Raw genomic sequence first — 71,432 nt, 5'->3', positions numbered from 1 at the left:
CACGATTTTTTGTTTCTTCATATATGTTCCTTTTTATTCATTTTAACGAATCGAATCTAAAGATGTTTCTTCAATTCAAATTTTAAAAGTTTATAAAGATGGTTTTTATGAGCTAAAGCTTCCACATTGGCGTTATGATGGTTAAAAGAAATACTCTACCTAGTGTTGCTGACATGAAGATTAATTTAAATTTAAACTTTTTTAAGGCCAATACAGAAACCAATAATTTCTTAATTATTTATATATAAAAAAGGGTAGAAACCAGATGCTTAGGTCTGGAATAAAAACTAGATGCCTTAATTTTAATGTTGAAAATGTCTTTTCTGACAATCCAACCTTACAGATATGATCTCAAGAATATGTTGATGCAGAACTATATCAAGTTGGTCATTTGTTAGACTTTGTGTTTTTATAGTAACAAAAAATAAATAGTTTCCATATAATTAGTATTTTCATAATAAAAAATCATATTTTTCATAAAACAATTTCAATGAAAGCATGTTTTATATAAAATAGTTTTTATCAATATAAAGATGTTCATATTTCATTTAAAATATCTTTTCAGTAAAAAATTAAAATGTCTGGTTTCCAATAGTTTCTCTCTTTATACATATATAACTCTAGCTTTTTAGACATTTTAGTTGGCATATGTAGGAATCATATAAGCTCATATTTTCTTTTATTATGTGCACTATAATTACCTTTTTCCTCGAAAAAGTCCTAAAAAAATCCAACATTTACTATTCTTAACTATGAGTGAACCCTTTTATGTGTTCAAGCACTATGTCCAAAGGGGTTGGTGCAACTGCCCAAAGCTAGTAGACAATTAATTTTTGTTTTGAATGTCCATGACATCAACCCTCTGTAACTGCAAAAAAGGTCCACCGACATGTACGCTGAAACATGACATGAGCAACACTCCAAGACACCGAAAGCAGACCTTATACCCTATGGACTATGGAGATAAGGGAATGGGTGGAGGCTTCACGCTTCTACCAACAGTAGAAAACCTCGCTTACCCAAAAAGTACTCAACTATTTGTTATGGCTTCAGCCGAGTTGCACGCCAAAGTGGGGAGAACATGCCAAAGTGGGGGAGAACGCCTTTCACAACCTCTCGAGTTAAACCATAAAGGCAACATACTCTTGGGGTAGTTCTGGGTTATTCTCATTCATGTAACTCTAGCTTAGTTTAGCAAGAGAAAATGAACTCACCCTCCCTCCCTTCTGGATGAAGGGAAAGTTAACAACCCATCATCGGAAGAAACAAAAACGCACAAGCGCTCCCCATTCCTCCTTCCAACAAACAATCTCTTGATCTTTTGTGCTTTGCTACACTAGATGATGGTGCTTCACATTTTATTCCAATAATTGTGGGCACTAGTCCTACTACAATCTCTTCACACACTTGTTCCTTAATGCACATTGAAGGAAAACCTCTTGCTAACTTTCCATTTTCCCTCAACTTCAGTCAGCAACAATTTTCATGTCTTTTCTCACAAGATTTTGTTTGGATGACACCTCAAAAAGTGTGCATTTATAAAAGTTAGGTATTATGGAAATTGGGTTTCTAACTTTTTTTTTTAACATGGTTTGCACATTTGGTTGATAAGACCTAGATTATGTTTTTTATAGGAAACCCAAGAGCCGGGCCAGTCATTCACGTGTTTTTAAAAACGTCGTTTTGTCAAAGCTGGATTTTTTAGAAACCCTGTTCCAGAATCCAACCATAACACAAACAAACCCTAAACACCTCCAAAACGGCGTTTAAGGGTGTCATCCAAACACACCCTAAAAGTTTACCATGTCAAACAATGTTAGAGGACAACATCATTTTGAGAAGGGAGAATCCACTACATCTCTGTGATTAGTGTTTTACATTGATTTTGATTAAGGGGTTCTTCTCTTTTAATCAGGCATAAATTTGTAAGTTCTCAAAATTTGGGTAGTGAATTGCAAAACGATTCTAATGTTGGCAGCTATTTGTCATTCTTGTTGAACATTCTTTTCTCGGAGAATTGCTTTGATGAGGACAAGACCATGAGGCATTACAAAAAATGTTAAGGCAAAATCCTAACTTATATAGACAAAATATAGACATTTCATAATCTATGGAATTGAGTTTACACAAACAAAAAAAAATGGCCCCTTATATTTATTTATATATTCATGAGGCCTACAATTCATGACAAATGAAATCCCAACCCAAGGTCAGGTTCAGAAACTAAAAACACTGTGTGCACAAACATATAGTAAAATGGAAAGCACGGACCTCCTTTCAGATTTAGACTCGTTTATTGCAGATAATTCCTTCATATTCATCGAGATAGGAGCCATGAGAGAGAGAAAGATAATAACTATGTTAAACATTATAACAGGGAGGGAGAAGAGAAACCTATTAGACATGCCTGTTCGCACATCTAATCCTCTTAGTGGCTGACACCCTTTTTGTTCCACAAAAATTTCTACTCTGTATCACTATCTTACAAATTCAAAAGGACTCACCTGAACACTTCAAAGTTCAAACACCAGAGGACTGTGGTGTTATCATTTTCTTAGGCAGTTAATGTCATTGGTTTTTGCACTATGAATTTTTTCACTTTTTGGATCAAAAAATCTTTAGAATATGCATCCTATTCTAGATCTAAAAAATGTTGCAAACAAGTCTGCTCTAACTATGGTTGCTGTTCTTGGCTAGCTAAAAGCATTGTTTAGATGGACAAAAGAACATATTGAATTAGATAACCGTACAAGAAACTTACACAGTTGAAAGATCAAACTAGAGCAAAGTTTCAGCACCTAACGTCAGAATAATAAATCGAGACAAAGCATAACACAGTGTTTTAGAATTAACAAAGCAAGCAAACCATATTCTTCTGGCAGCAATCAAAGAAGTGCAAACAATTCGCACTTAAAAAATAGTTTTTTGTATTCAATTAGCTAAAATCTATAAGCCATCCTGTAGCTCTGTTACCTAGCGAAACTAGAATATGCCCCTTCTCCAGTACCGTTCAATAGGCGCCAACTCATAGCAAAAGCACCAGGTATTGAATCCACGACCTCTTTCCTAAGGGTCTTTAAAATGAAAAACCATCAAATGAATGCATGGAACAAATTCAGAAAAGCCAGATCACCAAAAACCTTTTATGGGTAAAATTAGGGAAAGAGAAAGAGAAAGGATAACGAAAAAATGTAGCCTAATCCAGTAAGACATGAAAAGGATCTTCGGCACTTCTGGACATTACACCTCCAGAAACCCCATGAGAGAACGACAAGCATCCTCAGAACGAGCAAGGAAGAAGAACGGAGAGGACGTACCCAGTCTTTGATTCAAAGGAATCTACATGCTTGCCGGCATCAAGGGTAAATGAATAAACAACACACAGGCTTGTGAAAAGCACGACAACAATCGACTCCGAGCAAAAAACAAGAGGAAGAGAAAAGAAAGGTAGGAACCGACCTTCCGACGCATTTGCGAAGGAGCTGCTGCGTCTTCTCGCACTTGCGCACGAAATTCCCCGGCTCGACCTCCTCCGTCCAGCAGTGGTTTTTGACCACCCTCCTCATGGAACACCGATCGCCGGATCCACCCACCTCCGCCACATCCCCTCCTTCACCAATCCCTCTAAATCCCTCATCCCCCGTTCTCCTCCGCCACCGTTTCTCCTCATCCATCCTCTCCCTCTCTCTCCCTCTCTCTCTACGGGGAAGACGCAGGCGACAACGAGGATCGAGACGCTTCCAGTCGCAGAACGCAAATAAATACAGGGCTTTCCGGAGCAGTCCCGGTGGTTAAGACGATTCGCTCCGCTATTGAGTCGCGTCTGATTATCGACTCGTATCGTGTCTTCTTGCCGACAAGCTTTCCGCTCCCAGGGTTCGGTCTGGGTTCCGCAAGGTTTAAAAAATAACAAATAAATAAAAAGAGTCAATCCCGGTGGGCTCAGACCATCTGGTTAGGTGGGTGTGGGCGCGTGGTCTAGTTAGGATCGTGGCGTGTCCCACTTACAACGTCGACTCGAATCGGACCTATCAGCATCCTGAGCCGTTATAGAAACAGCCACAGGCCCACGGGCCGGCGCTCGTAACTTGGGGCCGAAGAAACTCTCTTAGTGTAATAAATTTTTCCGTCTCCAGAAGAAACCGGAAACGCAGCACGATTTTTTGCTTCTTTATATACTTTCCTTTATATTCATTGCAACAGATCGAATCTAAAGATGTTTCTTCAACTCAAATTTTAATAGTTTATATAAGATGGTTTTTAAATTTAAACTAGATGTTATGAGCAAAAGCTCCCATATTGGCGTTACGAATGTTAAAAGAAAAACTTTACCTAGTGTTGCTGACATGAAGATTAATTTAAATTTAAACTTTTTTAAGGCCAATGCAGCAACCAATCATTTCTTAATTATATATAAATTGGTAGAAACCAAATGCTTAGGTCATGAATAAAAACTAGATGCCCTAGTTTTGATGTTTAAAATGTCTTTTTTTGCAATCCAACCTTACTTATATGATTTTAAAAATATGTTGATGCATGATAAAAAAATCCAATTTTTTCATAAAACAACTTATGTTTTATACCAAAATTATTTTTATAGATATATAAAGATGTTTATATTTCATTTAAAATATCTTTTAGTAAAAAATTAAAGTGTTATATATATATATATATATATATATATATATATATATATATATATATATATATATATATATATATATATATATATATAATAGTTGGTCAATTGGCTCACATATTTTTTTTCATTGTTTTCTTATCAAACTTCTTTTCGTGAAACAATTGGATGACTATTGAGAGTTACCATTCAAACTCTCTCTCTCTCTCTCTCTCTCTCTCTCTCTATATATATATATATATATATATATATATGTGTGTGTGTGTGTGTGTAATGTATATTTTCATCATCTAATGTCACTTTTTATTTTTTTTCATGTTAGCTAAACTTACCAAATATATATATATATATATATATATATATATATCAAAAGAAACAAATTTTAATAATACTCATTTTCTTAGCTTTTGTAGCTTCTCTTATTTTAGCAGATAGATAGGCTAGTCGCTCTTTATATAGGCATACCTAGGAATATTGTATGTTTCTATTTTTTTGTATTATGTGCACTATTATTGCCTTTTTACTTGAAAATGTATTTAAAAAAATCCAACATTTACTATTCCCAAGTATGAGTAGACCTTTTCAATTTTGTGCTCAAATACTTAATTGAGGGATATCCGAGGGGGTTGGTGCAATCAGTCCAGGTGAAAGCTATAGACAGTTTGTTTTTGTTTGAAATCTTCGTGGCATCAACCCTTTGTGCTGCAAAAAGTGGCCACCAACATGTAAGTTGAAACATGACAGAGGCACCAAAAGCAGACCTTGTACCTTATAAAGATAAAAAAAATGAGTGGAAGCTTCAGACTTCTGTCGAAAACCCCACTTACCCAAAAAGTACTCAATTGAGAGGAGTCATTTTGCTGTGGCTTCAGCCCAGTCACATGCCAAAGTGGGGAGAACTCTTTCACAACCTCTCGAGTTAAACCACAAAGGCGACATACTCTTGTGGTAGTTCTAGGTCGTTCTCATTCATGAACTCTAGCTTAGTTTAACAAGAGCAAATGAACTCACCATCCTCAATGAGCAAAAAGTTAACAACCCATCATCCAAAAAAAAAAAAAGCACAAACAGTCTTTATTCCTCCTTCCAACAAACAAATTGCCCCATTAGTTTACTTAGACTCTCTCTCTCTCTCTCTCTCTCTCTCTCTCTCTCTCTCTCTCTCTCTATATATATATATATATATATATATATATATATATATATATATATATATATATATATATATATATAAATATATATATATATATATATATATATCTTCCTTTTTGACCCAATGTTCATTCTCTTGATCTTTTGTGTTTTGCTACACTAGATAATGGTGTTTCACATTTTATTCCAGTAATGACCCAATTCATGTGCTTTTAAAAACGTAGTTTTGTCAAAGCTGGATTTTTTAGAAACCCTGTTCCAACCATAACCCAAACAAACCCTAAACACCTCCAAAACGGCGTTTAAGGGTGTCATCCAAACACACCCTAAAATTTTACCAAGCAAGAATGTCAAAGAATGTTAGAGGACAACATTCTGAAAAGGGAGAATCCACTACATCCCTGTGATTAGTGTTTTACATTGATTTTGTTTAAGGTGTTCTTCTCTTTTAGTCTGGCATAAATTTGTAAATTCTTAAAATTTGGGTAGTGATTTGCAAAACCATTCTAATGTTGGCAGCTACTTGTGATTCTTGTTAAGCATTTTTTTTTTCTTGGAGAATTGCTTTGATGAGGACAAGACCATGAGACAACCAGAAATGTTGAGGCAAAATCCTAACTTAAGTTTCATTTTCGGATGAATGGGAGGGAACCCCACTACCTAAGTAAAAGGCCAAAGTCAGTCATCCTTTCCCCTGCATCTAGATTCTAGAGCTACATTAAGAGCTGGGGTGAACTTATGGTTATTCCTTTCAACTTGATAGTAGCGTCTACTACTGTTTGCAATTCAAGTGAGTAGTACATATGCGAATCGAACTGATGACCGGACTTTCACTAGCATGCCAACCCAACCACCTATGCTACGCCAGAGGACTTAAGTTTCATTTTGCGTCAATTTGTACTTTGAATTTTTTGTGGTGCCGTTCTTACGAGGCATGTTGATATGTGATTATCTATGGTACCTATTAGGAGAATACCTCTAAGTAGCTTCTCTTGATTATGAGAAGTATTATTATAACGAGATTGTAGAATCTAATTGGTAAATAAATTATGGTAATAGGAATTCAATACATAAGCAGTTGATCTTTTATTTTTTTGTTAATGAGTTACAAGTGACTCATGGAAGGCTTAACCACATGCTTAGCATTAAAAAGAACAATTAATATCCACAATTGCTGAACTGCATGTTTGGAAAGAAGAGTTTAGAAAGAGGGTGCTTGGTGACAGGAACACTGTGCTCTTTAGACATTCTTAAAATACTAAGTGCCAACAAATGCAGTGTTACTGTTACCAAATGCCTTCCAAAGGTCCATGTAGCATGGTTGGCTGACTCGTCGAGTTGGCTCAGTAATCGCCCAAGTCAACTCGGATCGTTAGAAAACCTGGCCATGAGTCAAGGTTGTCTCGACCCATCCTAACTTGGCCTAACTCAGCCTTGACTAGTCCTTACTCGCCCAATTCAGGTTATTTTAAAACTCGACCGAGTCGACAAGTCAACTTGTTGACTCGATGACCTGGTCATTAGCTAATTTGAGTCCGAGTCATGGGTTTACCAACTATGACATGTATAGACATATAGACATGAGTCCACTTAACTCTTGTCGTATAGTATGGTAGATCAATTATCAATACAATAGTTTTACGTGCCAACTAAGTCCGTTGCGTCTAACATAATCACATGCACAGTCATTACCTATTCAACAATATATTTTTCACTATTTAACAAAGCTGCTCTACATGTGATCTATTTTGAATCAACCAATCCTACCAATTAGACCATTAATATTGTTTAACTTTTTTTTTTCACACTTTTCTTCCTTTTCACTTTTGACCTAGGTTTTTTTTTTTAATCTTATTTTTATTTCATGTGTTCGATTCATTTCTCAAATTGATTGATATCCTTGCAGCTGGTGGGAGCCGAGTTGTCAGGTTGATTTTCGTAAGCGCTATAGCTTTAAACTATAAATGGTAACTGTGTGATACTCTAGTTGATATTTATACTACAGGTCCACGTAGGTTCCGAAGTTGCATTTTTCCCTGGGAGAGGAGCTGAAGGGAGAAGATTTCGGCCCTTCTTTGAGCGGCTTCTACTCATCCCAGTAGCAGCTAGTGACCAACTACTTCCCCGGCCATGGATTCTAGCAATTAATCTTTTTTTTTTTTGTATATGCTCTAATAAAAGAGTTCCCTTTCCAATAGAGACAAACTTAATACAGCAAGATACACTTCATCATATTGGGTAAAATTGCATGTTTAGATATATCCAATAATATATGATAATGTTCTTCAACTGCTCCAAAATACTTAACATAAACTCATGCATATTAAAAAATTAAGCATTATTATGTACTTTTTAAAGGAAAATGGTCATTTTGATTAATTTAATGGTTCACTTGACAAAAATAAGCTCATGAATCCTTGTAATTAGTTAACCGTGAAGCATAGGAATGCTTTTAACAACATTAAAAAGTCAGTAGTTTTATCATCAAAACTTGTATAACTCTCACATATACGAAGTCACTTAAAATTTTGGAACAGATTGGTTTACATATTTATGATTACTGTTGAACAAGATACGATTAATAAAAAAGTATAGACAAAATGATCACATCTTAGTATGATACACAAGTCATCACCATCTATTAGCTAAAGATTAATGACACCAATATCGCATCCAAACACTGTATATTATCGTTTTACGAAACGAAGTTCAGCAATTTTCTCTAAGATTCCGCACAAGGCATTCTTTTTTTCATATGAAAGATTTTATCAAGAGCTAAACTTTTCTTGTGTTACAAAATTTCGCATAGTTACGTTGCACTCTTTCCCCTTGGCTTTCTTTTATCTTTCTTGAGTTTTTTACTTAAATTTTTCATTCAAATCTCAATTAAGCAAAATTTCAATACAAACTAAGTTTCATGAAGACAAAATATGCTTGTAAATATCTAATGGTAGCATAAAATATCTTCCTCGATGCACAAGCGCCCTAGTTTCTCACGTATTAATGAATTGAATCAATGGAAAACCGGGGGCGGACAATTGCCCACACCCACAAAAAGTGTTTATTTTTATATTAAAACTTCATGGTAGTGCTTATTTTTATATTAAAACTTGATGGTAGTGTTTATTTTTATATTAAAACTTCATGATAGTTTTTCTTCTTTAAAATTTTAAAATTATGTAACTAGATGCCCTTAGCCAAAATTTTCATACTTCACCTATAAAATTTGATTTGATGGCCAATTAAAAGTGCACGTATCCCATGCCTATTCCAATTGTTTTTTTAATACTGATTTTTTTATGCTAAATTAATTTGCATGTATTTTTTAATTGGTTTTTAATATTTTTTAAAGGTTCGGTTGGCCTATTCCCAGCCCATTGAATTCAGAAACCGATCTTAACAAGCACTGCTCGTGGTCAAGAACTTCAGATAAACTGTTCACGAGTTTTTTCATGAAAACCCAAAACTTATTAACGAATTCCCTTAACGGACTCGGATGTCGAAGGTCATGTCGTAATAAATGTCCGCCTACCAAACAAGCCTCTAAAGCCGTAGGAATCAGAAGATCAGGTGCATCGATTCGAAGTTCATCTTATCCTCTATCATACTGTACACAATTTTTTAAAATGAAAATTCAATTAGGATGTCATACCTGTTTTAATAATTTAATAAAACCCAATTGCACCAAATTGAAATATGCTATTGGAGAATATTTAAATAAAGGTATTCAAATAATTGCTTTCTATGGAATTCACAATATTGCCCAAAAGTGGAATGCTACTATAATTTAAGCACAGTGTGGTAGCTGAAGCCTTTCAATGTGATGCAACCCTTGATTAGAAATTCATATTATTATTATAAACTATAGAAGCCTTCTAGGCTTATCTTCTTCTAGGGTTAGGACCCATCTTCCAAATCAAACGCAAAAATGAAGTTTGTTTTTGGCAGGTTGTAGAAGGATGTTGGTTGGACGCATAGAACAAGATGCTGGTCGAATCATTCCGGGGAATGTGAACGTTCCATGGACTAAAATGATGCAAACATCAAACAAACACATTTTATGGGTCTTGTGGGGATGCTATAGAATGAGCGGTCCACATCATTGTAGATGCATCTTTTTGGGGCAGTGGAGGAGCTACATGTGCTTTGGTATAAAAAATTACCAACGCCAGTCCCACAAAATACATTTATTTTTATATTGCTGTCTTCAAATAATTGATTATTTATCTATATGTTAGTGTTCCTCGAAACGTAGAAGTTTTAGATTAGTACTCCTCCAGCCAAAATTTCTGGTTCTACGACTGTCTTGGGGACGTGTTTGTTCGCGAGATGGAGCAGAATGGTCCTGTTAATCTGGTTTGATGCTCAAATTTTCGTCTATGAACCCATCTTAAGAACATTAATAAGAACATTAATGCCGTCAGAAGTTCCTATAATCAAGGGTAGAGACGGGGTGGGGCGCATGGGCCCTAACTCCACCTTTTTTTTTTAAGCCTATGTCAAAATTTAAAAACTTTAATTTGTCCCCCCTCATGAAAAAGTTTTGGCTCTGCCCTTGCCCATGATTTCATGGTGCAAGCACTAATGTTTCTTATTAAATGTATCTTGCTTTCTTGTGAGCAGGACAAAATATTTATGTCACCATATACCATTTTTTTTTAACTTTTGAAGTACCGCACTACTTGAATGATTTAAATGTGTAAATTGAGATTATCAGAATGATATGTTATTTTTGTAGTATGGGCTTTAAAACCTACCTGATTTTGAGAATATATATATATATATATATATATATATATATATATATATATATATATATGTGTGTGTGTGTGTGTGTGTGTATGTATGATAAACTACATTTTCAAAACCTTGACATTCAATTTTGAGGAATCATGGGCTTGTCATGTGCACATCATATCAGCAATTATATAGTTGTGTTTGCCGAAATGCATTATGTATGTTTATGCTACATATAATTATATTACACTTCAATCGTATTACTTTAATAGGCTTGCGGTAGTAATTCTCACAGAAACCCAGTCATCACACTACATGAGGAACCATATTGAAGAAGCTCAATAAGCAAAGTGACAGAGTTGAGATTTCATCTAGAGTCATCAGAAATGCGTACTTTTTACACATTTCTATATCTAAATATATCATCTTAATTTTGTTTCGAAAAAAGAAAAAAAAAAGTCTTGCTAAGAAAACCTTGGAACGAAGATACACAAGTTTAATTTGGGTGAGTAGAAGCCACCCAAACCCTCTTCCCTTCCCTTTGTACTTGCAGTCTATGGCTGCTTTAGGACTTAGGTGGATCTATGGTACAACCATCAACTAAAGTGTTAGACTGTCACTGTCTGCAGTCCACATGAATAACACTCATAGAAATCAAACTAACAATGGGGCTCTCACCAGCCCAACCAATTTTGCTATGCCTGTCGAGGAAAGAAACACAAGATCAATTGATTTAGTTCATAAAAGCAGCAGAAATTATTTGATTATTATAATAATGTAAGTTGGAAAGATCTAACCAAATGTCTGGTTGCGTGATGCATATAGAATTCAAGGTCTAGTATCAATTTGGTACAAGAATTTTCTTCAATTTGGTTGTACCACATCTAATTCCTACCTCATTTTTTATGTGTTCTACTTGTCCCCTAATCGAACTATCTGCATCTCCACGAGTGTCTATCTTGTGCCGCATTGGTGGAACAGCAGATTCGAGTTCCAGTCCAGTTTGGAGCTATGTGTGGGCTGGTGTAAGCAGTGCCCATAAAAAGTTAATGCAAATTGAAACCAAACTGAGGTTCAGGTACATATGGTGCCCACACCAGACTCTATCGGGTCAATGTCCGAAGTACTCTCAGTTAAAAAATCCTTACTCCACCACTATTCTGGTCTCATGAATATAGCATTGAGGCCATTTGGCAACAATAACATATTGTTACCATCTTATGAATCTACCCTTGAAATTGGTGTCGATTCATAAAACATTGTAACAAGTGTTTTACGAATCTGTCTTAAAAAATGAGGCAAATTCATGAGACAATAACAATATGTTACAGTTGCCAAACAGCCCCATTGTGTTCCTCTCATCAAACAGCTTGCAATTAGATCATTCGATCACCTCCAACCCTTAGCGAAATGAGACCCTACGAACCATAGATGGCTTTTTTAGATTTCAAATTTGCAATGTTTCATTATCTTGGCGAAATTTATAAGTTACCAACACCAAACAAGTAGTTAAGCTTGTCGAACCTTATCGATTAAAGTTTACGACAACCAGTAAAATATGAACTTCACCTGACATGAAAACTCAAAGCCTCAACCATTTACCAATGAAGAAGAAATAAGCACAAGGTGAGGACTGAGGCAGTTGTCTTTCTCAAATAAACCAGAAGAATCCAAAGTTGGTTGTCACCTCTTTCCTTCGTACATGCCATGTGAACATCTTGTGGAGGAAAAGGAAGAAAACAAAGAAAGAAGGATAGCTTGAAAGTGAAGAAAAACAAGGGCATGGTGTCTAATGGCAATCCACATGAATGATGCATAGAAATGTAAAAGTAAAATCCAAGAGAGTGAGAACACAACTAGTTCAAAGTTTGGGGGCGAAGATACAACAAACTAGGGATGTCAGTGGGTCTGATTCAAATCGAGTGCACCTTTTACTATATCGAATTTATTGGATGTTCACATATTTAGATTCAAATACGGATGAAGAAAGGTATTCGTCGTATTCAAATCTGATTTTAAATTTATAATCCAAACCCCACTTTTATTTCCACATCCTAATCTGAATCCGACTTTTACATACACAACTTAATACATACGAACAACATCATGATATGTTAAGAACGGTCGTCGAAAGTGTATGAACATTGGATATAGGATATTTATTCGAGACTGAATCTGAATCCAAAATTGACCATTTATTTATTCAAAACTGAATCCAACTAGACTTCATTTATTAAATCCAAACCCAATCCACTTTCCTAATTGGGTTTTTGATTTTTCTTCATATCCAACTTTTTTGAAGCATTTTAGTCAGATATCTAGATATCTGGTCCCAATCTGACTTGACATTCCTAGCCCAAACTAGGTCATAGTGCATCATTGGGTCCCCTTCCATCCATTGATCCTCGCCGATCAACCTTTAAACATGATCAGTAGGTGTACCCTTAGTTGGTCAGGCTCTAAATGTTAACTCAATTGTCAAAACAATAGAACACTAGGAATAAAGCAAGATATATGTGCCCTAAAAAGTGCTGATTGGTGGAACTCTTGTGAAAATATTTAATGAATCTATCTTAATTTTTGAGACAGATACATGAAACACTAATAAAGTGTTGCTCTTGCCAAACGACGCCTTATTAAAAAGTAACTCTATAGCTTTTAAAGGCAAAGTGCCGCTAAGGTTGTTGCTTGCGAAAGTTCCTTAAATTCAAAGAGTTATTGTGTTACAAGTTTCATGTTGTGAAGAGGCAATTGTAGATATATATGGCAGGTTAAACCAGTATGGCTAGATCTGTCCCTTCCTGAGAGTGGTTTTTTTATTCTATGGGAAAAGGCGCAACCCCTGAATGCTATATTTTTTTTTTCTGGGCGAGCGGGGTTTCCCACCGCCCAGAAGAAGGCTGAAGCCTCCACCCAACCCTTGAATACTATTATCGCTCCATTGTAGAAGAAGATCTAACTTTCCAGTGCAGGCCAGACTTGTCAGTCTCAAAAAACTTATGCTTTAATCAATGAACTATAGACCCCACCTTCATTATATATGCAAATAGCCATGGGGCTCCACTTGCTCTCATCAGAAGCTTCTTCATCAGTTGAGATATTCTAGTGGCAATTATTTATGTGTATGCGTTATATATATATATATATATATATATATATATATATATATATATATATATATATATATATATATATATATATATATATATATATATATATATAGAGAGAGAGAGAGAGAGAGAGAGAGATGCAAAACCTCAGTACAGTAATAAAAGAGGGAAAAAACAGCCCAAATGACAGCAAAAGATTAATGAGAACATCTCACAAGCATGTGAAGACCCAGAGGAGCACAAAGAACATAACCAAATTACTTCGAATGAGGGAACAACCCTGTCCACTTAAACTGCTGAATAATGCTATTAGGAGAGTAGCTCCAATGAAAATCAAATAAGAGACTCGACTTTTAGTGACCTCCGGAGCCTAAGGAGCTACGGAACATGCCTTTTGCCAGAGAGAGAAAGAGAGAGAGTACTTGGGCTTCATGAGAAAATTTACACAATGCATCATATTCCATTGCTCAGTTAGGAAATATTGCATTAGCTATGCCATTACTCTAGCTTGGTACAGCCAACTTGTCCTAATGCATCAAAAAGAAAAAGGGTCTTAGAATAAGTAAACTTTAAAACAGTTTGCTGTCATTAGACAGGAAAAAAGAGCACCACTTTACACATTCTATTGGCATTTCACTCAAAGAATTTTCCTTTGTTTTTTGATGCAAGAAAAGAGAGACATTCGCCGGACTTCAAGTGATTCGATCACAAATGATTATTTCCATTAATACAGAAGCTTTTTTCTAAGCTAACCATTGCCTTAAGTTAGAAGCAAAGACACATCAGATCAACGGGAGCGGAACGAACCGGATGTTGAATTATAGACAAAAATGACAAAACCCTCATACCAAACCCGGCCTACTCGCGATCCCACTTTTATTAGAATTCAGCTTAACATAATCCATATCATGGATGATAAGCCTCCTCCAAACCCCACTTATGTTGAAAAGAGAGCTATGAAAGTATACTTGTCTTTAGCAAAGATTCCTATAATAGACAGCTGAATTGTAGACTTAATGCGCCTTAATAGTTTCTTCTTCTTTATTTGGTTGTTGGAAAATATAGAAAGCTCCTAATCACCAACCATATGCTTGGGTCCCCAGCTTACCTGTTAGAGAGTATTGTTCAATATGTATCTCAAAAACATGACATTCTATCAACTTGGTGTTATTCACAAGTCACAACTAAATGAGAATGTGGATAGGAGTGAGGCCCAAGTTTAATTCTTGACTAAGGTTTTTCCTTTTTTGGGCATTTTTTCCTTCAAAAGTTAATTTTTTTGTTATTCACAGCTAATCAGCTGAAATTGAATCGATAAGTTTGTTAAACTCGGAGGTTTAATCTGTTAAACGATTTTTTTAACTGCTTCTAAGTTTCTGCTCGGATGTTTCAGTCTAGAGTTGCATTAAAACCTAAGTGAACTTACAGTTATTTCCTTCAACTGCACCGTATGTCACTTTTTACCGTCCAAAGAAGTATTACTCATGAGAATCTAACTGACGATTGAGATCTCGCTGACCAGCTACGCTACTACCCTTGAAGCCTTTAATCAATAGGTTTCACAGGTCGTGAGGGCATTTTTGTCAATAACGTGAGGTGGCTATTAGGAGAGATGGGTTTGAGTTGGACATTAGTGCACTTGTGGGATCCATGTGTGCTTCCTTGTGGGACCCTATTTGTCTCTTAATCATTAGTTTTAATGGAGTTCACCAAAGCCTTCTGGTATATACAATTACCATAATAACCTCTTCAACGGAACGACCTAGCCAACACAGTGCCCGGCCCTCGCTCCAAGCCAACAAGTCAAGTCGAGTCAAGGGCCTGTTTTCTCGCAACCTATCTGTGAATTAACCAAGACAAGCCATTGATGCGGTCAAGGGGGTTCAAAGGGGGCCCCATCGTGCACGCATTATAGGAACATGTTTCGCACCTGGCCAAACCGCGAATGGACCCGGACCCACCTGGCCAGTGGGTTCAGACGCCCTCCTCAACAGGTGCGAACAGTAGCATGCTATATTGTCGGTCCGTTGACCAGGCCTAGCTAGGTCCACTTTGTCCATAGTGGAGTCAAAAAATAAATGGCGCATGGGCAGAGGTGGGTTCGGTGCAACTTGGTCGGGTAGGTCCAGGAAAAGATCCCCACCGCTTCTAACGGCGAGGCTAACGCCGTCGGATAGCTGGGGCCCGCTGGGCAGCGCCAACCGTAAGGTTGAAGACGAGGCGTCCAAATGATTGGCGGAAGATGGACGGCTCTCGTGGCAGCGGTAAAACGACGAGAGCCGTCCGATTCCAGAGGGCGGGCCCCCACCGGCACGTTATGCCAGTTCACTGCGTTAGCTGGACTCGTCATATGCGTCTGTCTCCTCGCCATTTCGGTGGTGATCCCACGCCACGTCAGTACTGCTCGTCCATTTACAGAAACGTCCTTACTCTTTTCTGGAAAGCCCTTCGTGTCCCCCACGGGTATGGACCAACCACCGACCCAGACCCGCTCTTGTTTTGCCTGGAATGTGCCGACGCCTTATTTTGTGTTTTTTGCCGCCATGAGAAACGGACCAGAGAACTTATGATCCAAATCCGAATTGGGCTTCAAAGCGATGCAGGAATAGGGGAAGGAAGGTCAATAGAGAAGTTTCGATGGGCTTTTTAGTCATATACGGGCCAAACCAAAAACACTAAATAGTACGTACAATTTTCTCTTTCTAGACCCGAACGGGGGGCCGTTTTTGCGACTGAGAACTGCACCACTTTAGACGTGATATTACGAAATAGCCACCCATGCATGGCAGGAATAAATGGGACACGATCAACGGTTCGGAGCGCTCGGCGGGAGCCCGACAGCGAATCAGAAGCTTCGATTCCGGCAGAAGGAATCGGGGGAAGAGCGCGCGTGGGACGAGAGGGGCAGTTACGTTATTTCGATGGAATACAGGAGCTTTTTCGCGGTCGTGTTTTTAACTTGTACTTTCTTCCTGTGCTCATAACCGGGAGGGGACCGTCGTTCTGGGGGGAGCGTGGATCGAAGCTAGAGTGACGAAGACATCGTCCTTTTTTTCTCTCATCGAGGCTTTCTCCGATCGGGAGTTTCTCGTGTTGGGGGTCGGCGGGATAACTACGCCTTGTGGCTGGCTCCCTGTTTCCTTTGATGGCGGTCGCCTGCGGTTTCGCCTCTCCCTTGCTTAGCTCCGGCGCTCAGCCCTCATCCGCTTAGTAGTCTGCTCTTTGGAATTTCCCGTTTCGCGATCGCCCTGCCGTCGGTCGGTTTCCGATTACTCTTCTCGTTACGCATTCCTTTCATTTGCTTTCTTTTACTCCTTTTTCTCGATCTAATTCTTGTTCTTGTTCAGAGATTTGTCGGCAATTTGTCCCTGTAGTATGAAAATTGAGCTCGTTTTAACTCCTAGACGTTGAATCACGGGCTCAGGTGAAGCAAAATCATCCGCCCGTCATCTGTTATCGGCCTTCTTCTCTTTCTCACTTCGATTCGTTGCGGAAATTCGAAAAGCGGGAAGTTACCGGGGGTTTAACTGTAAGATTTTTGCTTCTTGCTTTTTTCTCTTTGGAGTTAAGAGTAGTATGCGGGAAATGCGAGTGGTTTTGCCGATTCTTCACCGCGATGGGCATGATTTAATAAGATCTAGGCGAAGTTGCATTCGGATTCTAGTGCTTCTAGTTTTTGTTTTGTCTTGAACCCTGAGAAGATGAAAAAGGAAAGCTTTATCTGAGTCTGAGCTCATTGACGTTGATTACAAAGTCTTGCTTGTGATCTCAAAGGTTTTAAAGAGTTCCCTCTCATTCCCTGACCTCTGACATGCGATCTGTCACGTTAAGTACAGAGATCTAGGTGAATTCCAGCTCAATAATGGTTGTTTCACTTCAATTTCTTATATACGAACGGCATTCTCGTAATCTCTGTTTTCGCTCTGAGGATCTATTGAAAGTCTGTGGCGTTTATGCTTACTAGCTGCGCATCTCAAGTCCTTGTGTTTTCCGCTCCTCCTACCAGATATGCTCAATTGCTTTTTTCTCCTCTGTCGTGCCAGGAGGATCTAGCAAAACTTTCATTTTGAAATGGACACCGAGACTGAAGTGACTGCGGAGAATGGATGTAGTGTGATTGAAACAATTGAAACAAAACCAGAGAGCGAGGCACCGAATCAGGTGGTTCCTTGTGAAAGTCAAGATTCAAATCTTGCGGAGGTGCGGATCGTTCATTCGTACTCTACTGACATAATTCATGGAGTAAATTTAAAATGTCGATTATGAATAATGCGAAGGAATTGATGCAGAAAAATGCAGTCAGTGCTAATGCGAAGACTGCAAACTCATCTTCTCGACAGAAGAAGGCTGGTTTCTCAAAGAGTTCTTCTTTTCCTCCCAAAGGTATTACAAAAAGAAAGACTGGTGAAGCGAAAACCGCCGCAGAAGTTGGGAAGAATTCAGGTGCAAACGGTCCTACATCGTCTGCTTCCAGTGGATCTGTCATTTCTACCTCGCGATCGAAGTACCGAGCGTCTCAGCCTTCTGCCCTTGTGAACCACCGAAGAAGTTTGAGTGGTGGGCAGCCATCAGATAAAAGATCGGGTGGTCACTCCGCTTCAGTGGATACAAAAACGAGTTTGAGTTCCGCATTATCCGCTGGGCGCTCTCAGGTACAACAATACTTCTAAATTCTACTCTGTTCTTCTCAATGTTTTCATCAATTGATTTTCTTTGGTCTTGCTACTGAAGTCCTTTGCTCATTGCGTTACACTTTATAATGTGTGAATCCTGGTATTTATCAAGTGTGCTCGTTTAAAGGGATTTAGATTTCGTTAAGTTGGTGAACATCTTTTTTCTGATGTGGATTGTTTGACAAATTTCAGTCTGGGAAGCCTGCTTCTACTACCACGGTTGCTTCATCCTCTAAAGTTCTCAAGTAAGCTTTTTCATGTAAACCAGTTAATTGTTGGTTTCGACGAGTTTTCTTTTTTGCAAGAGGATCATTGCTAATTCTATACTTTATTATAGAGCACAAGATCAAAACCAAAAGGAGCCGAAGGAAACTTTGCTCTTGAAAGAGGAAGATGCCCACTCCACTACATCGTACTCCTTTTCCTTTTTTGCCTCTTAAAGTTCAAGTTGTTTATATATCATATACTTGGACCAATAATCTTAGTGCAACGGCTTATGGAATTGTGCTTTCCTCTTCTCTGCTTCGTCCCAGAGGTTCAAATTCCAGGAGAAATAGTGGAACTGGTTTTGCTTCCAGATGCAACGAGCGCGCAGAGAAGCGGAAAGAGGTAGTACGCAAGAAAAAGGATATTTATTAATCATGTCTTTTGATTGAAGGTTTTCATCAGATTTTGGAATTTTTTGACAATTCTTTGGTTGCCAGTTCTTTTCCAAACTGGAGGAAAAAATCCACGCAAAGGAGATGGAGAAGACCAACCTGCAAGCTAAATCAAAGGTGTGCCAGAACTGTGTATCATGAACCAGAGAGAAGCCTTCCAAGTTTTCTCCTTTTTATCCACTTCAGTCTGTGCATAACTTAGGAACTCAGCTTTTTTGTTGAATCAATCGGCTCTTTGACTGATGCAGGAAAGCCAGGAGGCGGAGATAAAGCAGCTCCGGAAAAGCTTGATGTTTAAAGCCACACCAATGCCTAGCTTCTATCAGGAACCCGGGCCTCCAAAAGTTGACCTCAAGAAGGTTCTTAATACTATTTTTATTTGATATCAATCTGCGGATTGTGCTTTTAATATAAAATTATGCTTATGTGGATTCTTTACGTTAGGCCCATAAAGCGTGAGTTCGAATGCCTTCAGTATAATATGCCCGTCTAGCTTGATTCGGTTCTTGAAACTTTGAATTGTGTTGACAATACCCTAGCATTTGAGCATTGAACGTGAAACTCTAGTTCATCTTGAACCTTCTCCATGCTTAGGTCATAACAAAATAAAAAAGGTCATTCTGTCTTTTTATAGGACATCATTTGAATGTTTTGTTCAATAGAGCTTTATTGGTAGGGGGATGGCGAGCGACCCAGCATGGCGCCCCCCTGTTTCCAGCCCTCAATAACTCTTTCAGTGGCAACAGTCCTGCTACTTGCTCCACCTTTGCCAACAATACAGATGAAATTTTGCATTTCTGCGGCATATATGCAATAAAAGATGTACATGAACATGGGTACTGTGCCCATATTAAACAAGCAGTTGCATGTACGTGCAGATACCAACAACTCGGCCTATATCTCCCAAATTAGGACGCCATAAATCTCCTGCAGCTGCTGATCCTGCAGCAGGAAACGGTCATCCTGCCAAAAGCACCGACTCTAACCCCGAAGAGAGCAAGGTCTCGGGCAACAAATCAAGCAGTACCAAGGATTCTTTAGCTTCAAAAAGGACAATTCGACGTTCGTCCACGAAGTTGCCGTCCAAAAAGCAAGACAATTCAGACCAGAAGCCGACCAACACATCCTCTGCCGCTTCAGAGCCAGAGTTGCATAGACAGGTACAAGAAGATAATGAACCTAAGATTGTGCTGAACGCAGACGCCATGAAACTTGACCAGCTTGGGTTGGAACCCATGAACAATTCTGAATATTCTCTGATCCAGAAAATGGCTGATTCAGAAATCCATGCCATTGAAGCGTCCGCGTAGAGGGCCAAAATTTCAATTTTTTCCCCCACTCTGGGGTGGAACGGGTGATGTGAATATAGTCTGTGGTTTGCTGTGTACGTGTTGCGCTGCCTGTTGTGTTGATATTCAGTTCAGCCTGTTTGACGACAGTAAGTTTTATGCCTTTCTTATGTCTTTAATGGTGGGAAAGCGGGGTAGGGCTTGCTTGCAAATATGGAAGAGATCTATGATCAGTTGAGGCGTCCTTTTTACATGTAAATTTTCTTTCTTCGCCACATTTGTCCTGCTGGATTGCTTGGTAAGTTTGTGGTGTTGAAAATGTTATATATTATTTTTCTCTTGCTTGGTTAGTGTATCCTCCGTTTCCTGCTGCTGCTTCTGCTTTTCGCTGCAAGTCTGTGGTACAAACCATAGATGAGATGATGATGGACGAGTATATACCGCCAGAAGGAGGAGCAAAGAATGAAAGGTAGTAATTGAACTTTTTGAAATGTTCTAAATCTTCTGATAGTCATCTAGTGTCCTTTCCTGCCCGTCGGGCAGGTTGGTCTCTGGATCTGAGGCATTCGAGCTTGGTTGGTTCGTATGAATGGCAGCAAGATGGTACCGTGATGTGGTTATCTTCAAGCTTATCTAAGAGTCTGGCCTTGGAAAGTCTTGTCGAGCGTGGTTTCTGGTCTCAGTGAACCATGTCGGTAGGATGAATTCCACATAGCGCGGTTAGGGACAACTGAAGTGGATTTTACCCTTGTAGATTAAAAATAAATTGGTTCAGAAAATCAATTTGGATATGAAATTTGATTTCACTTGGAGTCGATGTCGAATTTGGGGCGAAGAAAATTTTAGTTGGTGTAACAAATTGGTTATCGGATTTAGAGCTGAATTTAACTTTAGCAAATGTTTATTAACATTCAAAAACAATAAATGCATCGTGCGAACATTAAACTAGAAATTTGACACAGGTTATGGATTTGAAAGCTAACTGTTCCTCTCTTCTTGGTGCTGATGTAGCGTCGGATGTCATATGATTCATATGATATCTTCATATTTATAATGCAAAATTTCGCGTAGGCTTCACCAAGATGATCTTTTATTAATAAATTTTAAAATAATCTGGATAAAGCAAATCAGCACGGTCAACTTGTACGTTGGTTATGGATTTTTGGAATTATCTTTATGTGTACTACAATAACAAACTTGTAAATAGTTTTGAGAGAAATTCAGGAGACAACCTATTGTTTATGCTATTCACAATGAACTGCCCAATTTCTGGGAAACTGCAGAAAATCGGCTAAATTTATGAAGCAATTCTCAAACAAGGGAGCATTCTCCTCATAAGCTAAAAAGACCATTTTGACCCAAACGAAAAATATAACTCTCTCTCTCTCTCTCTCTCTCTCTAAAGGGCAGATGCTCCTCCCTAATATCCATAAAAACCGACCCCAAGCACCGTGGCTACTAAATCGCTTTGAGGAATGACAGCTTCTTTTCACTTTGCAGAGAAGCTTGTTGTGAGATTTCCGTGATCCGGCCCTCAAACTGGTTCGATCCAAGGTAAGTATTCAGAAGATTTTCCAAGTTCCCATCCAAGGATGTTAGCCAATTGAAAAGCCTTCCTAGAGCTAACACCAAAAGGAACTAGTACGAATTTAGATTTATTAACTTGCAAACCAGCTTTAGACTCCATTTCCATGAGATACAAAATGATGTGTTTGCCTTGGTAAGGACACCATTAGACTTGGGCGTGACTGGGCCACCGGTGGGTACCCGGTATCCGGCTTGGGGACTCGGCCCCGATCTGGCCCAATAACTTTTAAATAATGATTTTTATTATTAATATAATATTTTTATTATTTAAATATATATTCTATATTAAAAATATTTTATATTTTAAAAATATTTTTTATTGTAACTGTGTCAGGCCCAGGCCCGAGCATCGAGCCAGGACTTGAGTTTCGAACATCAGGCCGGGCCGAGACCGCCTGATGCCCATACACCATTTGCAAAAGTAAGAGAACTTACTCTGTGGAGAGAAAGAGCCGGTGGCAACACTGTCTTTGTAGCTTGTTGAAGAAGGCTGTAATGCAAAAGCACAAGAACTTGAATCCAAAAATCTAAAATCATTACCCTAAAACAATTTCATAACCTAAAACCATTCACAAATATAAAGAACTTACATTAAGTTTGAGCAACTGACATTTTTATCATTTAGATGTCAAAAATTGTTACAGAACACCTGCCATCACCCAAAAACTTTGGTAAACGCTGGTTGAAAGAAGAGGAATGAGAAAGGAAAAGAGGTAACAAGAAAAAAAGAGAAAAAAAGGCTCAGACCGAGTTATAGTTGGGGAATTTTTTACTGACGCGTGGGATGTGTGGGTAAAAGTTTACTTGAAAATATCGTAAAATTTTAGTGTCAACCTTTAACAACGTTTTACATATGTCATTGAAAGAAACTTTTAGTGACGCGAGCAAGACCACATTTCGGTAAAACTCACTTCTTTTTATCTATGTTTGTGAAGTAGTTTGACCAATGTTCTGTTGTGAATGTCGGTAAAAGTGAAATGTTTAGCGATGTTTTTGAGCTGGGCGTCAATAAAAGTTCAACTTCAAAATGACATCTTAGTGGCACGTGTTGAGAAAGGTTGTTTTCCACTGTTTTGCTAGATGTCGGTAAAAGTGACATGTTTATCAACGTTTTCAAATTGGACGTCAGAAGCAATGACATCTTATTGGTGAAGACTACTTTCACTGACATCTTATTTTTTGACATCGGTAAAAATTAATCTTCACTGACATTTAAAGTCAGATGTTGGTAAAAGTAGTATTTCACCTAACGTCTAACGTTTAGTTTTCTAGACGTTGGTCTTTCTTTTTTTTCTTGTAGATGCTACTTTTTTGGACCGCAAACAGTGACATGCACGTCATTTGAGTTAAAGGATGTACCAAAAGACCACCAAGATCTCGAAGCAACCCTTAACCCTAAGGACAAGGGGAAGTAGAGTGGCTTTGCCTCTCGATAGCTATTATAAGGCGACTATTAGTAGCATCTAACTCTTTTTTATTAGTCTAATATATTATGTGCTCACTTCCGTGCTCGTCATTATGTTATTGTTTGATCTTCCACAAGTTATTTCTTGAAAGAAATTGAGTTTTTGATCTCTTTCCTATGATAATTTGACTTTAGCTTTCACCTTCTATAATACTTCTTCCACTGTTAATGCCTTAACTCTTCCATCATAAGGTTCCAACTTCATCCACTCTACTTTGGACATCATCAAATTTGACATGGTCAGATAAAAACAAAAAACAATTGGACATATCCAAACAATGAGCAAATGCTTAGTTGTTGTTGTTTGACTCTTGCCATCAAGCATCTAAAAAGTCTTTGTGTTCCACTCGGTTCTAATAAAATCTTTTTGTTTTAGAATCAAAATCTAGGGTTTGAATAGCAGGGGGTGATCAGGAAGAGAATTTGATCTTATCGCCCAACAACACAACCGATGAATCAGATTGTATGTCAATGCTTTACTTGTGCATCACACGAAATTGATGCTCTAAGAATTTGAAACAGAGACTGACCGCCTACCAGCTTCCACCTCATCCGTTATGCCAAAGCACCAATCTGGTTTGCACATTATCCTCTCCCATTCCATGGCTTGTGCTGATCAGCACTTCTAAAACCATTACTTCTCTAAGTGAGCTTACCCAATCAAGTGACAAAAGCTTCTATAAGATTAGATGAGAAAGCCTCTACAAGTCTTATCAATGCAATATTTCATATGATTCTTAATCCCCTATGATAACCACCCTAAAATCTCCCATCTAATTCCACCAAGGTGGAACCTCTCATCATCAAATTGCTAGGAATGCATTAAATCCTTCTCCTTTTTTAGAAAATGCATTATTTTTTTGTGACATAATGATCAAGTAGTTGGTTTTAATCATTTTTTTTGCTATTACCCTTTACTTTCAAAATTTTTTCTAAAATAGGCTTAAAATTTTGACAATATTGAAAAAAACAAGCTCCAATTTTTCCTAATGCTAAAAAGGCATTTAAACTTTAGAGGGCAAGTGCATGCCTATGGTTTTTTTTTACGGTAAGGACACTCACTGAGTGTCCAATGAATCTACCATAAACATTGAGACAGGTTCATAAAATAATAATTTTAGTATTTTATGTACCTGCCTTAGTATTTGGGGCAAATTCATTGTTCACTTCCTAAGTGTTCTTCCTACTAAACTAACGGGCTTTGTCTTCTCCATAACTTATAAACTTCTCTAATTTATTTTTCAATGCTAGGCAATAATCGCCATTACTATGAACTTAAACTTGAGTTAATATGACAAAATCAATTTGCCTTTAATAGAGGAACATTTTAATTTCGTTAGTTTGTATTTAACAATATCTAGTAATACGAAGACAAGATTAATTACATCCAACTAAGTTAGCTTTTTATCAATATTTAAAATAATTAAGTGGTATTTTTTTTATTAACGTTAGTAATTTTTTTAATAAACACTTAATTGTATTAACAGAGTCGGGCATATTTTTAATAAAACCGCTATTTTTTTATTAATTTAACAATTAAAACTTAAAAAATAATCTTATAAATATTTTTCATTAACCATAAACAAACTATCTTGTTTTTTGGCAGTAAGAAAAGAGTCTAAGTGTGTTCTCTACCAATTTTTTTTGTGTGCTTTTGAAAAGTCATTTTTTTAAAATAATTGGGAATTTTGGATGAACTATGGATACACTTGGGATCAAATTCGAGATTGGAAGATTTAGATTGAAGTCGGATCATCGTTTAAGATCCAGTTTGGCCCTTGCTATGAGGTCCCATAATTTTGGGACTTCGTGTCAGATTTGGTAACACAATGCAATTTTTCAGATTCGAACTTGGATCCAATTAATTAGATTTTTAGGTTGGATTCAACAGAAATAATGTTGGATCTAGGTTCAGATACGATAGAATCCAACTCCAATCTGTGCCGTTCGCAGCAGTGGGCCATCCCAGAACAAGTCTTGAGTACAAATCTGGAGCGAGGCAAATTCGGGTCTATATGGGTCCAATCAATTGATAGGGAAAGCACCGTCCATCCGTCTTGATGGACGGTCCGGACAGTATCAAAGAGTTTTTTTTTTTTTTGATTTTATAAAATTTGTTGTTTTCTTGACACGAACTCGAGGCTTCCCGTCCGGAAGCGGAAAAGAGGTGTCGATCGTTTCAGAGGAGGAGCCACTGGAATGATGAAGAAGCAAAGCTCCTCTCTCTGTAACATTCTTTGGCTCAGATGGTTTCTTTGTTTTTCATTTAAATTGTAGTTGTTTCTGTGTTTTTAATTTTTCTCAGTTAAGGGAAAAGGAAAAAAAATGAAAAAGAATAGAAAAAGTTTTGCCGCCATTATTCCCTCTCTTCTTGTCGATTTCTCTGCTAGACTTCTCCACGAAAGTTTTCTCTTTTCTTGCATCGTTCATTCGTTTTCTCTCATTCTTCTTCCTCTCAGGACCATCGATGAGCAGACTTGGAAGATTCGAGATTCCGATTTGGGAAGAGTTCGAGGTTTCTTCGGGAAGGTTATAGGGCAATCTTTTAGTGTAACCGGTTTCATCCGTGAAGGGAAAGAGAAACCACTAAAGGCGATCGACTTTCGATATTTTTTTGCGTCATGGTGAGATTAGGGATTCGATACTTTTTTTGCCATCTTTATGACAGAAACCTGGATTTTGCCTCTTTGTGGGCTTTGCAGAGCTTGGTCACTGTTTTTCATTTTTTTGCTATTTTTTATCCTGCATTGCAGTCGGATATCCGGAAATGGTTCATGAAACAGCACGACAAGGGAAATGGAGCCCTCCCCAAGTCAGAGAAACCTGCCAAGGACGTGCAATCTCCAAAACCAGTAAGTCTACCATGTATTGTTTTGATAGTTCTGTTTCTTTTTGCATTTCATGATTGTATCGGGTCAAGAATCATGAGTGGTTGATGCATTCTTTGCTTCTTTGCAAGGATCAGATTCCAGTGGACGAACCAAGCTCGGGTAGAAGGAAAACTAGCAAATACTTTGCGTCTGCTGCCGGGCTAGGAGCAGGGGAGAAGCAGAAACCGGAAGAAGATATTAAACCTGAGAAGAACTCTGCAAAAAGAAAGGCACAGAAGAGCACTGAAGTTGAGGAAGAGGCTGAAGATACCAGAACACCTGTGGGAAAGAAGATACATAAAGGTCGTGACGACGATGATGAGGACTTTGTAGTGCCGAGTGCTAAGAAGAAAGTGGTCGAAGTCACACCTAAGAAGGACGCTAAGAGGTTGAAGAGCGGTTCAGGCAAAGCGGTCGTATCGAAGTCAGTGGACAGTGATGAAGAAGAAGATGAAAAGACTCCATCTGCAGCACCCATTAAACCTGCTGGAAGGGGTGGTGGTGGTGGTAGAGGAGCCGGGGGCTCTGCAGCCGGTCGTGGTAGAGGAAGAGGAGGTGGCAGAGGAGGGTTTATGTTTGGAGAGAGAAAAGATCCTCCACATAAAGGGGAGAAGGTGAACATTTTGACTAGCACATGATATTGGTGGTCTCTGTTGTTTAACGGCTTTCCGTTTCCTTAATGTGAGTGTGCCCTTTGTCTTTTGCAGGAAGTGCCAGATGGTGCTCCTAATTGTTTAGCGGGCCTAACGTTTGTGATCAGTGGAACACTTGACAGGTATATCTACTATATGTTCGAAGTTTTTGGGGAATTCTGGAGTTCACAATCTTGAATTGGTCCGCTTGTTACAGCTTGGAGAGGGAGGAAGCTGAAGATTTGATCAAGCGTCATGGTGGTCGTGTTACTGGTTCAGTCAGCAAAAAGACGGTCTCTTCTCTTAGAAGCTTCTCTTGTTGTATTTGCTTATCCTTTCCTAGTTCCTTGTGGATTCTGGTTTGGAAGTCTTAACTTGTTTATGCTCATTCTTGGATGATGCGACTGTTTGCAGTCTTATCTTTTAGCTGATGAGGATATTGGAGGCGTAAAATCTTCTAAAGCGAAAGAACTTGGGTTGTTATTCTTTATCAGTTTGTCCCATCTTTAAACACAAGCACATGCACACACATATCTTTTCCCCATTTTTTTTAATTATGTGATTCTATGTGATGCTTGCGTAGATGTTGTTAAGCATAATTAACATATTATTTCTTGTTTCAGTGTAAATTTTTTATCAGAAGATGGGCTGTTTGATATGATCCGCAAGTCTAAGCCCCCAAAAGCTTCTCCTGATGGAAATTCAAAAAGGAAGGCAACTGATAGTTCCCAGGCGAAGCCAAGCAGTGTTAGTTCTCCTGTAAAAGTTGAACAAAAGGGTATGCACATAACATTTTGAGATTTTAGCTTGATTTCATAAACATTCCTTACAGACATTGTTTCATGCTTTAAATGGAAATTTTGAGGTATCAAGCAGCTCATCCATAAGAAGGTTCAGCTGTCAAATTTAACTCATCTTTTAACATGTACAAGCATCTAATTTTTGCATGAGGATCCTTGCCCTTGGTGGTCAGTTTATTCATGCCTTGCCTTTAAAGGATACGAATGTTTCAATTACACAACTCGGCAGACCAGAAGCTTGACCTATGGCTTTCTAGTACTCTGTTTGTCAAGTATCGCTAGTAAGAGGAAAGATGTTGAAAATGGTGTGTTACTCTTTGTTATTCATATTATTCACAAAAAAGATCGTCTGAAAGAGGTCTTGCTTTTGGCCCTTTGGGTGTTCACTTATGGGCTTGTCTTTTCATTTTGGTTATCGCTTTACAATTTGTTTGTGAATGGAAAATTTTTATTTTGTCTTGAACTTATATTACACTCTTCTGGCCCATTTGGTTCCTCATGTGTATGAATATTGTGAATCCACTATGAACTTTTTGGTATTCTTGTGCTTCCAGTTCTAGCAGTCTTCTCTTTAACATAATGCATCTTGGAATTTTGGAATTTGCTTTCTAAACCATAAAAGCTCTTCTTTTTGTGAGCAACTAAGACCAATACTATGTCACATAGGTGCGGGGTGCTGGTGTCAGTGCGGATGTGGGGATGCCAGTGCAGCACGTTTCATAAAATTTGGGGGTGTGTGTGTCATGTGTGGCTCTATATGTATATTAGTTTTATATGTTTATATTTTTCTTATGAAAATAATTCTTTTTCAAAGGTCATTTTGCTTGGTGAGTGCATTTTAAATTGAGTGTGGGTGCTGTGTGCATTTTAAATTGAGTGTGGGTGCTGTGTGCATTTTAAGGGCACATGGAAATAGAATGTAATTTATTTTTAAAATTTATAGTTGCATAAAATAAAGTCTTTTTTTTTAAGAATATAGACAGTCTGGTTGTCCTTTAAAAAGGATCACTGACTGCTGGTCCTTTTGTTGTCCTTCTATTTAGAGAGAGGGGCAGAGAGAGAGAGAGAGAGAGAGAAGGGAAAAATAGGAGGGAAACAAAAAAAGGGTGAGAAAAAAAGGAAAAAGGGAGAAAAAAAAAGAGAAAGCAGGTGCAACTCAAGTGCATAGTGTAGCCACACCTGTGTGTCCTGCCTCGGATTGACTTAGGTGCTGGGTGCATTTTAAAGCACCCATATGATTAGGTCAATAGTACTTGTGAGGGAAGCTGTTGCAGGATCACTCCGACCATCGTAATAGAGTGGGGAGGGGGTCAGACTTCATGTGTGGATGTCAGATCCGTGAGGGCAACTGTGGTGGGACCGTCCGGCCATTGTAATAAAGGCCCGTCCGAATGAGAGAGAGAGAGAGAGCCCTTAGTAGCCACGATGGAGGGTTCGAGAGAAAGACAAAATCCTCAGGCATGGTGGCCAAAGGGAGAGGAAAAACCATCAGCCACCATGGCTAAGGGTTTGAAAAAAAGGCAAAACCCTCAGCTATGGTGGCTGAGGGTTTGGGAGAGAGAGAGAGAGAGAGAGAGAGAGAGAGAGAGAGAGAAACTAACAAAACCCTTGGCTGCGGCAGCCATGGATTTGGGAAAGACAAAACCCTTAGCCATGAGTCCGGGGGTTAGAGAGAGGGGGACCAGCAAGCATGCCTTAGAGCTGCCCTTGGATCTGAGATCCTTAGATTGAAATCTGATTCAAGGGCGTCTGGATGTAGCCTAGGCTAAAAGTCACGTATAAAAGGAAATTATTAATGATTTATAAATGACAAACCAATAAATTCCAAACTCAGTTTTATAACTGTCAAATAAGTATTGGAACAATATTGGCAGTGTCCTGGAACAACTGACACAATTTTATGTACACATTTTAAAACTATTTTCATTAGATATTATATCCTCAAGTCCTTTGGGCTCAACTTCTTTGTAAATAGGTCTCTCTTTTAGTGCAACTTCTTATTACTTATGTCTATTAGCAATCTCTTGATATTGCCTGTTCAGTTACCAAGTCTAACATTTAACTTTGGATGTCTGTTAAACTTCTGCACGTTATTATTCTATGAAATGTTTATTAATGAAGTATACAAGAGTTAATTTGGACAGAGAACCTATGTTGCTTTTCTATATTGTATTTGACATATTTTCAAATAAAGTTGCATCTTAGATTAACTCTGAAACAAAGAAAGAAAAATAATTGTGTTTCAAATCAACTACTCATGGTGTAGTTGATTTTTATTTTTTACATAATGACCGATTTAAATGTGTATTAAGATTCCTTCAGATTTGAAGGTATATCTGACTCCAAAACTCATATCAATTGTCAAATGGTCACTCCAATTGGATCTTTTTACTGCGAATCTGACATCTGAATCTAGATGAATCAAAATATGTTAACCAATATGCAAATCAATTTTATGACTGGATTTATTTTGTAATCCATTTCTGCCTTCAAACTCAGTTGGTCGGATTGCATATCCAGTAAAACTCACTCTTTTGCAGCCTATGTAGTAGTGGGGACTGTCTTTTCACTTATCTTTTGTATCTTCATTTTTTTCAAAGGATAATGTCTGCATTTTGTTGTCCCCTGATGGTAAGTTTCTATAGTTTATGATCCTGTTATGTTTGTTCAATGTATTTTGTTTCTTGCTCTTCTACTGAAGGTGAGAATGGTATATTTTTTGCTTGATGTTTTTTGTGCTTGTATTTTACTTAAAAGTTTGCGTCTTTCAGTTATCTGTTTTCTTGATTGCTGTTCTTCTCCCACAGGAATGCCATCCCCAGGAAAAAGGCTTGAAAAGGTTACTGAAAAGTCAAGTTCCTCTCCTGGTAAAGGAAAGCTTCAGACTTTAGTGAAACATGCATTGCCGTGGACAGAAAAGTATCGGCCTAAAGTTCCGAATGATATCATTGGCAATCAGTCAATTGTATGGAATTTGCTTGTCCTATCTGGTCTTGTCATTTGGCTCATTGCAATCTAATAGTTCTTATTTTCACCTTTTTGTTCGAGTTTTTCCTTTTTATTCCTGGTCATAATACTCAAAGCCTCTCTTCATTGTTACTTTTTAGATCAAACAATTGCATGATTGGTTGTTGCACTGGGATGAGCAACATCTACATTCTGGCCATAAGAGCAAGGGGAAAAAGCAGAATGACGGTGCATCTAAGAAGGCTGTGTTGCTGAGTGGGTCACCTGGTATTGGGAAGAGTACTACTGCAAAGCTGGTTAGCCAGATGCTTGGATTTGAGGCTGTTGAGGTAACCCTTTTTTTATTGATCGTTTTTCCTGTCCTTAACTTGGTTCTCAGTTTGATGTTATTCTCTAGGTGAATGCTAGCGATAGCCGTGGAAAGGCTGACAGTAAAATTACTAAAGGCATTGGTGGAAGCACATCAAATTCAGTAAAAGAACTTGTCAATAATGCTTCCCTTTCTGTTAATGTTGGCAGGTTTGGTTTTTTAAAGTCAGGATTTCTGTTTCAAAGATCTGCTTTTCCCTATTTTTGGCGTTTGATTGTTTCTTCTACTTACAGGACAAAGAAAACTAAGTCTGTTCTGATAATGGATGAGGTGGATGGAATGTCTGCTGGAGATAGAGGTGGTGTTGCTGATCTCATTGCTAGTATAAAGATTGCAAAGATTCCAATTATTTGTATTTGTAATGACCGCTATAGCCAAAAACTGAAAAGCCTCATCAATTACTGTCTGCCTCTTAACTTTCGAAAGCCTACAAAGCAGCAGGTGTGCTCTTACGTTCGCATCACTGTAGAAACTCTTTGCTTCTGTTTCTTTCTAGTCTTTCATTGGAAACATATCTTTGGCAGAACTGCGTCCTTTATTGCTACTTATTGCCGGCCTCCTCCATTGAGTGCATATTCCAGAAAATGCTTGACCTTGCTGGAATTAAATGTTTTTAGATGCCTACCTAGTACCTTCCTGGCATGCGGGTACGGGTACATGCAGAGCAATTTCAGAAATTGTGGGTACATGAGTATGGCAGGATATAAATATAAATATAAATATAAATATAAATATACATGCAGAGCAATTTCAGAAAATGTGGGTGCATGGGTATGGCAGGATATATACATATGATGGCCAACAACATGCAAAAACAGAATAAAAACCAAGTTAGAAACAAGCTAAATCAAGTAAAACTAAGGAATTTGTATCAGTTTTGATCCAAAAAATACCCAGGCATGTCCAAGTATCTGTTTTGCTGTGTTGGTATGGCGAGATGGGTACAGGGACCTTATTGAAGTATACAAAACTACAAATTTCTCAGATATAAGAGTTGACATCAGGTCTGCCAAAACTTAAGTCACATGGAGGTCCACAGACCCGTGTTGCTGTGCCGTACCCCAAGTGGGTACTTGACAACACTTGGGTACTTTCTAGATGAAATCGATCCAAAAGTGCTTAATTTTTTCTTACTCGGTTTTTATTCTGTTTTTATAGTTATTGTTTATTAACATGTAACATTTTTATTTAAAATCACTTGTTTATTTAATCTTGATTTCATTTTGATTTTTTTTGGTATTATTTTGCACATATACTTATGTATATCCTGCTGTACCCCCATACCCACATTTCTAAAGTTGTTGTGTCCGTACCCATACTTGAACCACACTCATAGCTGTGTGACTTAGGCCAAAACCCTACCTGATCATTGAGAACTTGTTTCTTAGGGAATTGGTTTTGAAGTGTACAACTTGTGTTTTGTTTGCGTTTCCTGACATGGTAAACTAATTTTAATTATATGTAAAGAAATTTGAGCATAGCATTATAGAGTTTTTAATACTTATAGTTAGCAAGTTGATAATGAGGTGGTTATGTACTATTTTTACTGTATAGAGTTACAAATTCTAAATTGCATGTAAAGTTGTAAACAAATTATTTATGGCAAATTTTGAAAACCAAACAAATTGGTAATAGCTTACAGGTCTTATATGTTTACTTCACAAATGCATTCACTGTTCTCACATGCCTTACATTATAAACGAGCCTAGTGCCCAGGCTTGCATGTATCTCTAGGCTTGGCTGATTGACTAGTCTAGTTATTCATAGGTGACTGGACATTTTAAAATGCCAAATCTATCACCTATGGTGCCTAGCTCAGTCACATGGGTACTTCATTAAGGTCCACGTACCCATATCGCATACATGTACTCATATCCAAAGTGGGTACTTGGACACACCTGAGTACTTTTTACATCAAAAATAATTCAAAATACTTAATTTTGTTTGATTTAATTTTTTTCCAACTCAGTTTTCATTTTATTTTTAGAGTTGTTGTTCATTAGCATGTAATGTTTTTATTTATATTACTTGTTTTCTCTAAATGTTGCTTTTATTTTGACTTTTTGTGTTATTTTGCATGTCTACATATATATATATATATATCTTGCCATACCCCCATTCCATATTTTCTAAAGTTGCCATGTCCATACCCATATCTCCATACCGTACCCGAACTGTACCCATGTCCATGTGACTTAGGTACCTAGTTTATGTAACATCGATGTGGCACTTTGGGTGCCAGTGTTCATTTGGTGTGGCACCCACCCAAACAAACAGAAGAAGAAAAAGAAGAAAGAGGAGGCAAAGAAAAGAGGAGGGAGGAGGAAGAAAGAAGAAGAAGAAACATATGTGCGCTGTTCATCTATACGTGGTTGCTAAAATGATTAGGGTTGTATAATTTCTTTTTTCTGTTTTAAGCCTTTTTTCATTGCTGATGCAGTGATTAGAATTTCTCCCTCTAATCCATGTGGAGGAATGCAGCAAAAGTAGATCCAATGAAGAATGAACACAATGAACGGAAAGAACGAACAAAGAAAGCAAAGGAAAACTGAAATCAGGGCTAAATTTTTTTATTAATCTCAATCAATGAATATTAAAAGAAGTGAATGTGACCCTTAAATAGGTTCTCTAAAATAAATGAGCAATTCAATCGATTAATGGATCTGGGTCCAACGAAATAACCAAATAGAATAAAATAAATAAAGGACTAATGGATCCCAATAGGAGTTGAATCCAACTATCCTCTGTCAATTAGTATCTCCAAAAAGAGACCCATTACTTTCTAATTTACCATCTTGCTTTAAAACTTTCTTTTTTTACAGTAAGAATCTTATTATAAAAGTGCCTTATGACTTTTCTATACACACACACACACACATATGGCCGCATTTGCACTCAAGTTCTTCTTAAAAGTGTCGCCCTATACCTGTACCCCCACCATATGGTATAGTGCATATGCCACATGGGTTTTCCTAAACGGCTACTGCACTCGTGTCGTACCCATGTCAATGCTGATGCTGGTGCTGGTGCTTCTATGACACAAAATGTAAAGTGTGGTTAGCTAAATAGGGCCCAAACTGACCATTTTAAATGCTCAAACTAGCTCTGATGCAAAAAGTTTATTTGTAAATATCATTGTCATATAAAACACGTTTTATTTGAACAAACACAAAAAAATGTTAAAAATAAGTCAGCTGAAAAAAAACGAAAAAAAGTGCTTTTCTGAAAAAATGCCAAAATGAAAAAAATGGGAATTTTTTTTTTGTATTTTTCATATTTTTTAATTTACCATATTTTTATTTTCAAAATTTTCACATTTTATTTTAGTTTTTAACTTTTTTAAAACTTGCTGAGATTTTCTGAGATTTCAACTTTGCCATATTCTACCCAAGAAAAACCTCATTGTTTTATACCCAAAACGAAATTTGTGATAATGGTAACTATAAAGAAATAAGGCTACTATTCAGTTAAATAGCTATATAACAAATGATATATTTAGATATACACACAAACACTGTGTGTGTGTGTGTATATATATATATATATATATATATATATATATATATATATATATATATATATATATATATATATATATATATTCCATCCTCGCTGCACTCACACTTGGATTTTTTGAAAATCTGCGTCCGCACCCGCACTGCACCCTACACCCATGTGACATATAGTGCCTAGGCTTGCAAGGCATTTGAGCCCAGAATTTTTCTTCAACAACTTTTCTTTTCTTCATCCTTTTCTTTTTCCTTTGTATACTCTTTCAGAATTTTTTTTTCTCTTCTTCCTCTGTTTTGATGTGGGTTTTCTTTCCTCATTTTTTTGGATCCATGTGATAGGGCGGTACGTGTGTATGTGGTTGTGTGTATCCTGAAGAAAGATTCACTCACTTTGTGAATATGTTGAAGATTTTGTTTTCCTTTTTTCAGTAGATAGATAATTTGAAATTTTAGAGTGGGTTTTTAGGTAGGAGAAGTTAACTTAAGAGATTACCAGTTGACCTTTAGCACATTGCTGGTATTGTCTTTTTGGTTCCCTTGCTTGTTCATGCCTTTGAATTGTTTGATTTCTAACATATATTCAAACCGCAGATGGCAAAGAGGCTGTCACAAGTTGCTGCTGCAGAAGGGCTACAAGTTGACCAGGTTTTAGTTTCTGCTTTCTAGCTTTTCTTTTTGATGCTTATGGCTCTTAGAGTCAGAGCCCATGATTGGTGAAATAAAATGGGATGGCTGGATGTCTAGGTTGCAATTCTATAACTGAATAGTCTCAGGTTTAAATTCCATGTCTTGGGGCCTAGCTCCATTAGATAAATATCCTTGAAGTAGCTGAGATGATTTGCCCATGGTGGATTTTCTTTTGCAGCTTCATGTAAGTTGATGGAAAGAGAGTGAACTTTTCTTTGATGTGTTGGTCCATGCCTTTATTTAACTATACCCATTATTCAGAACTCAAATACATTGTTTTCTTCCAATTTGTATATGTTAAGTGCATCATGCCTTTTGGGCTGAAACCAAATTGATGTTCCTAACCAGCTGGACTGATATGAGCCATTCATGTTTGTGTAGATCGCTTTAGAAGAGCTTGGTGAAAGAGTTAATGGGGATATGCGAATGGCATTAAACCAATTGCAGTATATGAGTCTTTCTTTGTCAGTTATCGGTTATGGTGATGTGAGAGAACGACTTCGTACTAGTGCAAAAGATGAAGATATTTCGCCCTTCACAGCTGTGGACAAGTACTGCACATTTTCCTCTTCTATGGTTAAAGTCTCATTGCTAAAGATATCTGTTCACCATTATTGAAACAACACAATTCTTTTGAGTACCTCTTTTTCCCTTCTTGGGTGGTTGTTATTTGTTAATTCCTCGTCTTTTGTATCAGGATTTCTTCTTTGTACTTAGTAAAGAGTAGAGCAATGATAGGCTGTCACATTCAGGCTTCCAGTTCCTTTTTCCTTTTTGGATAATATACTAAGTCAGTTTTTTTTATTTTTCCCATCCAGCTTTGTATTGATCGTTGTCTTTTTCTGTGCATGACGTGGTTCATTTCCTTAATTAGTTTAAGTTACCTGGGTCCTTGAATCAAAAGGATTAAGTCCTCTTGTCAAGGAAAGCTTTTTGATTGGTCCTTATTGTTTGTGGTTTTATATCGATTCAATGAATTCTGTGTTCACCCTTTCTTGTGTTACATTCTGTTTTAAGTTTTTTCTTGTGAGCTGCATGCACACAGGACACCTTGTCTGGTGCTTGCTCACATAGTATTTTTGAGGTGGCAGCTGTAATCAATGTTATAAAAGGCGTAGCGTATTGCGTATCGGTCGGGCCGACCTATACGCCGTATTGTAACGTATCGTAAACGTAGCGTAACATATCGTAAAATTAATTTTTTAATTTTAAAAAATATTTAAAAATCAGAAAAAATAGACAAAAATCCTTAAAAATCTGAAAAAAATGAACAAAAAATCAGAAATCAAGAAAAATAAAAAATGTATTCAAATATAAAAAAGATCATCATACATAAGGAACATTCATGTGTATACTATCAACCAATGTTGTAAAAAGTGTATCGTAAGCCGTATCGGTCTGACTTTAAGATACGCTGTATCATAAAATATCGTAACGTATCGTAACCGTATCGTTTTTTTTAATAAATCAGAAAAAATAGGAAAAAAATTCAAAAACTTCATAAAAAATCAGTAAAAAAACAAGAATAATATGTTCTTTACAAAAAACACATAGATTTATAAGTCATAATGTCCATAAGTCTATGAGATACCACATCAAAAAACAAGTTTTAGATGTTATGTATTACATCACAAGATGATAATGAAATTGTGAAAATGTTCAATGTCAATACATATAAAATGAAAGCACTCACGACTCTCATTCATAACTTCTCATCCTCATCTCCATCTTCTTCTTCATTTTCATCTTCACAATTTTAAAAAACCTCTTTCCTCCCAACGAGAATCAGCCACCCAAGCACAAATCCATGGTTTAATCGATGATTTTATTTTGAAAATCGATGATTTAACGATAGAAATCGATAATTTCCCTCCACGGCAGCACAATCTCTAGTTTAAAAATGAAGAAGGGCCAGGTTTTTAAAAAAAAACTCGAAAAGGGGGGTTCCAGCACCCATTTTTTGAAATCAACCCATATCGTACGATACGGGGCGTGTATCGTATCGTATTTTGTAAAAGATACATATCGTATCGTACGTATCAGCCCCGTATCGTACGTATCAGCCCCGTATCGTACGTATCAGCCCCGTATCGTACGTATCGTACAACACTGCTATCAACAACACATTCAAAAATAAGAAATCAAATATTCAAATTAACACAATAAGGCATAAGCATCCACAATTTTAAACTTGAAAATTTTATAAAATTTTAGGACTTAGAGTCTTAAGACTTGGAGTTTTAGGACTTAGATTACATCACAATTTTATAAGTTCAAACGTACAGTCATAATCTTTCATGATTCAACGATGATATCTCCCAAATTGATGAATCCTCGGTTAATTTTTATGAAAATAGGCAAAATCTCTCCCTCCTATGTCTATTGGAGTCTTTAAATACAAGAAGAGAGGGAGGGAGAAGTGTTTAAACTTTTAAAAAATAAGGAATTTTATGTTTTTTCCCGTATCGTACGATACGGGGTGTATCGCCCGTATCGTACGATACGGTGCCCGTATCGTACGATACGGTGCCCGTATCGCACGATACATGCGATACGCACGCTTATCGCAAATTTATGGCGTACCGTATCGTTCATCTTGATACAGACGATACGTATCGTACGACACGGATAACATTGGCTGTAATAAAAAAGGAAAATGATCTAATGGTCCATCCAATTGAAACTGAAAAGGGGAAAAGGAAAAGAAGTTACCACTACTGATAGTCAGAAGTCCATTGTCTGGGTCATCCAAATGTCCTTACGTTATGTCTTGTGTGACTCATGTCCACTCCGATAGTAAACCTCTTGTCTGATCACTAATCATAGGTCATGTCATAAGATGCTTATAAAACAAAATTAAAGGAATGTAAAATATAAAGGGAAAGAAGAAATATCTTGAAATGTGAAAGAACATATACTTAATTTCCTTAGCCTGTTTTCATGCAACTGTATTCTCATTTCTATATGGGTTACACAATTGAATATGGAATGGGAGAAACAGGGAATATGCTAAATTACTTTTGTATGAGAAGGGAGAAGACCCTATGTTTAAGCATGACAAATGTATAGTGGAAATGGGTGAGTAAAATGGCTAATGGATCCATTACAACGGTTTAACATTGAAAGCTTTTTTAATTTTCTTCTTTGACATTGCCTCTCAATCACTTGTCTGAACTGAATGGTGGTAAATCACTATAGTGTTTCCATCAAGTTTTGTCTTGGATCATCAAAATTTTGGGTTGGTGATACTTATAGTGGGACGTTCAACCATTCAGCTAGGATGTTTGGAACTTCAGAGGCCATTTCTCAAGCTAACGGCCAGAAGTCATCCAAACCTCTGAGCTTTTGTTCTGCTTCTGTTGAGTATATCAACGAGGAATTTTTCTATATCTATCAGATGTGAACAGTCGCTGGAGATACAGGCTTCCACCAATTAATAAGATTATTATACATTGGAGAAATTCTATTTGACTTCAAAGCAAATTTGGCAGCCATGAATTTTTACTGTCAGTCCTTTAAGGTAATGGGAGATAACTACCATTTGCTAACCTACTCTTCAGTTTTTGCTTGGCAAATGGTAAATTTCAACTGAAGGTGGAAAGAAAGCCTTTTAAGCAGGGTCTAGAAGTCATACTGATATGGTTTTAACTTTCCAGGTCATCTCTTGCCTATTTGCTAAATGTTTAGTTCAGTTGTTGGCAAGTTCGATCATCTTTCACTTGTCTTTCTGATGCAAGTATTTTGTTTCCTTTCCGTAGCATGTATATTACTTCTAGATTGTTGATTATAGCACCAGATGCAATCTAGGCCTAAAATGTTGCGACTCCTGTAAATAAATAATTTTGAGAGGAGTAAAATTTATTATGCCGTTGCTGTATAATCGTTTTAAGTCATCTTGTAGTTTTTGGATGATGAACCTCTTGGTGTGAAGTCTAAGAATTTTTAACCTGTGTTTACTTTTGTTTATACTGACTAATTTGCTCAAAAGGCAAGCCATATTTTCTTGTGTTCTTGCCATGGAAGTGTTCTGCTCAAGGTTCTCACCTGAATAGCTTTTATTCAGGCTCTTCGGGTATGGTGGTGGAAAGTTGCGGATGGATGAGAGAATCGATCTAAGCATGAGTGACCCTGATCTTGTCCCTCTTCTTATTCAGGTAGACAGTTTATTTGAGTTCATTTCATGTTTTTCTTGGCTGGGTTTAGGTGCAAGACATTATCGTCCAAGCATCATCACTGTTGTCGCCATTCATGCAACTTGATGACCTGATCTGGGCAGTTTCCAAGTAATTGGTTTTCTGCAAGCAGCCTTATTTTTTCTTATTCATTGCCCTAATTAGTGGTTTTTTCTTATCTTTATGATTGAATTTATGGGGTTTATCATATTTTGTTTTTTAAAGGTATGGGAGGTCTTCAAGTTTCTATAAACTATTAGGTTTTAAGTTTCGATAAGCTAATATGTGTGAAGATTTTTTTAAGACGTTATATCTTTGGAATTTCCGTTTTCCTCTAGTTGTTTTTATTCAGTTATTGTAAATGAAGGTAACTTCTCATTCCTAGTATATAAGAAGTATGTAACTGGGATCAACAGGTATTCGTGTTTGGTATCTGGCCCATCCAGGCCTTCTATGCAACTTCTGATGGTCATGTTTCATTTTTTCTTCTCTTATTATTAGTGAGACTTTCAAATTCATAATGTTGTGTGATTGTATGCTCCTCTTATTCAAATCTTTCTCTTATGCAAGGAAAATTACATCAATTATCGTCCTAGTTTGGGAAGCAAAGATGACAGTGGTGTTCAACGCATGAAATTAATTGCTCGTGCTGCTGAATCCATTGGAGATGGGGACATAATCAATGTGCAAATCCGTAGATATCGTCAATGGCAACTATCACAATCTGGTTCTCTTGCATCTTGTATTATTCCGTAGGTTTCCTGAGTTCAATGCTTTCAAATTTCTTTATGTCTGGCCTCTTTCTGCCTGATGATATTGATTGGCTTGCTTGTTCTGCTAGTGCTGCATTGTTGCATGGCCAGAGGGAGATCCTTGAGCAGGTAAATTACAGTGCACCCTCATCTATGAAACAAATATCTTATGTCTATACTTCAAAAGTTCTTTCTAGTAACATCTACATTATCCATAAAGCCTTTTTGTGTTTCTGGTTAATCTTGCCTTTCAGGGAGAGCGAAATTTTAATAGGTTTGGTGGATGGCTGGGGAAAAACTCAACCATGGGAAAGAATCTGAGGCTATTGGATGATGTTCATATTCATTTTATGGCTTCTCGTGCTTCTGATGCAGACAGGTAACGTCTTGAATATATATACCTCCAGTTGAATAGGTTGCTAAGTTTTAATGTAAACCATATGAAACCATTCTCTGCATACATTGTTACCATTCATACAAAGCGATACTAATAAAGCCATCTTGAACTGGTAAAACAACTGCACTCTTGCAATGATGTCTGCACATATATAGTTGTGCCTTTGGAGGGAAGGGGTTGGGTCAGAAGTGGCTATTGGAGAGGGTTGCCTAATGCATATGATCTACAAGATACAATTTTGTCAGTGTCTGTGAGCTTCCTGCACTACATTGAAACGTAATTATTTCCCAATCACCACCTTCTTTCTCCTTGTGGTACACTATTTTTTATCGTTTCAATTTTCTGTGCTTTAGTGCACATACATTTTTCATAAATTTTCTCTAGACGTTAAGATTATAAGCCAAGCTGTAGCCTAGTAACCATGTGTCTGAGTCAATATGGTGATAGTGTGTATCTTGTCAGTATCTATGCCTGGTGATCTGTATTGGAATTTTGAATGCATGAATTAATCCAATCATTCCTTTTATTTCCAATAGGTTGAGCTTATTGGGCTGATTTTCTTTCTTTGTTCTTTATGTTTTTTCACTGACCTGGGCCTACTGTCATGTTGCGACATTGGTTTAACAACTTTGTACGTTTTCTTTCAAGACTATTTTCGTATTCTAAACCTTTTGTTGTACTGCATAGGGGTACAATGCGCCTTGATTACTTCCCACTTCTCTTGAAGCGAATGACTGATCCTCTTCGCACGATGCCTAAGGTTTGGAACGTCAAAGCTCATATTGAGAGTGCATTCCGTTTCTGTGGCTTGGAAAAATGTTCTAAAAGCTATTGTCTCAATTTGTACATACAGGATGCTGCAGTTCAAGAGGTTGTGGAGTTCATGGATGCATACTCAATGAGTCAGGAGGATTTTGACACAATTGTTGAATTATCCAAGTTCCAGGTTCTGTTCTTTTATGTATCAAATTCTGAGGTTCACATATGTGCCTGGAAACTTGTTGAACTATCTGAAATTCTTTTGATCTAGATGAACCTACATATTTTTATTTTTTACTTTTCTGCAATTACAAGCTATATTGTCAAAATGTTTGCCTGGACACACACGCGCACACACACACACATGTGCAGTTAAATGTACAGCTTGTAATTCTCAACGTTTTCTTTGATAAATCTACATTCTAACCACATAAGTGGACCCAGAATTTCCAAAAAAGTAGGATGGAAAATATAATCATTTTCAATATGTAATTGGATTTATAAGTGGAAAGACCTAAAGCATTATTTATTTTTAAGTGGAAAGAGCTAAAAGCCTTTACAAATTCTGTTCTGCAGACTGAAAATCATTATTTATTGTTCCCTATATATGTATATATAGAGAGAGAGAGATCTTTAATAATTAATACACATCATTGACACAGATGGGCTTGAGAATAAAAGCACATAAAATTCTGGTGCTGAACAGCAAAATCTCTCTCTCTCTCTCTAAAAGATGTCACTTTAGAGTGTAGACATTGGTGTATATGTTGTTAATGATCCAGCTATTCATTTGGTGAAGTAGTTTTCTGATTATGTTAAAGTTTTTTGAATCTGTAGTGTAGGTGGGCAGTGCAAAGTTGTTCTTAAATGTAAATTGTCACTTAACTTTATGTAATTTTGTGTATTTCACCAAAATCCTCTCTACTTGAAATGGTTGGTTTTCATGATTCACTATTTTTCCATTTCTTCGATTTCACTGACTGTTGATTAATTTATAGGGACATCCTAATCCGCTGGATGGGATACAACCAGCTGTAAAGTCTGCACTTACAAAGGCATACAAGCAAGGAAGCAGTTCTCGCATTGTTCGTGTAGCAGATCTAATCACCCTTCCAGGGCAGAAAAAGGCTCCAAAGAAAAGGATTGCAGCAATATTAGAGCCTGTGGAAGATGGTGTCGTAGAAGAGAAAGGTGATGCTTTGGTGGAAGATGATGAAGAAGAATCACCAGACACAGAAGACCCTGGTACGTAACCTTTCCTTAGCTTACATTCTGTGTCATCTTCAATCTTCCCATATTTTTTGGAAAAGCCCAGGAGGGTTGGTTCAGTGGGTTGGGCTCAGTTTCAGGAAAATCAGTTAGTGGTTAAGTCCCAAGGGACCACCCTCTGCCCAAGCCTAAGCAGGCATAGGCCTTGGGAGTGCGGGTATCAGCCACGAGATTTTATACCAGGAGTGCGACCAAATATCATGTTTCAGATGTGGTTACTCTTTAGCTTGCGTTAGAAATGGAAAAAAGCTCTTGCCTGAAAATGCCTGCACTGCACGTGAAGCATATGCATGATGATTGGGACAATATATTTGAAAAGGCTGCAAGCTTTGTTGCTTATGATGGTTTGTTTGCATGTTTTCCTCTCTTGTTAGAATCTGGTGCCAAGGAAGATGGACCTGTGGAACTCTCTCTTCAGAATGACAAATCAAAAGGTGACTCCTTTACATCTGTTGTTTGGCCTCACGTAGTTTCCAAATATTGATACTGTGCTCTTTATATATTTTTTCTTTTCCATAATTACAGGAATACAAGTGCAGCTGGATTTGAAAAATGGAGCAACCACGAGTTCGGAAGCAGCAGCCTCAAAAGGTTCTGCCCAGAAGAAGACTGCTCGAGGCTCAGGGGGTGCCAAGAGGAAGAGATGAATATGGAGAACTCTGTTTAAAATGGTTGTCAAATGGGAGGTTTCCCAATTTTGTTTGTTTTCTTTGAAGTTTCTTTTTCTGTTCTTTCTTTTGTTTTTGGAGCCATTTATTAAAATGGTCTTTCACTCAGTTGTTGGTTATTTGTTGCCTTTTCTTCTTTACAGTTTTCTCTAGTGTACATTATGTTCATATCAATTAGAACATGTTCTTTAGGTTTTCTTCCGATTGTATATTTTCATGCGTTGCTTCTTGAATTTTGTCTCCTTGAATTCTGTATCATCGCTATGTCCCATCCAACATCTTCCATTGCCATGTTTCCTAGTAGTAGGTTGTAATACTTGTTTCGCCACGAGTTCAAGTGCGATCATACTGCACCCCGGTACTCCATTAAACCGCTTTTGCTTTTTTATTATTGTTAGCTCAAGGTTCTGGATGCTAAATATGGTTTGACGTTTATTGTGGCGAACTCCCCTATTTAATGTTCACTTGAGTAAAGCTCGACTTGAACTTGCTCGTCAAAATTTGATGTGGCTCGACTATATAGTGAATGTTCAGTTATAATGAGAAAATGGTTAAACAAGTAGCAACTAGACGAGTTAAAAGAAATATGACATGCTTAACATAAATGAGTTAAATAAGTCGAGTTTGAGCTTCACTTTGGGTCTAGCTTGACTTTGTTCTATCAAGCTGGAGTTGGGCCAGCTCGGCTTGTCTCAGCTCTCATGCAGCCCTACATTTGATAGATTTGTTGTTCTGGTGCGACAATGTGAATCACTGATCTGTAGATTTTCTTTTTCGTGACCAAAGCACTTTTCTCTCTGTTGGCTTCAGGGACTTTGAATGATGGTTAAGCTTCAACTGCTTCCTGTTGTTGGTACTCAAGATATCCCTGTAACCCATCACTTTGATAATTTCTCCCATCTGACTTTCCGATTAGGGCGGAATGGAGTGTGGGCCCTTTCCATACCTTATTTCTGGACTTTTGAGGGTGAGCGAGAGGTTCATCCTACCACTCGAAGCAAGGCTCAAAGGCCTCTTCATTCTCTCTAGTGCAGCTTTCAACTTGGATGTCGCATCTTACCATCTTAAGACACAGAAACATGAGCATACGATAATCAAATTAGACACCTACCTTTATACAGGCCTCTAGCTCGACCAGCTACGCTATGCTCCTGAAGGTTTGTACTTGCTTTTCCTTACCTCAATAACTTTTATACATTTGGTTTTGAGTCTGAAAATATGGAGCTTTTGTAACTAATTCACCATTTACAGATATTCTTTTAGGTGTATACACCATATTCAGTTCTGGCTTCATTGCTATTATGTACATTGTCCAAGGAAGTAATGCATCAGTCTCCTAGGGCAAAAACCGGACACTTGCATTGATTAGGGAAAGTTTGTGATTTGGGTGAGAACCAGAGGGGACCTCAGATCATTGTGAGTCATTCTATGTTTGGATGGTATGCATATAATCTTAAGGCCCGATTGAATATATAGAACTAAATGTTTAGTGTCTTTTTTTGTTTGAATTTTTGCCTCACCTTTCATTTACCCCATCTGTTTGATTTCATGGAACCATTCTTTCGGGCATTGAGATGTTAACATATAAAAAAATTTCTCACAACATTAAAGCTCTACCCATTTAAGTGGAATTTAATGCCAGCACTAAAGATTCATAATAGCTCCAAAACTCCAGGTCTAAAGTTTAGTATTTGTCTTCAGCTGGAACTTTCCGTTGAATTTGAACTAAAGTTTAAGCTCTACAGTAAAATTCCATATATTCAAACAGGCCATTATAGTAACTAAAGACAGAATCTAACAAACCCAAAAGGAAAGGGAAGGGCGGTGTGGGTTCAAGGCTTGTTTCGGGACTTTGGTGGTTGTAATGCCACTCTTTGCAGTCTAGATGAGTAGTATTCACGAGAATAGAACCGATGACACACTGTTTACATGTCAGTTTGCTCGACCAGCTATGTTAATTCAAGGAGTGGGCACAAAGATAGGGTCTTCTCCAGTAGGCTGCTGGTCATGGCTTTAAATCTTATTGGTGCTTAATTTGGTGTACACATTTTTGGGTTCAAGGAGCTTTCTTTCTTGAAGAATGATTAAAACTTGGTGCAAAGAGCATCTTCTCGATTATCAAAGAAAAGGACAAGCTAATCTTTCACCTTCAACATGTGAACCCGTTCAATTATTCGACTTCAATAATTCTTTTCTTTTTTTAAGCCATCGACCTTGGTAGCTTGGACCAACTTATACGGATTCCTTAGTTAGGTTGCAGCGGGTCGTATTTCATACTTTATTCATATTCATTCATGTTTAAAACCGTACTGCACTGGAATTTCATTCTAGCAACGGTGGCTAAATTTTTTACCAATAAGAGTACAACCTTGCTGACTTCTCTCTCTTTTTGTGTGTGTGTGTGTGTGTTTGTGTGTTACAGAGGCTTGAAGCTGAAGTTTCTTATTTTCCAACATGCAAAGTTTGAGACATCGAGTTAAAAACAAGCATCTAAGTCAGACATCGCAGGATATGTTTTTTGTTGAAATTTGCAGTTTGGGACACTCCAACCAAATTTGTGTAGATGAATTAGACAATGAAACCAGTAAAACACCCAATTATTAAAAAGTTTATTTCCCACATTGAAAGTTCATAGATATAAAGGGGTTAGATAAAGAATTTGATTCATTGCCTTTTTGAGACAGAAACCTAACTTGCTGAAGGGACTAGGAGATGCGAAACTAGGAGATCGAGCTTAGTGTGGGAGTAGGTTGAGTTGTTACAAAAGATCTCTCATATATAAGCAGATGCATACTGTGCAAAAATATAGTGATAAAAATATCATGAAAATTCACTCAAATAGGTTGAATTTGATGAGATGAAAATGCTCGAACAGTGAGACCTGAAACCTCCAAAACGTGTTCTGATATCGCTTTCCCTTTTGATGATTCGAAGCGTACACTCGCTTGCAGGATGAAGTTAACGCAGAGAGTGACAGAGAAAGATGGACGAACGACAGTGAGATCCTTCCACTCTTCTTCCCTTGGGAAGGAAGAGGAGTGGTGATGAAGGGATGACGGAGGAAGGTTGTTTGGTGGGTGAGAGAGATCGGATGCCATGGCTGCACATAACTCTTGTTGATCAAGTTTCAGTAGGTCAGGAATCGACAGCTCCTCTAGTTCCAATGACTTACATCATACGTTGACAAATTGAGCGCCTTCCATCTCTTTTTTCTTTCAATTAGTTGGTGATGATAATAGAAAATTAAGAAGCATGTGTTTATAGGATTTATGGATTTTCCATTTGGATTTGGACAGAGAAATCTTCCGGTCACTGCCCATTGCATCGACCCGTATGTTTAATCATATTTGTCGGCCATGATTGGATGGAGGTCAATGGCTATATATATATATAGTCAGAATTGTCTGTGTGATGAACTGTTCTAATAGGCTTAGCAAGGTGAACTTGGTAGATGCCTTTGATTTTTAATTGTGCTCATCAAGTCACGAGTTCAATATGTTGTCTGAGAAAATAAAATTTATTATACTTGTGTAATTGATAGTACGCTAAGAACCTGTTTGAGAGGCGATTTAGTTAAACCGCACTATTGGAATATCTACTCTTTACCATCTCCCAAAATTTATTTTTTTTTGAAACTTTTTTATTTTAATTTTTCTCCTTTTTATTTTAAGTAACAAATGCTTGGTGCCGTTTCCGAATTTCTCAAAAATATAAGTACGCATTTGAAAGATCTGCAAATGCAAGTCCGAATGGAAAAGCTTTACCAATATAATAATAAGAACAATAATATCACTGAAAGGGAAAGGAAAGGCAACGCGTGACGTGACTAAAGCCTCGAGGGGGAAAAGATTCCCACGTTTCTCCTTAGAGATGGTGGAATGAAGGCTAAATTCCAAACAGGGGGTCATTTGTAGGCCCTATTTCGCCTGAAATATCCATGCGTATCGGTGCCCACGACCTCATGCCCGAAACGAATCGGAATGACAAGAGAGTCACAATGGCCCATATAAGGCTTAGACATGCCAAATTGCAATATGTCGGCCGATATATGCAGATTTTTTTTTAAAAATTTAATAAAATGAATACTCCAAAGATTGCTGTGAGAACCCATAAAAAATACAAGCTCGATGACGCCATTTTCCTTTATAAAAAAAGGTAATTGTGATATTATTTGGCGAAAAATATTAGGGAGCCAGAATTGAGCAGACTCTTCCACAGATGCGCATAATAGAATAAAACTGGCAATGATGTGAACGTGTTTGGAGGCCCTGTGTTATAATAGGCTAGCTCACCTCCCACTTTAAACAGTGAAAGAGACAAAAGGGGAAGGCAAGCGGGCAGAGAGCTGGCACCATCGCCATCAGGCAGAGGAAGAGCAAAGATACCACATGACCAACTCTTCCATGTCAACCACATCGACGGCTCGCAACTTGTAGGCAAAAAATTTCGATGGGTCATAAGAAACAGAAGGGAAAAAGCCACCTTTTGTGTGTTTGTTGGAGAACGTCCTCTGAATGAGGATTACCCTTCTGTGCTAACAAGCAAAAGAGCTCTGAAAATTTCAGTCGGTGGTCAATTAAAGTAAAGGAGAAGGGAGAAGTTTTCCACCTGTACAGAAGAAAAGCATAAAAGAGAGGACAAGGAAAAGGGAAAGGAGCAGATGTTTGAACATTCTGAGAAATGCATTTACCACAGTTGCTATAAACACAAAAGAATTTATTATTCACTCTTCCCTTTTATTGTGGCAGCGAAGACCACGTGAAGGCACTCTGGTCATCACTGTACAAATCTCCCCATTGCCGGGAGGATCACGGGGGGTGGGGGAAAAGGCGGGGGTAGAACTTCGTTCAAAATAAACAACTGAAAGCACAAAAGAGAAAAGGAAAAACAAAAATTTATATTTATACATTCTAGCTCTTTCCTTTTTTTTCATCTTTTTCTGGTGACAGACTGGGGGAATGACTTTAAAATATACCATCTGGCTAACATCTTTCCCTCCATCCCCAAAAAAATATCTTCACAGATCAACTTCTTCACCTTCAATCACACTTCACCTCCTGTTCTCCAGGAAATCTACACATACTTTGGAGACATATATATATGTATCAGGCTGCAAGAAGAAAACAAACAAAATTTCAGAACCCACCCGCTAAAGAACCTCTCTCTCTCTCTCTTGCTATAGAAGGCCCCAAGTCTCCAAAAAATGACATAAGTCGAAAGCTGAAACGAAGAAGTTTTAGTTGACGTACCTCTCATGTCCGCTGGCATGTGGGGAGACGTGAATCCTGTCCAAACATAGCTAGCATATTGCATGTTACCTCAAGCAATTTCCCTGCAGAAACAGGACAGAGAAGAATATTTTTTTAATACCACATGGGTACAAATTTTAAGTCATCCCTGTAAGAAGGCCCGCAAAATTCTACTCAGCTTCATACCAACTTCCATGCTTTAAAAATTAGCTCAAATACTAGCACCTTAGGCCTACGATCACGCTAAATGAATTCTGAAAGCAACAGCTCCCAGGAATAGGACAACGATTTTCAGAGATTTCATTTTCTTTCTTTCTGGTGGAAAAGGTTCAAATAATGAATCTCTCGCGGTATGTAATTTTTTCAACCTACTGCGCATTTTGCTTTCATCATGAGGAGTTTGATTCAATTTCCTGTCATTTGTATATGATTCATCAAGCAGTGTTTGACAAAGAAAATAAAAAAGAAACAGTAAATGGGTTTTAACTACTAAGTAGTACCACGAATACGAAATCGATAAAGCCAACGACCCAGAAACATGACAGGAACAGTAAATCCCCGATCATAAGGCAGGCAGGCATCCAACAACCCTGCTTTTAATTTCCCCAACTGAAGCAAAGATGTTAGGGGAATGAAGGGACTTGCCACCATATCATGGCGACCATCTTTAAAGAGCAACCACCGACAATCTCAAGCGGGCGGCATCAGAGAAGCCATCTTAATATCCAACGGCTCGTATTAAAGGGCCAAAGCTCTGCCTTTTACTAAATAATTGGGACCCAGAAGAAGCAAAGTCCAGAAAATGCCAGTAGAAGGTAAAAGAGGAAAAAGAATAATAAGAACCATCTTGATTCTCTTTTTCCTTTTTCCTTCTAAAGAACGCGTAAAGGTTGGTTGTTGGTTCCTAGTGGACACTAATAAAATTTTTGAGCAAAAGGACATTAACAACCTTGAGTTTTTTGTCAAACGACTGCCTAACCACCACATGAGGAAGGAGGGAACCGCTTAATTATTGGAGAAAAGAATCAAGAAAGGAACAAGGGGTAGAAGTAATGTCCAAGCGCTGATGGGTCATACTGTCGGCAGAAATCAGGAGTAGAAGAGGGCGGGTTCTGTCATTTCCTTAAAAGATCAATTCCCATTCTAAAACTCTTGGAAGAAGACCTTCTGGCAATCGCCTGTGATCCATCACTAGGATCACAGACCCTGTGAGCTGTCATCCGCCACCGACTATTAATTCATGTAATATAATGAAAATAACAATGATTATTTATTTAGTTGACAATATCACAATAACAGTGATTGGTGTAATGGAGAAATTTATTATCAGACTGACTAGTAAAGATTAGCAGTAATCGAGTTGATGGCTGATGAGCAGGCATTGAATGTCGAACAGAGATGAATGCAGGAAACTATGGTGATTTTTACCGCAAAACGGGGAAGCGGTAACGCCATTTTGCAGGAGTTCTGCTCTTTATGGCCCCCCCTTTCTCTTTTACCGTAAATGAACTAAAAAGTAACTAAAAACAGCGTTGGTAAATTGTGCCCAGAGCCTCAGAGGTACTATCTCCAAAGGTGAGCAAGGACGACCGCTGATAACGCCAATTCTCTCGGGATGCGCAACCAAGTCGAAATTGGCGCTGTGGTAAAAGCAGAGATCGCCGGTTTCCGGCCATTGCCCGGACAGTACACCATGGGGGAAGAATAGTGTTCAAAGAATGCCAACCGAGATGGGGACTTTTCTCGATTGAATATACTGAACACTCAGAATGTGATAACCGTCCTAGCAAGCCAAAGACGTCGGTTTCCGGCTATGCCCGGGGAATTGGGTACCCAAAATAGAATGCCCATCATGATTAATCGGCTCCCCTAAAATCCACCGGCGGGTTCATCGGAAGGAACCCTCTAATTGACAAATTGTCAAATGTCAAACATTGATATACTCAATTGGAGACGAAGATCACCGACAACAGTAGAAAATGCGGAGACACAAGTCGAGAGAAAAAAAAACAGAGCAATGCAGAAGGGGATTGAAGCAACGACCAATCAAAACTTCCAAGAAATGATAATGGTGATAATGGAGACCTAAAATTGTGTGTATGGAGAGAGAAAGAGAGAGAGAGGACCTCTTCGGGTAGTCGGTGCGGTGGGCTTGTGCGTGACGGCCTTGGTGGTGGGGGGAGAGGGAGCGGTGGGCTTAGGCTCGGAGGGGAAGAGCACCTTGTCGATCCCCTGAACGGCGATCCTCCCGTCGACGTAGATGTCGGGGTCGACCAGGTAAGCGGCGTCGGTGCCGTGGCCGAACTTGACGGAACCGTCGGCCTCCTGGGCGGTGATCTTGTGGGGCAGCCTGAGCGTGTCGTACTGGACCTTCGCGAACCGCCGGACGGCGTTATACATGCTCTCCTCCGTCTGGTACTCCGGGATGAGGTGATAGTAGACGATGTGCTCGGGCGCTCGGGGCTCGCTCAGCTGGTCCGTCGTCAGCTTCCCCATAGCCTCGTCGTTGGGAGCAAGCACCGTCAGCACGTACCCCTCCGACACCAGCCGCCCCATCTCCGTCGCCAGAGAAGTCAGGTTCACCAGAATGTCGGCAAGCTCATTGTAACCCCCATAATGCAGCAGCGTATGAATGAAGTCCTTCACCTGCGCCTCGCCGTCGAACCACCGGTGCCCCGACGACGGCCCCGGAGCCGGAGCCGGCGCCATCGACGGTGCCGACGCCATCGCATCGTAGATCGGCATCGACGGCGTGTAGGGAGGAGCAGAATACCCGTAGGCGTCCGGCCTCGCCTTCTTCACCTTCAGCTTCATGGTGGTCGTGTCCACCTCCGGCGCGCCCTCGGGCAGCACCGCCGAGATGGCGGCGAGGCTTCGGCGTCCATTGAAGGCGTCCTGAACGGAGCGGGGCACGAGGAGGCGCTCGATCCCGTGGATCACACCGTCGGGCCTGACGACGGCGTCGGGCTGGACGACCGCCGCAACGTCCACCATCCTCACTCCGTCCCTACTGGACAGTCGAAGAACGTCTCCCTTGGAGAGCGTCCGGCGAGGGGAGAGGTCATTGCGCGGCCAGTCGCCCGACAGAATCCGGGAGGGAATGACATGGGACAAGAGGAGCGCCTGAAGCGAAGGCAGGTTGCCGGGTTCGAGCAGGAAGCGCCTGAACTCGGGGTCGAGGTCGCGCTCGAGGGCCTCATTCCGGGGGGCGAAGATGGTCAGGTTGCCCCTGCCGACGGCCTCCTCGAGGGTCTGCAGGAGCAGCGCCTTCTCCACCAGCTCCGCCAGCTCGGTGTAGTGGGAGTCGAGCAGCGCCACCAGCACGGAGTTGGAGTTGATGCTCGACGCGTCCGGCGCGCCGGCGACGGCATTGCCGAGGAGAAGGACAATGAGGACAGACAACAACAAGGCCTTGCAGCCGCAGATCTTGAGATCCATGGCCGGGGGATTCGCAGGCCACGACAGAGGCTGCTCTCTCCTCCTCTCCTTTATGCTCTCTCTTTTTTCTCTCTCTTACTTAATTCTCTGAACTGCTCGTCTGTTCGGCTTCGGTCCGATCACTCTCTCTCTCTCTCTGTGGAGGGAAAGGAGAGGGCGGGGGTTGACGATAAAAATAAGTTTAGATCCGGCCCTTTTCTTTCTTCCCTTTATGCTATGGGGAAGGTGGCCACGTGGCAGATCCAGAAAGCGCGGATCCAGGCTAGTTGAACGCGGGCCCTACATCTCCTCTCCGGCGGGCTTCTTCGCTTCTACTTCACCGTCTCCGAAAACGACGAGCGAAAAGACGTAAATGCCCTCAGTTAGCCGTAGTTGGCGATGGGAGATATTTTTTCAAGACAAATCGTACTAAAAATGAGCTTTGCTGATTTGTTGAAGCGAATGAAAAGAATACCAACTTTATAATCTTTACAGTTTAGTTTAGACGACACTTTATAATTAGGAAATTTCGGATGAAACTCATAGAGATGTGATCCTTATAGGAAATCATCGGGGCTTTGTAAAATCTAAATTGTGTGTGGAAGAAAATTCACTTAAGATCAGTTGTCTGCAGTTTTGGACGACGGGATTGGGAGGAGGGCGTTCTTGACATTTCGCACGACGTCTTTGGTGGGCAGGGCTTTTTTTAGCCGCCACTTTACCATTTTCCTGAAGGCAATGTGGTAAATGAACAGATAGAAGGAACGCTTCCATCCACATTTTTCTCGGGTTCGGGCGGGAGGTGGCTGTCATTCTGGAAGCGAAGGCAACGAACAGACGGCCGGCCGATCAATCGAAAGCCCCTCCCCATCTTCCCCTTTCCTTTTCACCTTTTTCCTTTTCATTTCCTTGTTTTTAGTTTGTAGATTTAAAAAGAAAATGAATTTCCAAGTCTTTGTCTCAATGAATGTTAATCAAAAGTGAAAGAAAAAACAGAGAAAAATTTACTGTTAAAATGAGATACATATATGAATATATGTATAGTTCTGTCTCCTTGGTGAGTTGGTTTTCTTTGAATTTATTCATTATTTCCCCACTGTCGGTGGCTGCTGACTTCTGGCTCTCTTTTTTTGTTTTCTTTATCAATTTTTAATTTTGCATGTTTCGTTTGCGCTTCCGCCATTAACTCCTGTAGATCTATTCGTTTTTTCTTATATAAAAAAGGGAAATGAAGAGGGTAGTTGGTATAAAGTGACAGAGCATCTGCCATGATTACATCTGCATCCCCACTCTTTTCTGCTCTCTAATCTCCAATCTCCCGCTTTCCGAAATGTTCCTAGAAATGGAGGACTTATGAGTAGTAGGAACATCGTCATCAGCAGTTCCATCAGAAGTAGTTCTGTTAAATCAAAACTAATCGATCATCTGCCCTCTGATCTCCCAAAAGTCTCCGATCTCCCGCTTCCGGCACTCCAAGAGATGCAGAAAGATCATCATCATCAGTAGTTCAATCAGAGGTGTTCTGTTAAATCAAACTAATCGATTACAGGAAAAGGTGAAACGATAAAATAATTCGATTCGAGTCGCTTCCTGAAACGATTTTTACAGCACCCATTTTTTCACCGACTGCCTGCTGGCTGCTGTCAAGAGAATGGAAGCTTGACCTCTTTCGATCGAACGCCTGAGAGAGAAAGAATGAAAAAGAAAAAACAAGAACTTGCATTATTAAATAGATTTTATTACGCCCTTCTCTGCGACGGCTGTACCCGCGAATTTCATAATTCAGCACCCGGATATCGTTTTTCTATGGGCAAGAGGCCTGGTTTGGCGGCATTTTTTTTTCTCGCGTTTTGGAGAACCGTCTATGGTGGAAAACCTCGAACAAAACCGGTCTATAATGCCAAACTTCAATTTTTGGTAGATCTTTAATGCATCCTTAACTTCGATGTCGGGTTTGTTCTTGTTTACAGTATATAAGAATAAGGAACTTCAATTTAAACTATCAAATTTCTTTTAGATTTTTAGTGCATTCTTCAACTTGATTCTTCAACTTGAATCATGAATGTCGAGTTTGTTAAGCATTTGTTATTATTTACAACATATAAGAATAACAAACTTAGATTTAATTTTTGGTGGATTTTTTAATGCATCATTCAACTTGAATGTCGGGTTTGTTATTGTTTACAGCAACAATTTACTAATAACAAGCTTCAATTTATACTTTCAAATTTTCTGGTAGATTTTTAATGAATCCTTCAACTTGAATGTCGTACTTGTTTATTTTTTAATGCATCATTCAACTTGAATGTCGGGTTTGTTATTGTTTACAGCAACAATTTACTAATAACAAGCTTCAATTTATACTTTCAAATTTTCTGGTAGATTTTTAATGAATCCTTCAACTTGAATGTCGTACTTGTTTATAGCATATAAAAATAATACAATTGAACATGACAGCAATCACGTGAACCTAAAACTTTTGAGTGTTCATTGGCACTCTGATTTTACCTAAAAAGAGTATAAATTTTTAATGATCTCATTGGAAAATGATTCAGAGAAAATTTACTTAGCTGATTCTTCAATTTTTTGAGATCAAGATCAAGTGAAAAGCCCCCAATTAAAAGTTTCCTTCTCCCTCCCCATTTGATCATTGAATCATATGCAGGTCTAAATTTTCCTCGAAACTCCACAACGGAAAAATTGGCTTTGTTATCCACAAAATTTGCAACTATTTCCTTGAATTTAGTGGTACTTTATAGAGATGTCAGTGATTCCATAACATATTGCTAAATTCGACTCAGAATCATATTCTAATGCCAAAGAATGAAAAGCAAAATTATATCTATGTAAATGATTTTTCAATATCCTTGTGACTTATTGACAATGATCTCCAAGTTAACCATCCACTCTTGTTTTGCAAAGGCTCGCAATGTTTAAATTTGTATATTTACAAGATTCCATTCACTTCCCTTTTGATTTCTGAATATTTTGAGGGCATTTGATTGAGAAACATTACATGTTCTTAAAATACATTTCCCAAGAACATCAGTATGGTTATGTGCATATTTTAGTTGTTGGGTCTAAAAATCACGTCCATTGTCAGCTCATGATTATTAAAAGAAATGTGATGTTCAAGAAACATATATTTTAGGAAGATTAGTCTCAAAAACATATATTTTGAGAGTTATATGAAAGAAACATCTGCAACAGATTAATTACTTTCCTAGAAAGAATGAAGCTCACAAACTGAAATGAGGGAACCCATTAAAGGTTCAGCATTACTGAATCAAACCCAAGTTGCTACAATAGGACCTTCATTTAAACCCTATTGCAAATTGGGGAAAATATAAAAAAAAAGGCCAAAAAATCAATAATAATAAAAAAGACACCTAATATTTTTATATTATTAAAAAGGATACCTAAGTTTTTGCGCCACTAATATAAAGTGACGGTTTTGTCAATGAACTCTAGGTTATTGCACATTTAAACTGGGTTAATATAACCAAATATTATTCATACACAATAAAAAAATTGTACCCAAACAAGTTAGCCTTTTTATTAGTATCTAAAACAATTGCCATGTGAAAGCATTTCTCTTTAATAATGCTAAAAATCAAGGAAAACCTAATCAAGTTGACAAAGTCAAGTATGATTTATGCATTTTTCTAGGGGCTAAACTGATCTTTTTGGCTTTATATTAACAATTAATTTGACAACAATAATTCTAAGAACCATTTTTTATTAATACAAAAAAGTTAGGCTTGTGTGTTTATTATCGTCAATTCGTTTTTGGTGCATTTTTTTGAAAAAAAAATCAGAAACGTCAAGAACATGGAGAATGATTAAACAACATTTTGGCTTGTCACTTTAAACAACTTGTATCCTGGCTAGTCGGCCAAGGTAAATGCAGCTTCCGGGCACTCAAGGGCATTCAGTATATATATATATATATGAGAGAGAGAGATTATATATATATGGCATAGTCCGTGCAGGTATCGAACTTACCCATCATAACTGTACTGTGCGAATGCCAACTTTGTCATTTTTCAAAGTCTTGTGTTGTGTTTCTCTCTCTAAATAATTTTTATAGTTCTTACTTACATCTCCATATTCAATAGTGGTAGTTAGGATGTTGCATCTACATAAGCATATAAATATTGTCACAATTATGATAATTAACATGACTCCTAAGTCAAGATCTGTTTTTATTACGCCACATTTAATAAAGAAGAGAGAGGAAAGATGCAAACCAAAAGCTAAGGGTTGGTAATAGCCAGGATATATATATATATATATATATATATATATATATAAAATTGTTTGAGCACCTTAGCTTAATTGTGTGAGGTAAATGAAGTAGAGGACAACCAGAGCAGATTCTCTTGGGGGCAAGATGAAAGCCTTGCATTTGAGTTCACTTCCTCAATAATAAGATGTACACCGACAACTTTGGCTTGCATAAACTGGAGTACCCAAGACAACACGAAACACATTTTTGTCGGCAATGACAGCTGCTGCACCAAACTCCTAGTTGACTCTCTCTCTCTCTCTCTCTCTCTCTCTCTATATATATATATATATATATATATATATATAAAATTGATATTTGATAACTATTTTCACATTAACGTATTAATATCCCTTAAAAGGTCCAAAGTTTAAAATATCAGCGCTTCTTAATTAGAGGTTTCTGTCTCAGACATGCCATTAAGACCGTGGTGGTTTCACCATGCACATCTTCTCCGTCCATACCAAACCGTTAGCGGTTTCTTCTGAGAACAAGATGAGAAAAAAAAAAGAAAAAGGAACGCGTGGTATTGTTTTAAGTTCGCGCACTTCGTGGTGACTCGATTGTGGCTTTACTTTTCGGGTGTTTGATTCATGAAACAGTTGTTTCTGTTAGGTAGTCCCCACGGACGGCCCCGCATTAAGAAGGATATTCCTTCAATCTCCAAACCTATATTTTATTCGACACGTAGAAGAGAAGAGAGACCCCTTCGCCAGATCTGACTAGCCCTTGTAAAAAATGAAGTTTGAGTGAAAACGTGATGTATTACATTCTTTAGAAAAAGGAAAAGATATAGAAAGAATGAGAAGAAGCATCCCAAATTGCCAGCCAACTTGTGGAATGATACACCTTTACCCTCACCAGATTTTTTAAGGAAAAAAAAAATGGAGTCTTCAGACACCTGGGCCCCAACGAACTTGAGATCTTTTGGGAGTCTTTCAGAGCAGTTGGATGACTTTAAAAAGCCCATTTAAGCCTACCGAGACAGGCTGTACAAATATATATATATATATATATAGACACACACACACACACACACAAAACCATATTGATTGAGCTCAGTTAACCCATGGCCACCCAAAACGCCTCAGGTGGATGCAATTAAACATGAGGCTCGAAGATTTTCCATCTGAATAGAAATCCACAAATTATATATATATATAAGAGACTCCTAGCATGTTCTACATTAACAAGTTCGAACCAGATTGAAATTGAAAAGTCATAGTGGAGCAATCATGCTTCAAATCTCATCCCAGGCGATCCTTCCTTGCATAAGCCTAGGAATAAGAATACTAAAAACCTTGTTTTATGAATCTACAAAAGTTGCACATGTAACACTAACACAGTGATACATGTAAAAATATAACATAGCGTTACATAAATCTACCTTATTTTTTAGAGCAAATGCATGAAACAACTTATTAATGTTATTGTCAATTGGCCTCATAACAGCACATTTGGTGGCCTCATAAGGGCAAGTACCTCAAAGAACAAGAACATACACAGCCTCTAAAAAGGCATATTTGCATAAACAGAGAGAATACATTCTTCACTGTTCGCTCCGTCCTTCGCCGTTCCATCACACTTCCCTTATTCTCCATGCCCACATTTGCTTTTATTCCAACACACTTCCCTTATTCTCCATTCCCACATTTGCTTTTAAGGGGCTTTTTGAACTCAATTCATGGAATACTCACACTTTACCTCACTAGGAAGCCACATTAGAGCAAAATTTCGTTCCTATCTTCAAAGGGTTGCTTAGGAGAAAAGAAGAAACTAACCTAACTTATAAGACCAGAAATAACAAAGGGGCGCCAGGACAAGGCCAGATAAGCACATGTAGAACCCGTTCCGAACCCACCAGACAAAGCCACCCGCTATATACCAAAGTTGCCCAGCAATAACCCGAACCTACACGTGAGAGGCCCACTAACTTCCGTATTCGCATTTGATTTTTCTTCTAAATTCGAACACCACAGACATCGATTTCTTGAAGTGAACAATTATTAAAGCAAAAAACTGGAAATAGTCAGTGATTAATACAGTTCACATCGGATCTGCTTATGTATTATTTAGAGGGTATATTTCATAAATCTGAGAGGAGGAAAGTGGCGGAGGGAGGTCAAAGCTCTTGGGAGAATTTTTTACAGAGCCAAATTTACAAAACATGGGAGCATCCAGAGTTACCATTCTTTCTCCGTCGAAACAGATAAAAAGAAAGAACCCACGTGAATATATCCTAAAAATATCCACCAACTGATAGCGAGACCCTTCCTCTCCTTGCCAAAAGTGCTGCTGACCATCCAGAAATAACTTCTCGGCCTGCACCATACCAAGGTGAACAAAATTAAACTTATACCTAATCCCGAAAGGTTCATCATCTTAATCACCCTACCCATTATCAGCTGTAAAAATGCAGCTAAGTAGCAAAGAAAAATTAGAGGCGGGCAGATTAACCATAAACTTAGATCTAAGTTTATGACAGTACTAGAAAAAGAAACTAGCTGCTATCCCAAAACCAGTTTTAGACAAAAGTGGGGAAGAGACGGATATTCTAACTTCTGCACAATGGTTGAGATTCCACGCAACCATGATGGCAGGAGTAACCAGAATATGAGGTAGGAAGGTTAACCCAGATGATCTCAATCAAGTTTTCAAGAGCCAAATATGCTTTCCCTAGTCCAAGATTTCGACTAAATCCAGTGATCCAGCAGGTTTCTTGAATAAACAAGCAGCTGCAGGAGACCACGAGATGAGTCGTTCTTTGGCAGTGTGTCTTTACTGCGATAACCCGAGATAAGATAGCAAGAAAAGAATCAAGTCAAAATTAAATGTGCCACATTGCTGCACAATGATTGGCTAACAAACGAGCAAATGCTGTTAAAGTTCCCCAACATCTATTGAGAAGAGGGGGGTTGGGGGCAGGCACGGTGGGGTGGGTGAAGAAAGGAAAAATGATGGAACACATCTAACTAGTGAGAAGTTGGCTAATTATAAACCAACCAGGCTGACTGCTAACTGCCAATTATCTCCCTCTTCAGGTTAAGCAGATTACATTCATGACTCTACAAAGTTCTTTTGGTATAAGCAAATGAAAAAGTTCAAAACTAGTGGCCTAGCCAAGATGGCAAGATGTCATATCAACAGCAGTTTTACCATCAAACCAACCATGCAAGATCTCTAAAGATGGAGCTGAAGCATAAGCAAAACCACAACAATCAAGCCAATTTTTCACTATAGCTACAGAATACCAGTATAAAACAGCTTGAGATGATACATGAAACTCTCCAAGAAGAAGGCCTCTTGTTAGAGACTTGACAATATGACAAACACAGGGAACTAAAGGGATAAAATGATAAATTACAAGTGCAGAAAAAAAAAAGAGAGAGAAGGGTTGCAGCACCCACTAATTCTTTTGAGAGAACATGCAAGACCAACTGAAAAGTCATAGTCGAAGACAGACATCATGCAGTTTGGAGAGAATCATAATGAATGTAATAAGCGCAGCTGTGAAGGGACTTTATGTGATGGAACATGGAATGAAAAAATGAGGAGGGAAGTAAGGGAGCACAAAATGGAAGTCACCTGGACATTCCACTTGCATAAAATTGCAGTTCTGGAAGTTTCTAATCACCAGGTTCAAAATAAAACTTATAAAGCGCATCCATGTAACTTATATTGCCTATCAGTAGTTCAACATAGACAAAGTACCCATCAAACAATATAATGATCATTGTGGAGCCACAGGGCAGTCTACTAATGGGAGACTATTAACAGCAGGACATGGAAACTCCACACTGATCAACCATTCTGCAGAAAATATCATATATAATGTAAAGCAAAATCGAGAATTGATATGCATGCTGCAGCAAAATAGTATTTCTCGATTATGTTTTTCGTACCTCCTTCAAGTGAACACATACAAAGGACTCTTTGAATGTTTTATAATTACCATAGGTCAACAGAAGAAACAAATACAACCCAAGATGCTTTGTTTCCCCTAAACATAAAAGCAAAAAATTAATGGACAAACGCCAACCATATGGACAAAGAATGTCTGAAAAAAAATTTCAAGGTGATACAAAGGACCGGCAGGGATATCTACATGGATAAGAAAGAGGTGGTCAGGTTCACACATGCTCAAGAAGACAAGTACCAATCCAAGATTAAAATATTGCAAGTTATATTGAAAGAAAAAAGATTCATGAATTCAGACACCAACAAAGCCAAAACCAAACTGACCGGTATGATGCCACTTAGAAGAGTAAGACATAACAAAGATGTGACATACACATTGGTTTGGTAACAGGGTGTGATGCCACTATAAAAGTAAAATACAAAGATTATAAGATGGACAAACGTCACAACCATAAAATACGAAAATACTTGATCAGTTGACCTGGTGAGTCGGTTGACACAGCTAAGATCAATCATTAATTGGGTCAAACCAGTTCAAGAATCATACTTGAAGAGGACTAAGTGAAGTCAGACAGCTCTCAGTCCTATATCTGGATGCCTGATGTTCAATATGAAAGAACTGCATACGAAGTGCAGATTGTACATTTGATCCATAACATACTGTACCATTTATCAGTGAAATGGACATTGACGTTTGCCCATAATAGCTGAAAAATACACGTAAAGCATATAGACGAGACATGTTTCACATGTACTAGATATAATTGTCATGGGCTTACAAAGTCAACAAGACAGCTTGTGCCAACCAAAGGCATCCTCAACAGCTTTTAAAACATTGGGTTTCACAATATATCCACCCTAGCTCATGTATCTTAAAAAGTTAAAGTTCCTATTCACAAATATTCTCCCGCTGTCTGCTTATGTTTCTAATTAGAATAAATTACTGGAATTCACCCTTGCCTACTGATCAACCAACATTTTTCACAAATCTTACCAACAGAAGCTCTTATTCTCATATTTTCTGTTCCTTAACTCTGAATTTACTCTTTGAAAGAAGTCTCTCTCTCTCTCTCTATATATATATATATGTGTGTGTGTGTGTGTGTGTGTGTGTATATATATATATATAAAAGATTAACAATAGATCTTCATTTAACTTGTGCCTTGACCATAAACTTGTCGGATAACAAAAATAACACAAAGATATTGATGAATGTGAAAACTAAGCTTATCCATATTCACCAGTCTGCATATAACTGTAGTCAATAAATTTCTTGAGTAATTAAAAAGTTATATAATAGCATACTAGGAAACAAGTACTCCGTTAAATTTCAAAACAAGTTAGCTTCTTGAAATTGACAGGCCCAAATGCCTACTAAAATATGACAAACTTAGATCGATAACATGTCCGATGAATAGAATGCACAAGGATAACGGGCACCACATGGGAATAGATGAAGCCAATATTTTAATGGGGATCAAGACATGCAGAAAATTATGAGAGTGGCGCTGAAAGCAATGACAGGAATTAAATAAGTGCCGACCACATTTAGCCTCAAAGAAAGTTAGCAGTGAAAAATTATCTTTATTTTTCTGATCCATTCAGGTAATAATGTGTGGTGGATACATGATAACCAACATGAAATTTCTGTCCCCAAATGGCCAATGTTGGAGCTCGAGAACACATAACTGACACAACTGTAATTCGTGAACACTTTTGTAACCAAAATGGTCTCATGATTTGATGACTGCAATGATGTCCTACAATAATATCATACTTTTTCCTTGAAAATTAACACAGATACTCCACAACTCATAACAAGATGCCAATTGCCAAAGAACAATGAGATCCCACTGGAAATGATCAAACCCTTCAACTCAGTTGGTATAAGAAATGATTTGTCCCACTAATCCCTGCAGTTTACAGTTTGAACAAAAAGAGAAAAATGCAATGAACTTGCATTGACTTTTGAAGCCTTCCATGAACTTGCCATTTGGATTAAGGCTCAAACAGTGTTAAAGCAAAAGTCCTAATGGCATGAGGAGTGGCCTAATTTGCTCAGTTTTTAGAATCTAGGCTTGCTTTCTGAGTTCTTCTTCATCAATAGGAACTCAAAAGAGAAACTCCCAGCAAATACCCAGGAAAACCTACATAACCATTACAAAATGCATTGTGAAATGTGAATCTACTTGCAGTAAATCAGCATGCTTCACAAAATTCATGGCATATGTCAACCATTTTTTTTGTTAGACAAGCACATTTTTGTCAAGCCTAGCTTCATATTGCAGTAAGCTGACAGAAAATAGCTGCAACAGGAGTTATTAAAATACTAACCTTCACATATGCATGTTAAACATGCAAACATTATATAGATATGTTGTGAGAAAATCAATTTGGGCCAGAGATTGCAGCACAAGTTGCTGCATTTACATTGGTTGGAGGAGTGCTAGGATGATCTTCCTCAATCACTTGGACATTTGTAGGAGTAGAATTCTCTTGAGGGATGACAGAACTGCCTTCAGTGCTTTCTGAAACAGAGGCCTCACTAGCTCTGTCAGTTTCACTAGCTCGCAGGCGCTCCATCATGTTAGAAAGATTGGCTATGCCAGTATTTGCATCTCTCCTAGCTTCAGAGTTGGCATCTTGTACAGGTGAATTTCGTGAGAACAGCCTCTCCCGCCATCCTCTTGTAGTCTTTGAAATTGTCTCCTTGTATCTTAAAAAGAAAGTAGTTTGGTCAGAAACCATAAGCACCAACCTTTTTTTTATAGCGACTGGTATTTGGTTAATACAAACCGTGTTGAAACTGCGTTGAAACGAGACTTCAGGGACTCCGAGAAGGAATGGAAATCGGAAGGCCCAGCTCGATCATGACTGACAGGGGAAGAGTGACTTGAACCACTCCTGTAACCAGGAACACAAATGAATATAACATTATGTCCAGACAAAAGACTTACAGATCCTCATGGTCTGACTTTGTCCAAGATATTTACCTATTATTCGACATGCTAAGTCTGTTGCTTATATTAGTAGCCATTGCAGCTGCTGAGTTGGGTATTTGATCAACTTGACGAGGAGGCGTTTGTGAAAGACTACCATGTTGAGGTTCTTCTTCAACAGAAGAAAGAGGAGCAGCTGGAGTTAAAACAGCGACAGTTGGGGAAGATTCACTTGCACTAGCTCTGGGAACTGCAGACATGGGACCAACAGCTGGTGCATTTGGATGTGCTGAAAAGACCAGAAACTGTGGCCGACCATGGGAACCAGCCCTACTCCAGTGGCCTTCTCTTCTGGCAAAATGATGTGCCCTCCCCATGGCAGCAGCAGCAGCAAGATGTTGGATAATACGCTCTTCAAGTTCAGAATCATTTGCGCCTACTGGAAGCTGCATCCAACAAAGTTCATCGATAAATGAGTAGGGTATAGGTCCTGTAATGTCTCCACAATCAAGGACAATATAACAACGCAAGACATCAAGGCCACGTACATGTTGTAGTTCGAAGTCCCCAAGTGTTGGATGATGGAATATGGTTGTGTTTCTTGATTGATTTAGCCTAAAGTTCCTTTCCCGCTCAACTCCCTCAAGCAGCTCTTGACTGAAAGAACACGGTCACACAATTATGTATAATGAACCACATGTTTGGCATTCTTTCTTTCCTTTCCTTTGAATCAGAACGCAGAAGCAAATTCCGCTATCACCGACAAGAAGAAAGAAACAACAAAAATGAAAAAATTCATTTAACAGACCTTGCTGGATCCTTAAGACTGATAGGTTGCCAACACATGGGGCACTGGGAGCTTCGCTGGCACCTGACATTCAAGATAATGAACGCAAACTAAGATAAGGCACAAAAGACTAACTGTGGTTTCACGTTCAAATAAAGAGATATTGGACATACAACGCAACCAAATTTAACTTGACAAGACGTCATTTTGTTATCATCATAAACAAGATATCGACGACCCAACTATATCTAGCAGCCGGCATCCTTTTAGTCAATTGCATTGAAGAAAGACATTATGCTGGATTCTTTGTCATCAAAATATGAAAGGTGTGAACCCCTTATCTGCCATGCCGACATATTCCACCATAGAACACAAAGTTCCACCAGATGCCATTTTCCGTTGGCACAGCAAATGATGGTATACTACAACATCATAATCCCCTCCTCTACAGGTACCAAAACAACAAATTTCAATAGATCTATCAAACTGTTCCATAATTATCATTAACACGTGAAATCAGCCAAATTGGAACTGAATTGTTCGAGAAGGACGTGTCGACACACTCACCATTCAAGGATGCACTGGAGATGGAACTCATGTTTGCAGCTAGTCACCTGCCCAAATACCAACGAGAAAAACTCAGAACCTTTCAATCATAAGCTATCAGACAACCGGCAAGAAGATCCCAAACCTAAAACATCTAAGAAACAAATTACCATCATTTCATAAGAGAGTGAGAACAGAAAAGGAAATCAAGGAAATTCTACCGTGGAAGGATCGCTATCGCAGAACTGCTCCAAACAGATGCTGCAAGCGTCCTCACACGCATCTTGTATGCCACCTTCCACAAACGCCGCGGCGGACGTCAAATGACTCTCGCTCTTCTTCTCCTCGTCCATCCCTAAACCCTAAAGATCTCCCCAACAAAAGAACAAACAAATTAGACACACCATCACCGACATAACCCAAATCCACAAAACCCACGGAAACAAAGGAAGAAAGAAACAAGAAAAAGAAAAATACCCAATTGAACATGAAAACCTTCCCAATCTGGAAATAAGCACAATCCAACACAAAAGAAGAACGAATCTAAAATATTCCTCACCAAGACCAGATTGGGGCAGCTCCAGATGCGACCCACCAACGATCAGCCAACCCCACCCAACTAACCCCTCCCCTCAAAACAAAAAAAAAACTTAGGGTTTCAAGCTGCAAGATCACCCTGGAACTCCATGGCAGGCAGAGTTTCAGGTCCTCCGCTTGATATGCCCTAGCTTCTTCAAGAAGGTGGACTTCTTACGATCACTTGGGCATTCTTGGGGGGTCCGTGAAAACGAAAAGGAGAGTGCAGAGAAAAGAAAAAAAACCTCCCTCCCTCTCCCTTTATCTCTTCCTTCTCCTCCGCTCCTCTCCTTTTTCTTAGTGCGTGCCAAAAACGCCTTGGGCTTGCTTTTATACATGTCAGGATTCCCGGCATTTCTCTTTTGACCGGTATTTTGGGGAAGAAGTTATTCATAAGAACAAAAAAAAAAAAAAAAAAAAAGTGACTCTCTCTCTCTCCTTATCACATTTCCACAAAAACCAACAATTTTTTTTGTTTATTTTATCTTCTTCTAGCATTGTGACCAAACTGCCCTTTGATTTTTCAGCCACTGCCAAGGGCAGCAGCTGGTCTTTTTTGGCTTCAGTTTGGGTACAGATGGAATTTTAGTATCCACATTTGCATTATTGAGGTTGGTCCCACCACTGTGTATGAAAGCCCCAAGAGCTCAAATGGGACCCTGTGGTAACATTTTGGTCCTACAATGAGTTCATCTTCACAACATTATGTTGATTTCTCCCTTCCCCCAACATTGGTCAATGTCATGGGGCTTGGTCAGCTTCTTCTTGGTTGTTGGGAGTTGGGGATGAAAATAGTGATTGATTTGATCAAAAATCTGTTTAGTAGAATCTTTTCAACGGATTTCGTTTTGATCGAATCTAGATTAAGTTCAATCTTTGACTAAGATCATATAAGAATTTGGAAAACTTAGACTTTTAACTTTCTCATGACCTTTAGGGCCCGTTTGATGAGCAGTGCTATTTCCTACGACACTGGAAATAAAATTCAAAATTTTAAAAAAAATTCTTGTCCATTAAACTTTAGAAAAAAAAAAATAACTATTGAGTTGATTTTCAAAAATTTCTTTCAGAATTTTTTTTCACCCCAAAGGGTGGAAAACATTTTCCATGTTCCTTAATCCAAGGATTCTCTTTTTTCATCTGTTATTCCTATCAAATTAGAAATTCATTTTTTGAAACATAAACCCAAATCCAACAAACACAAAGGGGTTTTGGAAACCTGGATTTTGTTTTCATTTCTTTAATTTATGAAATAAGTTTCTGGAAACTTCTTTCCAACTCTATATTTCCAATGCATCAAACGGCCCCTTAGGGACATCAAATCAAAACCGTCCATCATTTTGATTGGACGGCCGGTAAATTTTTTTTTCTTGGTTTTCTATCATGTAGGACAATAAAAAAAGGGGAAAAAAGGGAAGGAGGAACCCTTCCCCCGCCGCCCACGATCAACAGACATCCCATGGCTGGCACTGCTTACCAAACGACCCAGAGTTGATATCCACGTATGTTTAATTCGCTTAAAGTCGGCATTCAGGGACTCTAAGAGCCCATTGGAGTGCATATAAATGTTGGATCTCATGCTACTCACTTTCCAATTTAGTCTTGAAAAAGATCTGAAATTGAATCCAAATTTGAAATGAATCATATAAAATTTGACAAAGATTGCTCAAATCCAAACTGGTTATGTCTCTAGTTGGCAAAGCAAATAGGTGAGGCATACCACTTTTTTTTGTCTTTGTGAAAGCTGGGAAAACATACATGGATAATAAAAAAATATCCATGACCCTTTGATATTATTAAAAAACAAAGTTTTTTGCACCAACTCTAGTTTATGACTATAGTTGGAAGTCAGCATGATAGCATGACTAAAGCACTCTCAATAAAAATGAATTCTAAATCTCATCAGCTTGCATTATTTTATTTAACTTTACCTAATAATAATAAATTACTAATACATGATCAACTATATCCAAATCAGTTCGCCTTTTCTCATAAACATTATCTTTAACTACATGATTAACAATATCCATGTGGCTTAGCTTTTGCTCATTAATATCTAAACTAGATGTATAACCTTTTTTTTTTTTTAAATAATGCTAGAAAGTTATCAAGGAAAGGAAGACTGGGTGTTTTTGTGAACTTAGATAAAAAAAAATGATTCCCAAAATTTTATTTTGTCAATTACATATGAAAAAAATAAAGTGTGCTTTTAAGAATATTCAAAAGTTAAATATGTTTTTTATATTTTCTTCGCATCTATAGGAGCAGTTTGGACACGGACTTTACTCTTTTTGCTACATGGCAGGATTTACCCCACAAGGATTATGGTTTCCTCTTATGTCTCCATGGGGTCCATTGAATAATTGCAATCCATTTAAGGCCAACTAGACAAGTCTTGATCATTGGCTCCATTCAACAACTTAATTACTTGTTGAACAAACATTTCTCAAGAATTATCATGATCCCAAAGATCTTGCAGACACATTTGAGCATATATTTGCATAGTTGAACCAGAAACCAAGGAGTTTCGCCGGCAGGGCGGCGGCGGTGGCGGCGGCTGTGGCGGTGGCGGTGGCGGCGGCTGTGGCGGCGGCTTTTAGATGGGCAGCCACGGTTCAACGGCCAAAAGTGTCATCCTTGCGCAAGTTGAAGCTATATGCATACAAATCACGCCGGGTCGAGAAGCCTGATCATTCAGATATATATAGGTTCTATCGCTGCTATAGCAAAGGACTTAGATATGAGTCTCTCTTACAATTTTGCTTCAAGGAACAGTTGGGTATATATAAGATGCGGTCAGTGGCGGAGCCAAAAAAAATTGGCTGGATGAGCACTCACTTAAAAATACTCATATCTGGTGGGGCACTTATACATGTTTATTCAAAAATAAAGAAATTTTAAGAGACTGGTGTGGTCAGTTGCCCACACAAGTCATCATGTGGCTCCGCCACTAGATGCGGGTTGTTTTTCTGCGTCAATGAGTAGCTGTTGTAGTGCTTGTAGTAACCATTTCCAAAAAAAAAAAAATGAAAGGAAACCACCCCGGCTAAGAGACTTCATCGCTTGCTCAACATAAAACTCGCAAAGGACATTCTTTCGCCCCAATACTGGTTTTGACATGCGAGTCGGTTTTCGTAAAGGGTAGGCACCCACAAGATTTGAACCAGCAACTGGAAGTAAGTGTAATTTACTAACGCTAATCTTGTTATTGATGTCGAGTAAAGTTAGTTTAATTCTTTTGATGGAATCTTTGATAGGGTTGGCGCAATGAATGGGGCGCTTTATGTACAAAAAAGGTCACCGATATGTAAGTTGAAGCATAGTAGAAGTGGCATTCGATATAATGGAAGCAGGCTAGCATCTTAAGAAGATAGGGAAAAGGGTGGGCATTTCGGCTCTCTTGTTTAACGTTTTACTCCTTCTGCTCACCCAAGTAATTGGCAATAATAAAATATGCAGTCTTTTCATGTTCTTAAAAACTAAGTTTCCTATGATTGATAAAAAAAAATCTGAAATTTTAATTGTTAAATCTGTACAAATTTGCCATTTTACCCTCTAAAAAAGAACATAAGGTTTTTCTTTGGAAATTAAAGTTTATGGTGTTCCTGAAGAACAATCCATAACCACATAAAACTCGCAAAGGCCATTCTTTCGCCCCAATACTGGTTTTGACATGTGTCGGTTTTCGTAAAGGGTAAGCACCCACAAGATTTGAACCAGCAACTGGAAGTAAGTGTAATTTACTAACCCTAATCTTGTCATTGATGTCGAGTAAAGTTAGTTTATTTCTTTTGATGGAATCTTTGATAGGGTTGGCGCAATGAATGGGGCAAGGGCCAGTACACAGACAGTTTCTTTTACGAATTTCGAGATCATCAACTTTATGTAAAAAAAAAAAGTCACCAATATGTAAGTTGAAGCATAGTACAAGTGTCATTCGATATAATTGAAGCATACTAGTATCTAAAGATGATAAGGAAAAGGGTGGACATTTCGGCTCTCTTGTTTAACGTTTTACTCCTTCTGCTCACCCAAGTAATTGGCAATAATAAAATATGCATAGTCTTTTCATGTTCTTAAAAGCTAAGTTTCCTGTGGTTGATAAAAAAAATGTTTTGAAATTTTAATTGTTAAATATGTACAAATTTGTCATTTTACCCTCTAAAAAAGAACATAAGGTTTTTCTTTGGAAATTAAAGTTTATGGTGTTGGTGAAGAATAATCCATAACCGCTTTAAATTTTAATAAAAGACTTGTTTGGATACAATCACATATTTATATAATTGGTTACACATAAGAAACTAATACCAATCAATGATCTTACAATTCCCCTTATTAAATTTTCTTTATGATCAGTTTCTAAAAATTTCCTTTAAATAACTTTAAATTATGCTTTGAATAGGATGGCATGCTTTCCTGTTACTGATAATTCTTTAGGTGCGCTATTGAAAATTTCTTTCTAAATAATTTTAATATATATATACTTACAGTATATTAATGTAGCTTAACATCAAACCCTTCATCAAAGGAAAGCAAAAGAAAGTATATGAAGAGTTCATTGACTATTCGCCTACAGCCGCAATGAATGATATCCACATTGATGGCATTACCTAATCAGTGCCACAGATGTCACAGATATTAATGAAAAAAAAACAAGAAAAACGAAAAAATAGTGATATTTAAAAAAACAGGAAAATATATTTAGCACATTTTTCATGTTATTTTCACATTTTTTCCTATTTTTTCATTTTTATTTTTTTTCAACGTTAATATCTTCATGTATTCAAAATTTGAAATTAACCTAAATTGTTTTTCATTATTTGTATCATCATTAAAACATTCATTTTATTACTTCTATCTAATTCTACTACTTTCATTAATGTCTGATTCATTTTATTTTTTCACCAATTTTTTGACTTTTCAAAAGTTTTTGCAAAACTATGCATGACACGTATGGTTTTTGGTTTGACCCGGAAAATCAATTTTTTAACTTGTTTATATTGAAAAAATCAATTTTTTTAGTTTGGCCCGGCTCGTCACTCTTCTTGGCCCTACCCGTCGCTCCTCTTGGCCCGACCCGTGGATCGTTTGGCTCGTCCCTTAAAAAAAATCCTGGCTCCGCCCCTACATAGATAACTGGTTGGAAAAATAGTTGTGTAGAAGACATGCCGCCAGTTGGATCATGTAGGCATTACTATTATGAACTGTAAATGAAAGAATCACAACACTTTATTTTCCTAACCTAAGTCGCAACACAGCTCAAGATCCCGAAGAGTTCACCCAAAATTTGTTTTTTCATAATACCCCGAAACACTATGTTGTTCCTTAAAAATGTTTCTGACGGCCTCAATTTCTTCTCTTTCAAGTTGATTGGATGACTTATATAGCACAGATTTTCTTTTTTTATGATTAGGTGTTTCAGTTGACCCACATTATGTCAAGATGTCGCAATAACAGCTTATTGGGGATGCAGCCCTCTATATTTATTAAACAAAATTATCTGTACAAAGGAAAATAATAACACCAAAAAGATGTCACACACTTGTTTCTAAAGCTATTTGTCCATGAACACTATGTTGTTGCTTTAAAAACATGGTATGATTAAAATATTTTTGTTAAATCCAACAATCTATTTTATCCTTCACTACACATAATTATATTAACACTAATATATATATATATATATATATATATATATAATAAGATAATTAAATAATATGTGCACCTGGGAATAGCAGTTGACAAAAGAAGGGGCACTACATATATCAAATGATTTCAGAGAAGAAAGCCACTATGATAAGTGATTCCTGGCAACTTTATTAAAAAGTGAAGGAAAGAATCAACCACAATTGTCCGTTGAGATGCTGAATAGACATCGACGTCACTTTCTTCATTTTCACTTGCTCATCTTCATGTTGTTCGTTTATTCTTTTCACCACAAACCATACGCATCATGCATAGTTTTGCGAAAACTTTTGAAAAGTCAAAAAATTGGTGAAAAAATAAAATGAATCAGAGATTAATGAAAGTAGTAGAATTAGACAAAAGTACTGAAATGAATGTTTTAATGATGATACAAATAATGAAAAACAATTTAGGTTAATTTCAAATTTTGAATACATGAAGATATTAACGTTGAAAAAAAAATGAAAAAATCAGGAAAAAATACCAAGTTACTCGTTGAAAAATTTTCAAGAGGTGCGACGGGCCGGGACCCCCCTCCCTCCGCCCCTGTATCTATGCCCTATGGAGCTCCTAAAAACCAAGTTACTCGTTGCAAATACGTCGTCACGTGCATCGGCTTCTTTGGGAAGGCATGATTTAATTTGCCCTCATTTTGCGTGTGCTACAAGAAGTTGACCATTAATGGCTCAGCCTCATGCCCTTTCAGGGGTGGAACCAGAAATTTTCATGAGGCGAAACGAATTAAAGTTTTTAAGTTTTGACTAGGACTGAAATATCATTTTTAAAATTTTTAAATATAACAAGTGAAATTTTTTAAAAATTTACATGTAATTTTTTTTTTTTTTAAATTGAGGTAGGAC

At 38.0% G+C, this 71,432-nt stretch overlaps 4 protein-coding genes across 8 annotated transcripts; 2 read left to right on the top strand and 2 right to left on the bottom strand.

Annotated features, from left to right (window-relative positions):
- The first annotated feature begins 16,627 nt into the window (after window positions 1-16,627).
- Window positions 16,628-20,609, top strand: LOC116245907 (protein WVD2-like 4). Of its 2 annotated transcripts, XM_031617517.2 has the most exons (10): window positions 16,628-16,895; window positions 16,986-17,167; window positions 17,682-17,838; window positions 17,928-18,290; window positions 18,504-18,556; window positions 18,649-18,723; window positions 18,845-18,920; window positions 19,016-19,087; window positions 19,219-19,329; window positions 19,849-20,609. In XM_031617517.2, the coding sequence occupies exons 3-10, from the start codon at window positions 17,710-17,712 to the stop codon at window positions 20,278-20,280; spliced, it is 1,311 nt and encodes a 436-aa protein (XP_031473377.1). In that variant the 5' UTR covers window positions 16,628-16,895; window positions 16,986-17,167; window positions 17,682-17,709; the 3' UTR covers window positions 20,281-20,609. The 2 variants fall into 2 exon arrangements, with proteins under 2 accessions (XP_031473377.1, XP_031473379.1); XM_031617519.2 differs by lacking the exon at window positions 16,986-17,167.
- A 4,795-nt stretch (window positions 20,610-25,404) lies between these two features.
- Window positions 25,405-43,364, top strand: LOC116263011 (replication factor C subunit 1). 2 transcript variants are annotated; one of them, XM_031642586.2, is made up of 23 exons: window positions 25,405-25,538; window positions 25,771-25,935; window positions 26,065-26,163; window positions 26,277-26,795; window positions 26,889-26,956; window positions 27,031-27,106; window positions 27,228-27,289; window positions 27,437-27,591; window positions 30,421-30,578; window positions 30,721-30,909; window positions 30,978-31,099; window positions 31,184-31,391; window positions 35,054-35,107; window positions 35,531-35,700; window positions 39,213-39,303; window positions 39,892-40,073; window positions 40,163-40,202; window positions 40,328-40,452; window positions 41,158-41,230; window positions 41,324-41,416; window positions 42,228-42,474; window positions 42,873-42,932; window positions 43,024-43,364. In XM_031642586.2, exons 2-23 carry the CDS (start codon window positions 25,933-25,935, stop codon window positions 43,143-43,145), a joined length of 2,916 nt encoding a protein of 971 aa, XP_031498446.1. In that variant the 5' UTR covers window positions 25,405-25,538; window positions 25,771-25,932; the 3' UTR covers window positions 43,146-43,364. The 2 variants fall into 2 exon arrangements, with proteins under 2 accessions (XP_031498446.1, XP_031498438.1); XM_031642578.2 differs by having other exon boundaries at window positions 26,271-26,795.
- Window positions 43,365-47,861: 4,497 nt separating this feature from the next.
- Window positions 47,862-52,043, bottom strand: LOC116262915 (fasciclin-like arabinogalactan protein 15). Its single transcript, XM_031642454.2, has 3 exons — window positions 50,542-52,043; window positions 48,416-48,498; window positions 47,862-48,276 (listed from the first exon to the last, which is right to left on the bottom strand). Exons 1-2 carry the CDS (start codon window positions 51,851-51,853, stop codon window positions 48,419-48,421), a joined length of 1,392 nt encoding a protein of 463 aa, XP_031498314.1. The 5' UTR covers window positions 51,854-52,043; the 3' UTR covers window positions 47,862-48,276; window positions 48,416-48,418.
- A 6,110-nt stretch (window positions 52,044-58,153) lies between these two features.
- LOC116254182 (E3 ubiquitin-protein ligase RHF2A) lies at window positions 58,154-65,185 on the bottom strand. 3 transcript variants are annotated; one of them, XM_031629375.2, is made up of 9 exons: window positions 64,789-65,185; window positions 64,533-64,673; window positions 64,333-64,379; window positions 63,787-63,849; window positions 63,527-63,635; window positions 63,033-63,424; window positions 62,836-62,943; window positions 62,374-62,755; window positions 58,154-58,442 (listed from the first exon to the last, which is right to left on the bottom strand). In XM_031629375.2, the coding sequence occupies exons 1-8, from the start codon at window positions 64,798-64,800 to the stop codon at window positions 62,428-62,430; spliced, it is 1,200 nt and encodes a 399-aa protein (XP_031485235.1). In that variant the 5' UTR covers window positions 64,801-65,185; the 3' UTR covers window positions 58,154-58,442; window positions 62,374-62,427. The 3 variants fall into 3 exon arrangements, with proteins under 3 accessions (XP_031485235.1, XP_031485250.1, XP_031485243.1); XM_031629390.2 differs by having other exon boundaries at window positions 64,533-64,681; window positions 64,871-65,185; XM_031629383.2 differs by having other exon boundaries at window positions 64,871-65,185.
- Window positions 65,186-71,432: the final 6,247 nt, after the last annotated feature.

This window comes from Nymphaea colorata, chromosome 1, assembly GCF_008831285.2.
Source record: "Nymphaea colorata isolate Beijing-Zhang1983 chromosome 1, ASM883128v2, whole genome shotgun sequence".
In the NCBI taxonomy this organism is placed as follows: Eukaryota; Viridiplantae; Streptophyta; class Magnoliopsida; order Nymphaeales; family Nymphaeaceae; genus Nymphaea; species Nymphaea colorata.
Note: the sequence above shows the minus strand (reverse complement) of the source record. Positions and strands in the feature narration are given on the sequence as shown.

Coding starts and splice junctions, on each gene's coding strand:
- LOC116245907 (XM_031617519.2), top strand. CDS start 17,710: ATGGACACCGAGACTGAAGTGACTGCGGAGAATGGATGTAGTGTGATT. Junction 17,839..17,927: donor AAGATTCAAATCTTGCGGAG/GTGCGGATCGTT, acceptor GAATTGATGCAG/AAAAATGCAGTCAGTGCTAA. Junction 18,724..18,844: donor GATGCCCACTCCACTACATC/GTACTCCTTTTC, acceptor GCTTCGTCCCAG/AGGTTCAAATTCCAGGAGAA.
- LOC116263011 (XM_031642578.2), top strand. Junction 26,957..27,030: donor ATCAGTGGAACACTTGACAG/GTATATCTACTA, acceptor CGCTTGTTACAG/CTTGGAGAGGGAGGAAGCTG. Junction 42,933..43,023: donor TCAGAATGACAAATCAAAAG/GTGACTCCTTTA, acceptor CCATAATTACAG/GAATACAAGTGCAGCTGGAT.
- LOC116262915 (XM_031642454.2), bottom strand. CDS start 51,853: ATGGATCTCAAGATCTGCGGCTGCAAGGCCTTGTTGTTGTCTGTCCTC. Junction 48,499..50,541: donor CGCACCGACTACCCGAAGAG/GTCCTCTCTCTC, acceptor CTGTTTCTGCAG/GGAAATTGCTTGAGGTAACA.
- LOC116254182 (XM_031629375.2), bottom strand. Junction 63,850..64,332: donor CTCCAGTGCATCCTTGAATG/GTGAGTGTGTCG, acceptor CTTGAATGTCAG/GTGCCAGCGAAGCTCCCAGT. Junction 62,756..62,835: donor TTCAACGCAGTTTCAACACG/GTTTGTATTAAC, acceptor TTTCTTTTTAAG/ATACAAGGAGACAATTTCAA.